The following is a 60,948-nucleotide window of genomic DNA, read 5'->3' on the forward strand; positions in this document are numbered from 1 at the left end:
CTGCACATTACTTGGATATGAGACCATTCTGAAGCAAATCATTTTCACACAACAATAGATACACAATGAACTCTTGAATGAATCCCATAAGGATTGGAACAATCATCTCCCAGCATTTCCACTGATTCCCACTGATCAGTTACTAGCCTTCCCCTTTAACCCTAATCAGGCCGGGCATTTCTGGCTATGCTAAGACATTGCAAATTTGGTCTCAAAAGTTGCGTGAGACTTAAACAAAGAAAGTCAAGAAGCCTCGTGACGAGGTCTTCTTGCATTACAGAATTATAGCGTGAAATGTTCAGGGGGGATTCTGCCCCCCCCCCCCCACCCCCCCCGGTCCCTTTAGGGTTAAAACACCTTTGACAATACAGGTTTTTTTGTCTCATTTTGTCTCCAAATATATTCATTCTCGGTGGTTGAGCACCTTATGTTGAAAAGTCAGTAGGCCCATTATAGTAAAATCTTCCCAGATGTTAGACAATAAGTGATTGTTTCATTGTTATTGTCATTTTAAGCATTTCTTTCCAGAGTGACTGAGTGCAAATTAATGGATGAACAAATACAGTGGATTGTTTGGGTCAGTGGTAGACTCATAGCTGACAAAAGCATTTTAACTGTACTTGAAATCTTTTTCTCGGTGAAACGATCTGTCACCTCCCTAACCGTTCGCTTTATTGACCTGCCGACAGCCCGTCGGTCATGTAGACTACCGACACTACACCAAAGTCCATGACGTAGCCTGGAGCCCTGACAGTCGTCACTATGCCTCCACATCCATGGATGGCTCGGTCTACATCTGGGATGTCAACGAAACTGCTCCACTCATTCAGGAAAAGGGTGAGTCAGCATTAATCATCCCGTTTCTTGTTTGAAGCTGTAAGGCATTCAACATCTGATATGTCTGTCTCATCTGTAACGTCTGTTCTCTTATCCCTCTGTTTGTTTGTTTTTTCTCTACTGTTTGTTTTTTTCATCCCTTTGTAAGGGTTATTAGGTGCACAGTAAGAGACTGATGTCAAATGTCAGCTTCAAATACACAAGTTTTCATCATTATCAGAAAGATTTCCACAAAGCCCTATTCACGTGATGACATTTTTTGGCTAACTTTGCAAAAAAAAAACACAATAAAAAACACAAAAAAACGCAACTTGAAAGCCATAAATTTTATTCCTGTGCAGTGGTCGTAATGAGTGGCAAAAATGAAGTGCACTAGGTAGAAAGTCAGAACAGGAGTCAGTGGTAAAGATCAGATTCAACATTTCATTGACATGGTACTGTATCTGTAGAAACTTTACACAAAATGTTAATGTTATCATCTGTAATGTCATTCAATTTTTTTTTATTTTATGTATCTTTTTTTTTTTTTATGCTAGGCTAATTTATATGAAATTTGCTGCCTATAATTTTGCAGGTAAGAACATTTCAGGGCACATATAACCCTTAAATATTGCTTTGTTTTCAATTTTTTACCAGCTGAGCGGAGTGTAAAATTCGCTACCACTTTTACACTGTGATATATGCCTTGTTTACGGAAGCCAACAAGACATCATATTTCACTGAGGACCAGATCAGAATTGTCACTGATCAGCAGCATTGTAGCTTATTGTGAAGGTTGTGGAGGAATATTGGGGTGACACAGTTATTGTTCATGCATTTGTCCATTCATATGACTGTTTGTTACTTGTGTTTGACAGAATATGAATGTGGAATTCAGAATGGGGAGCAGAATGTGTAGATGACAATCATAAGATTGATTAGGCCTGCACAAGCTAGTCCACATTGAGTGGCTAATTAGCTTGAATTGAGCCATAACTTCTGATCTCTAGATCAGAAAGCCTTCAAACTTTGAATGTAGGTGATGTTATGGTTTTGGGTGTCTCGCCATTGAAGAACATTCAAGTAGACATTGTGTATTTGACATCAGGGTCTGGGTCCAAGACATTCAATTTATGGCATCGCAGTTGTGTGTCATCTTTTGTAACTTACAGTGTCTATACTATATCTTTGTGTGTGTGTGTTGGGGGGGGGGGGGGAGATGTGTGTGTGTATATGTATTCAATTTCAAAACATACTTCCTAACCTTGTGGGAATCAATTCCTTGTTTGAAAATTAGCAGAAATTCCAGTATGCCAGCATTATCTTCACTGCTATTATAGATATCTAAGGAATAGTTATAATTGACCCTCTCCTGTACATTTTTGTGTTCTTCTTGTATTCTTATATATATATGACATATTTCAGTGAAATTATGATATTGAATTGAAATGAAGAAAACTCTATTGTGATGTATAATGCCAAATCAGTATTCATGAAGAAATGTATTTGATTTTATGTAGTGACCTTGTTGCCGTGTAGGGCAATGGAGAAAAAAAAAAAGACAAACAAACAATGAAGAATAATCATCTCACTTTCTAACTTCACAGCGGTCCATGGTCGCTCGGAGACGAACAGTGTCCAGTGGGTGTCAGAGAACACCATAGTAACGGGCGGGGGAAACTGCTGTCTGGTAGTGAGCGATGTTGAATATTGAAGAGGAGGTGCGAGGGAGGAGGATACTCCAAGGCAAGCCTGCTCCAAGTGATTGGGATGGGAAATTTCTATGATCTGTGTGTGGTTCAAGCTGACGGCAACTGAGTCTTCTGTGTCCCATGCTCTGTCATTTGATATGTCACACCGAAGGTTTATATTTTCATGACAGTACAGTGACGGTGTGATAAAAGGCATTGTTTGTGTGATTTTGTGTGATTATTCATTATGATTAGAGGCAGGTACATAGTGGACTTGTGAAGGATATAGCTGAATAGGTAGCCATTCTGAAGCACTTGAATCAGGAGAAAAAGAAAGTGATATGCACCCAAAATGAACCAGTAATGTTAATGATGTCTAAATTCATCATCAGTATATAATAATCAACATAGTTTCATGTTGAGCATTACTCCTGGATAACTCTAGGGTAATCATTACGTAGCCGCAGAAATAGAGTTTTAGCCTGCAAAATATATATATTTGTTTGTGTGTATGTATGGCACAAATTGCCTCATTTTTTTTTTTTAATAGAATACAGGTAGATGGTGTCTTTTGCCCATGAAGGTAGAAAAAAAGAAATAAATCATAGTGGTGTGTTTCCATACATGATGAAGGAATGATACTCTCTACAGTTGGTCAATGACTACTCTGTACTTGTTTTAATGTCATTCAGGAAAGTCTTTGTTTTGAATGCAAACAAACTTCTCTGGTGTTGTATCAGATCTAACATGGTTGTCAAGTTGGAATTTCCATTTGCTTAAGTCGAGATCACTTTCCGTGGGTTAAAGTAGCTTCACTAGGCCTTGGTGCACTCCAGACAGTTATTCTGAAAGAGTGGTGAAGAAATTTCCCTTGGTGTCGCATTGCTCTTCAAGTTGACTTCAACAGTGTGTTTCGTGAAGTTAAACAATTACTTTTTACCAGTATTTGATGATGTAATGATTTGCAATGCTACCTCTATTTTGATAATTTGATATCTGACCATCTAATCAGATTTTTAGGCCTTCTTAATTTCTAGTCGGCCCATAGAATCCTATGTAGGGATTTGCATTGACAGGACATTCCTGTGCTAAGAGCAAATCTGAGACATTTCTTCTTGCAAACTAATCATGTTTAATGAAAACACTGGGATGTGAACGTGTACATTTCATTGAGAATCATTCTGTGTGACACCTTCAAGAATATAATTTTTGTTTCCCAAGTTTCTCAAGCTCTTGGCAATGGTATAAACTCTCTTTTATATGACATGGCTGCCCCTTGCTGTGGGACCAAGTCCTTCTAATCCCCCCCCCCCCCCCAAATGGACAAGGGGGAGACTTGGGAAGACTTAGTTACACTCTTCTGGACTGTAGGGTCTTACAGTGTAGCTCATAAGAAATCATGTACTAGAATGTAATCTAAGACCTGTACAGGTACATAGTTGATGTTTCTCTGAGGGTTTTTTTATGCCCTTTTTTTTAATAAAAAGTCAATTTCATGTCAGTCTTACATGTCTCCATAATTCATGAGGGACTACTGCTTATTTTACGTGTTACAGATTTTTCTTTGGATAGTGAGAGAGCTATTTGAGTAGTTATTGTCACAAATTTTTAGAGCAGCAGTTTAAAATGCTCGTAAGTGGGATCTCCTAACTTGTTTTGTTTTGTTTTGTTTGTGTATGGGAAACAACTAAAGATCATGTCAAACATATAGATGATGTTTATATCAGGAGATGTAAAGTTAATAGTGTGTATGTGGAAACAAAAATTGTTTATGTTAATTTCCCATGCCATTGTAATTATGTCATTTCAATACCATATAAAGTTTGACTTTAGGTTATTTGCATAAAGTGTGGCTGTTCATACAAAAAAAAAAAAACATGAAAAAACTTTGCTAATTTGTCATGGAAATTGAAACTTGTGAACTTTCTGTATAATGCCTCAACAAGGAAAGGAGCAATCCACCCTTGTTTTTCAAATTACTACACAAGTACTACACTAGTACATGTACCATTGTTTCTGATTCCCCCCCCCCCCAAAAAAAAAAAAAAAAAAAAAAAAATCTGATGTCATATTTCCCTACATGCTACCAGTGTGTTAGAGATTGCATGAAATTTAAGCTCTGGCCAAATTGCATTAGAAAGAAAAAATATCGCTGAAAGTTTCAAAAAATAACAAACAAGTAAATGGATTCCTCAATTTTGTCATGTAGATTGTAATGTTCGAATACACAATTTTGGAAACAGTCTATCAACATGAGGACATTTGTTCATAGATATCTTGATAGTGACTGCACAATTTTGTGAACTTTGTTTACTCTATAATTTTTGTTGTTGTTGTTAATCATCCCCTTGAACATCACACAGCTCAGTTAGCACACTTAAGTGATGAGGTCTCTAAATCAAAAAAAAGAAAGAAATTGAATACATGTAATTTACAGTGTAGACATGTTTTCCACCAAAGCTTATCGCACAGTTTACAGAATTGTTCCCACGTATATATGTTGCTATCTTTCCTTGTTCTGTGATTCAATTTGTTTAATGGCAGTAAAATCCCTGCCAGTATCTCAGCCCTGGGGAAAGTCAAGGATTAGTTTCAAGGATTAGTTGGAATGAAGCAATAATGATGTACTGGTATGTAAAATATCTGTCATTTAAAAAAAAATTGGTTTTTTTTTTTTTTTTTTTTAATCTGGTTTTCATCTGCATCAGTGACATATATTAATATTAGGGGTCATTTGATTGTACCTATCATGTTTTAACTGAATTGTAGGATTTGCACGGTGACATCATCTGTATTTAATCCTTTGATTGGCTCAATGTTTTGTATCTCAAGCCACAAACAGTTTTTTTTTTTCTGAATGTGCGCTGAGATGTGAACTGGCCAAATATCTATTAAATGAAGACGGCAACAAAATACATTTTGGTAATTTCTTCTTGGTTACTTTTTGTGAACATTATATTAAAAAGCACAGCCTGTAAAATGTGTTTCATTGTATTTTGTCTTGTTAATTTCAGGAAAATTGCCTGTGTATTCACACAAACTCCTGGCACATGGATCCCACAGCTCTCATATGTGCTATTTGATGGTTACTGTAAAGCAAGAAATATTCGCAGCATGAAATCTTCGAGAATTGGAGTCTACGGCCTTTTCTGCGGCATGAAATTTTCATGAATCGTCACTGGCATTCAAAGCACGTACAGTGCACTCCCGTTAAAATGAACACGATTATAACAAAATTCCGGTTACAAGGAAGTAAAAATTAAAGCCACAACATTATCCACTCTATGAATTTCAATGGTTTATTTGTTCGGTTATAACGAAATTTTGATATAACGAAAGAAAACTGCCGGTCCCGAAGACTTCGTTATAGCGGGAGTCCACTGTAGTGTAAACAAAAAATTTCATGTTCATTTTAGTCTCGTGAATCTTGGCTCTTTCAAAAATCGCAAAATTAAAATGCTTGCAAATTAATATTTGTAATTAATTAATTAAATTTCTGGTGTTACAATAGCACAAGTGTTGTGTATGAAGAGAGTTAGATATCTCATATCTATACAGTGAAGGCTTTGACTGCTTACCCTTTTGGAGAAAGAACATGCCCCGGAAGGGAGGGAAATACTGGTGGCACAACAACATGTCACACTTTCTGACAACAAAAGAAATCACCACCAATGATATTATTCTTCCCTCGCCTCCTCAAACGGTATCGTCCCAGTCTCGATCCATCTTTTTTGAACGTGTTCAGTATATATATATATATATACACACACAATATATATATGGAAGCATTGGAACAAGTTTACGCGGTTGACTGCAGGGTCATGCGTATTTATTGCAACTCTGAGTTTCATGCAACCTCCGTGAGGCGCAATCATGTTATCTGATCGATAATGTTTTGCGAAAGAAGTCACCGCTATATATTGACTTCTTTCGCAAAACATTATCCCAATTCACCGCTATTTGAATCTCAGAAGATCCAGCTGAGGCACGCGGCTGGTTGTTATTCATAACTCTCTGCCCCAAAAAGGAACATGGGCATAAAGAGTTGAAAGGTTGGTCCGTCGGGTATTCAAGCTTGGGTCTGCCTGAACCGCTATGACGTCTCCGTGGCCGAGCGGTTAAGGCGTTGGCGTTCCATGCCAAATCCTCGCGTTCGATTCCCGGCGGAGACCAATTTTTCAACTCTTGCGCTTTTCCGAAAAGGAGGAATAGTAAGAGGAATAAAGCTGTTATATATATATATATATATATATATATATATATATATATATATATATATATATATATATATACATATGTGTGTGTGTGTGTTTGTGTACATATATATATATATATATATATATATATATATACACATATATGTGTGTGTGTTTGTGTATATATACATATATATATATATATATATATATATATATATATATATATTATCGAGAATCGACAAATTGGGCAGCAGTACTGACCGATCTTTCGCGCTAGATATAACGATAATGATAATGATAAGGATAATGGACATTTATATTGCGCAGCTACTATTACTGAGCATTTCAAAGTAATAAACATGACATGCAAGTACATGTAGTATCATTCTAAAGATGAGTTTTTAACCTGGTCTTCTTAAACTCATAACTGTAGCTGCTTGGCTTACAAACAGAGGGAGATTATTCCATATAGTTTTGGTGCCCAGTCACCAGATTGAATCGCGTGGAGCTTGTTGGAGAACACGATTGCCATTGCACGATCGATCGTCACGTAACGTCACATAACGCAACGTACCGTGACGACCACTTTAATGTTCTACCTATCCACAACGCTGAACCGGGAGGGCTCTTCTGGATTAAAAGTCTTGTACGAAACGATTGACATTATTCTATATACTAGTAAGTTTCTCGGTATATAAGTCCCTTCGATGTACTGAGTATTGCGAGAACGTTCTTATTAATGGTGGAAGATAAATTCTGAGCCCTTGGGTGAACTACGTTTTTAATTATTGCCAATAAGTACCGCAAAACCATTATACTATAGAATACTCCCTCCGATCCACAATAAATATTATGAGCCAGCAAAATTTCACGGTTTACTGAGCCGAAACAGATCCTAAATATACAATAAATTGGCTTACAGTCATGTTTCACTGCAGTCGCCTCACACACCTGCAGACACCATCGGAAGATACACGTGGGACCAAAAACCGTACGTATACACACTTTTCCGTTCGGTCTTATACACCTTAATATTATCAATAATTACCCGCAAGTTTGTGCTGATATCATAATAAGCATTTCAATTCTATGAATGAATATGATTTTACTTGATCCTTGATCGGATTTATTCGGCTAAATCTGCTGTTACATTGTATCACTAAACAAAATATCAAAAAAAAAAAAAAAGATTAATACAGTATTACCGTCCAACAACTTTTTTGAATGGTACAAACTATTCGCCGCATCACACGTCGGGGTTCCTCGGGGTTTCGGACATAATAATAATAACATGGCTCTTTTCCTAGTGCTTATCTAAGGGTGGAAATTTGATCTCTTCTTTTCGTCTTTTGTTTATACTGAATACAACACGTAGACTGAGATTCTCTTTATGTATAGTTCAGATGTGAGCTATTTTGTAAGTATTTTTTTAAAACGATGCTTTCGTTTTCTACACGTCAACTGATATTGGAGTAGCCATGAATTTATGACGTCATATGGATATGATTCCTAGATTGAATTCTGACTATTTTTCTTTATTTTCCAGTTCACCCATGAATAAAAAAAAAAACCAACAACCATTTTGTATACATTCACTGTTCAAAAGCGAACAAATTCTATGCAAATATTAATGTATACGCCTATGCAGAGTATGGATGAATACATGAATTCAGATCGGTACAAAGATGAATGGATATATACACATAGATCGATTAGGTAATATAATTATCCTGATATACATTATATCGGGTTTTTTTTAATAATTCTCGTAGGTTCATCATTTAATTTGAAAATCGAATCATTCAAAATCCCTCAAAAGACAACGCCTTTTAGTCATTCACCCCTGTTTTTCCATTATTCAAATTTCGCACTCGGCCAAACGAAGTCATCCCACTAGACCGACGACCACGAGTCATACAGCCCACGAGCTCTACATTGAAAACAGGTCCATGAGTCATACAGCTCACGAGTCACAGCCCATGAGTTCGACACTAGGCAAATAAAGCCCATGAGTTCGACACCTAGTAAAAACAGCCCACTAGTTCGACAGATACAACACGGAGCTTAAAGTGTCGGTCTCATGGGCCTTGTTAGCGTAGTGTCGAACTGATGGGCTCTATGACTCGTTAGCTGTATAATGGGCTGTATGACTTGTGAGCTGTATGACTCGTGGGTGTCGATCTCGTGACGTGCACCCGGTCAAACAATTTAGCATTCAGGCCTACATCAGTCAATTCACTCAATTACTTAGCGGCGAAGGGTTGGCGACCGGGCATTTGCTAAAGAAACCGACAATCCCGTGAAAGAATTGTGGACACAAAATCAAAACATGATTTATAAAATTATGTAGGCCTATAATAGACAGTATTCAAATTAAGTGAAATTAGCTATTTTGTTGCAATCGTGAGTGAAAATGAAAATGCCGGAATGCGATTTCACCAAGTCTGTAACAACAAATACGTGTCTACGCAAAAATTAATGAAAACATAGAAAATACATCACGTACATAGACAATATAACCCTTATGGATTGCTGAGAGTGTTAAATCGATTACTCCAAAACTAATTTGAATGTTGGAGTGATATAGCGGCATTGCGCTATAACATCCTCGTCTCTTCCGAAATTGAATGGCAGCTCCGAGAAATCGAGAACTTTCTGCGATTTTGAATGACAACATTCTTAGATTTGATTGACATGAATAATATATTGACTGATCGAAAATAGATTTGAAAGACAAAACGTCTGCGTATATGACCAAATCCATCAACTTTGAGTGATTGTAACATCGGATTTACTGGCGAGTTTTATAGACCACAAAAACCTATAATAATTACTGATATGTATCGCACATAATATGCGTGTGCTCTGTTGCAGTCTCAGTCGCGCATCCCCATGGTTTTTTTTAAAACTATGATGTATCGATCATCTTTTTTTGCATCACAGATAAATTTGTAGGGATGGCGAAAAGTATTTACTACATAAAAACGGGGTCATCCCACGAAAACGACACCCACGAGTCATTAGGCCCACGAGTTCGACATTGAAAAAAGGCCCATGAGTCATAGGCCTACAGCCCACGAGTCATACAGCCCATGAGTGCGGCACTAGGTAAACAAGGCCCACGAGTTTACACTAAAATAAAGCAAGAGAAAGCCCACGAGTTCGACACTAGGCAACAAAGGCCCACGAGACAGACATTACATCAAGGGGCTAAATGTGTCAGTCTCGTGGGCCTTGTTTGCTTAGTGTCGAACTCTTGGGCCTTGTTTGCTTTGTGTCGAACTCGTTGGCCTTGTTTCGGTGTCGGCTCATAGGCCCTACTTAATTGCGTAGTGTCGAACATAATACTGGGCTGTATGACTCGTGGGCTGTATAACTCGTGAGCTGTATGACTCGTGACGTGCACCCATAAAAACATGTCTTGCTCAGAGAGTGGCTGGTCATTATGCAATGAAACATGAATCAATTTTCTTCTTTTCTGTGAGACAGCTCCAGTTTGGCACGTATTAATGTGTATATTTGAATGGCGGCATCAAACTTGGGTTCAAAGGGAATAAGACTTTAGTGACTGCAATCTCTCGAACCACCTTGATTGGGCGTATTGTTTGAATGTCGTCAGCGTTAAATTCAAATTACATTTCTCAAAGTCTCTCAAAATAATTTTTGCAGTCTGACGATAAATTCTCAAGCTAGTTGACTTTGGCCACAATGTTGTCACTTGGATACTTTACTTTTGCTTCAATTGGAATGCAGCAAACGATCACACAAAATTAGCAAAGTTCCGTTAGCAAGTATGGTGGGCGGAGTCCAAGGACAAGCATTTCGTGTTTCTCAAGCGCACAGTCTATCCTTTAATACTGATACTGCCAGGACAGAAATTGCACTTATTCATTGCAGATAAATATGCAGACACCTCCACCACGATTTTTGCCAGATTCAGCTGATTCAGCTTGACTAGTTCACACATATACTTTGTAACGTTTATTGTTCTGTCTATAATGTAGCCACGTCTCGGAACCATACAACAGGGGAAGCTGGCTTTAGGCCGTCAGCCGAGCCGTGTTTTTTTTTTTTTTTTTTTTTCGTTCAGGTTCGTTGACACGTTCACAGATATTATTGTGATACATTGAAAAATAGGAAAGAATACATCAATTAGGAAATGACTCGTTCCCACGTTCAAGTTTTACATAATAACAAAATACATATACTCAAAAACTATTTCTCCATGCCTTCTATACCATTCGTACGAGCCACATGGTAACACACACACATACACACACACACAGACACACATGATATTATATACATAATATGTTGATAAGGTAGTCCACGTGTTGGCAAGATAAAAAGATAAGTAACAAAACTGCAACAAAGTTCATGCTGTATTCACCAACGGTTTATTTCTTCACACAAATTTTCGAGCGTCTCGCCGCCCTTTCTCAAGTGTTTATATGTTTATATATATATATATATATATATATATATATATATATATATATATATATATAAACATATAAACACGCGATGTAAGTGGTACGTTACCGTACGCTACGGTACATACCAAGTACATACTTACATATACGTACCAAGCGACAGCGAGGCGATCCACAGCACGAATATCTTTATACCTCGTACACCACGAACAGAGTGTTTAGTTCAGACAATAGTCCAGGACAATACTAGTAGTACAGTGTACACACCAATATCGGCTTTTTAAAACGTGAAAACGCCTATGTGTTTAATGGAAATGAAATCGATATCTTTTTATAATCCGTATGGCAGGAACGATTTTCAAAGGTGCGTGCGCTTAAAACAGCTGTACTCGTATTCGCGTCGGTCATAATAAATGCATCTTTCGTACCGGGATGTGAGGTGTAGGGGTAACTTTTAAAGGCATCATTTACCATTTGGAGATGAAACAAAAACCCAGCATTAGTGCTTTAAAATAGTTCTTGAATGTGAGTTAGGGATGGAAACAACCGATGTAAAAATTTGAATAGGTAAATACAACATGTGAACAATAGTTATAATAAAAGGTTTCCAGACCAAACCGTCTACAGTTACGGTTTATCAAGAAAAATACAGATAGCTTCTTATATTTTAGGCTTTATCGCGAAAATTTTATATGGTAGGATGTTTTGTGGTACAACAGACCTTCACATAGGGGCCTATGCATTAAATGTCATATCTTGAACATTTCTTAACTCACTGTTCCCAAAGGTCAACAGAACCTTTAATATCTCCCAATGAAAACGGGTTGCTTTTCAATGTGCATCATTTATATAGATGTGGACGAATGCCTCCACTATGCCAATGCCATAGTTCCTGAATATAAAAGTGTCTTTGCTAAAATTCATAAAGTAACGTACACTTAGTACAACTGAAATCTCGTTGGTTAATGTATATTACGTAAAGGGCCGTGGGGTTGCAGCAACTTTGGGCGCTACCCAAACGGTTGCCTTCGAATGTGCACCCTTTCGACTGTATGTAGATCTTGCATAGAGCAATGTCTCATCTATCATTATTATTTTCCGTTACACTTTATGAAAACAAAATTATCTTAGCTCTAATGCTGAAACAACTCTAATGCTGAAATGTCTGTACCCATTGAACAAAATATTGTAGCTGTGATCCTCCCTCTTTTGTTTTTCTTTTTTTGTGCTGGTTTTACGAAATTTACTATACTCAACAGAAATCTAGTAAACAAAATGCGCAAAACACAAATTATTGGTTTTCAATTGGTTCAATCTTATTGTAAATTTAGAGCAACAAGTTTTCTCCACCTGCCTGATAAAGAACCTCAAATTTTTGCGGCAATATTGAATATCTCAAAACATTTGTATGATAGAATGAAAGAGTTGAATCATTTCGATTTGCCTTTATCGCCCCGGAATTAAGTTAAAATCTATTTTATCCCTTAATATTCACCATATATAATATTCAAAATGTATTAGAATTTCAAGTTTTGGCTGTTATTTGGAATATTTTTTCCTTTCCACTGTTCACCATTCATAAGGAATTGTATGACAATTGCAGCTAATTTGTCCACCATTTTTGTGGCCATCCTGAATATTTCAAACACCCGTAAGGATGTAAAAGTTTTTCATCCAGATTCGGATATAGCACCCTTGAAACAAGGTAAAACCACACACACACGCGCACACACACACACACACACACACACACACACAATACATACATTTTTTGTAAGTTTCCAGGGTTGACATTTTTTTTCACCAGTTATAAAGGAAGGTTATAGGAATTTCAGTTTAGATGGTCTTTTTTGTGACCACTTATGTACCAAACCCCCCAAGAATGAAAATGTTGCATCGAAACAGGAAAAATCATATACATTTATATCTTTTATTCAAATTCTTTTTCACCTTTGATAGGGAAATGATTATAGGAATTTCCGGTTTGGGGGCCATTTTGGCTGCCATCTTAACTATCTCAAACCCTCAAGGATACAAGAGTTGAATCATCAAGAATCTGATTCACTGCCCTAGTTAATTGATAAGAAAATTGGGCAAAACATAGATTTTAACTCTTGCTTTGTGTAATTTCGTACTTTAACAGTAAGTCAAGGTTAAGCTGTTATCATCTACGTGCTAACGAACGTTGATTTTTATTGATTTGATGTTATCAACTCCGTAAAGTTTCTTTCTGGTAAAGCGAAACTGAAATCATGAACTTTAGAACTTGCTATAACTATGCTTATAGAAACATCGTAATAAACGCATTACAAGACAGTGTAACGTATTATCATTATTATTATTATTATCATTATCATTAGTATTATTACTATTGTTATATCATTATTATTATTCTCTTATTATTATTTTCATTATCATTACTAGTCATATCTGGTAATTTGATGCGATTAAACATGAAATTGACTTGCCCTTAACAACATAAGATGATTTACATACACGTGTTATGATATGCAATTGAGAATCAGTCTATTTACATGAAATGTTTGTATTACACTTACTGACTTCGTATAAGCGTTATACGCTTCAACATTTTCGGTGTTCCCATCTTAAACCCAGAAGAACAGTGTTTTGATGGAAACAATGTATTTTAATCATGGTCGAACTAATTTGCATATTATATCCTATCGATGCAAATTCAACCATTTTGCCAACCATTTCCTGGGACTATAGTGATATAGTATATAGGCTAGTAGACTATACGAGTACACTACAGTGGAACTCCTATACTGTTGCAATCGTTAGTGGTGGGTGAAACCCTTATTTTGACTGAACAACGAATACATTCAACAATGCCTATTACGCCCCCATATACCTATTCATCTGTGGTGGAGTATGGGTGCAATTTGGCTCACAACAGGGGTGACAAGGTCACCTCCCTGCTGAGACCACAAACAACCAAATGTTTCCAGTTTGTATGTGCATTGTACCGTAACTCACAAAGTTGCAAAATGTTGATCTCAGACATCGAGCAAAGCGCAAACGGTGAGCAAGCAGATCAACAAGTTTCTGTGCCGTATGAGAATCTTGCCTGTTGTACACGTCATTTACTAAAACCAGGAATTAACTATACTTAATGTATCCACATCCTATGAAGAAGTTTTATGTAAACTATAGGATTATGGATTTAAATTTATGTTTGAATCATAAAGCCTTATATAAAGCCTTGGATTTGTTTTTAGGAGACATTTCTGCAAACATTATCTCATTATTCATTCTATAAAGTTTTTATGATTCTGGATTGATTATTCTTAATACTCTTGGGGGATCCAGTGGATATTATAACGCCTGCCTACTGGGCAATCAGGAGGTCTTGGGTTCGAATTCCACTCAAGTAGGTCTATGTGTGCCAATGATTTTTTTTTTAATCGTGGCTATTACTCAGACACTGTACAATCGGTGTTTGTTTAAGTCGATGAAGGGCAATTTGTCAATCAGTTGCAAACTTTGATACTGACCCACGAGTTGTAAGTGTTAATTCTTTAATTTCTGTAAATTCCACCATAGAATGATGTGATTATGATTATGATATGATATGATATGATATGGTATGATATGATATGATATGATATGATAATGATATGATATGATATGATATGATATGATATGATATGATATGATATGATATGATATGATATGTATACAATATGGCATGTCGGCTTATGCATCATTCAGAATCGTGACTTGTGAAGTAAAAGGGGAACATGACTAGCAATATACTCTATTGTTATTCCATCATAGTAATAAAAAAAAGCTGAAACAAAAACCCATATCGAACTTGAATTAGATTTCATCTGAAATTAGTGAACGTATCCAATGATATTCCAAATTAAGTTTGATTTTGACTGAACTTATAAGAATAAATCTTTGTACAGTAGATACTAGATATCTAACACATTATGATTTGGACTGTGCCAGACGATATTAAAGAATATAGGGCCTACACATTAAAAGACATCACATAAACTCGTACCATATAAATTATGTAAAGAACACACACGCGCTCGCATAACTATTCTCCTCCAGTAGACACATATACCAGGCTGAACACGTAAGCGCAACACACTCATACACACCCTGCAGCAATTACATTTCAAATCTTGAGTTAACGTAGCATAAGGTGATGATAAACTGCTTTACACAATCTACCCACTATATAGATAATGCTGTGTTTACACCATGTTCCCGGCAGCCACGACAGCCACGTTTCAGACCACCGTGGACAAAACGGGATGGACGTGAGACAACGCGGAGAGACGGGATAGGAAAACGTAACAGGCCGTGATTGCCATGGATGCCGTGTCAGATTTTTAAACTGTCAAAAAATTGCCATGGCAGTCCCGATGCTAGTGAGGAATCTTGTATGCCGTGATGAAACGGGATGGACGCAACGAAACATGACGGCACGTAATAGGCCGTAACATAACTTTGAGGCTGTCCGTAACGGGACGCAACAGAAAATATTGATGGTCTAGCCTGACCAGACGCCGGGAGAACAGCGTCCCGTAGCTATATGTTTACCATGGCGAGGCATAATTTTCCATTTGCAGATAAAACAAAAACCCAGCATTAGTGCTTTGAAATAGTACTGAAATGTGAGTTACGGATAGAAACAACCAATGTAAAAATTTGAACGGGTATAATTGTTCTTAAGTACTGTTAAATATACAAAATGTGAACAATAGTTATGATAAAAATGTAGTTCCAGACTAAACCGTCTACAGTTATGGTTTGATAAAAAAAAAGTGATATCTCCTTAATTTTAGGCTTTATTACAAGTTTTATATGATAGGATGTTTTGTGATACAACTGACCTACACATATGCATCAAAAGTGATATCTTGATTATTTTTAAATCACTGCTCCCAAAGGTAAACAGGACCTTTATACGAATAAGACAAGAATGCGAAGAGGGGAAAATGGGAGAATGTCTCAGCTACCCACGGCGCACTATACGTTTCGGGCAAACGGGGCTGCCGTGGCCGCCGGGAACATGGTGTTAACGCAGCCTAAGCTATCACCTAAGAACATCCATACGAGATACGCACCTGGGATTTTTCATGTGTTTGTCCTTTTGATCCTTTGACAAAACTAGTGAAGCATATCTCGCCGTGTCACAATCGTCTGGTTTTTTTTTTTTCCAGCAAGTTCTGAAGACACCAGGGACCTACGAAGCCTATATAAGTGGCATCGAAAAGCTGTCCCATTCAGTACGGTAGCATACTTTTGATTCGAGGTCGGCTCTCATCCTTGAAAAAAACAACTTCAAACGGGACTATTGGTATGATTGCTTTTGCTGTACGTGATTTCAGGCACGTATTCAACAATTTTGTCCACATGGTTGCATTATATTTATTCCATCCGTCTCCATATTTCATTTCATTTGATATTCTATGGAATTTCTGTTATTTCTGTACTGCACACCTGCACTCTCATTTACCCGTTTTTGCCATCTTTCACTAAACGGGAGTGGAAAAAAAGAGAAGGAAATCATAAAGGAAATGTTAGCATCAGTAAATAAATTGGAAGGCGAATACATCCGATGTATCCTCTCTTGTCTTTCGGCACATATTTTGTGTTATCATATCATGTATTCTTACAACATGTGTACAGATGGCTGCTCTGACGTTCTTAACAGAGGACCTAGATTACTACGCCAAGGCGCACCAGACATTCTTGCAGTATGCTACCAAAGTAGGCCCTGTCGGAAACTGGAGCGAAGAGGCCTTTGGAAGAACAGTCGCTGCCGATATATCCGCTAGATGTTCGCAAACCTCTCAGCTTCGAATTTTGGGTATCGGCAGTGGAGCAGGTACGACAACGTATTTCATTTTTTTTTTGTTTTTTTGCAAGAGTTCCATAATGTACCCTTCGCTAAAATTGAAAAAAGAAATCAAGTGATAAAATATAAGTGATATGATTAAGTAATTAGGTGTCTTTAGGATTAGTGTTAGAGTTTAGGGTTAGGGTTAAGGTAACGTTAATCTCCTAAGGAACAATCTTTCGCACTAATATATATATATATATATATATATATATATATATATATATATATATATATATATATATTGTTGTTGTGTATCTGTTGAGTATAGTTTGTAGATGATTGATGGAAAGTGTTTGATGTTGTGAAGCAGAGCATTCCAGGTGTACCTGTGCTAGAGAGTCTTGTCCGCCGGTAGCGGACGAGACTCCCAAGCACAGGTACACCTATATATTTTGGAGTTTTTGTCATAGGTATATATGTATCGTATTATGTATATGTATATGTATATATACCTATAACAAGAACTATGCGCCTGAGACTTTCAGGTTTAGCTTACTTCATTTTGCTAGTTCATTTGTGGACATGCACGTCTAGCATCTATACAAGTGCTGATTTATTACGTAAGACGGATCGCCTTTCATTTCAGTGCACTGGATTTTTTTTTTTCCTTTCGAGAGTTCTCTGCCCTATTGACCGATTCTGTGACGCGCTATGTGTATTTTTGGCATGGGCGCAGCCATAGTGGGTGTATCAGCCGACCTAACTGGTGTACTCCCAACTGGTCTACTCCCAACTGGTCTACTCCCAACTGGTCCACTCCCAACTCGTCTGCTCCCAACTCGTCTACTCCCAACTCTAACGGTTACTAGTTATATAGTTTGGGTTGTTTTTTTTTTGTCTAGATACTACAAACTCCTTACTTGAGTCTACTTCATCCAGTTTCCTTTCCCATTGAGATAGGTTGAACACTCTTGGTGCCCCATTTGGTTTAATGTTTTTGTTCTAATTATGACAATTTTATTATTTTTTATAAAAAAAAAAGAAATTATGTCACAGTGTGAAAAACTTGCTGTGTTACATTCGTGCTGGATGTGTGATTTATATCAGAAGCAATCGTGCAGCATTTATATGTCCAAACTTCAACACTCCATCCATTCACCTTTGATACACAATCATAAGTATGGTAAAAATACGGCCAGGATGTTGACTGGGTAGTCGTGTCTCACCATTAATATGTCTTTATATTCAGCATGTGCGGAATAATTAACAACTTTAAAGAATAGACTACTATTGATTTTTGTACCATGGCAGGGTTATGAATAGTCCGTGACAATGAGACGGACTGGACACTAGACAAAGTGGTATTCATTATTAGCATGACCAGATAGGAATGATCAGTTTGGGTAAATTGTTGAGAGTATACCAGTTGGGAGTAGACCAATATTGGGTATAGACGAGTTGGGAGTAGACGAGTTGGGAGTAGACCAGATGGGAGTAGACCAGTTGGGAGTAGACCAGTTGGGAGTGGACCAGATGGGAGTAGACCAGTTGGGAGTAGACCAATTGGGAGTAGACCAATTGGGTATAGACCAGTTGGGTGTAGACCAGTTGGGAGTAGACCAATTGGGTATAGACCAGTTGGGTGTAGACCAGCTGGGAGTAGACCAGTTGGGTGTAGACCAGTTGGGTGTAGACCAGATGGGTATAGACCATGTTGGGTATAGACGAACTAAGGGTTGGACGATATGATAACTAGACAAAGTGAACTAGACGAGATGACTTGTAGACGAGGTGGGAGCAGACAAAGTGGCAGTAGGCGAAATGGATATTAGACGACATGACAAGTAGACATTGTGAGTATAGACGACTTGGCTATTAGATCAATTGCTCAGTAGACAAAATGCTCCTTAGACGAGTTGGGTATTAGACAGTACGGGTAGTGGGCAAAGTGACTATTAGACAATATGTGTACTAGACAAAACAAGTTGTAGACCAAATGGGTGTTAGACGAATCGGTAATAGACGATTTGCCAGTAGACCAATTGGAAAATAGACAGAGTGGCTGTAGACGAGGTCACTATAAACCATAAGCTTCATTTTAATTATTGTAGATAGGAATCTTTCTAGTTCTTTTTTTCCCCTTTAAGAACTCCAAATGTTAAATTCTTGGTGCTTTTGTTTTGTTTCGATTTGTTTTGTTTTTGTTTTGAATGGTGTCAGTGCAACGGAAAAGCTGAAATTCAATTTGTATTCTTTACCTCTTGACTGACCAAGCAGAGTATTATTCAGACGTCAATCAGTCTGTGTAATGTGGAAAAGCTGTGTTTTGTTCTTGTTTTATTCTATTTTCTGGGATGGGTGTCTAGCCAAGATATTATTTAGTCAAAGGATATTATTTTCTTGCATGGTCTACTAATCAATGTAATTAATAATAATAATAATAACAACAATAATGATAATAATAATACTAACTTTAGTGGATGTACTTTAAAGCAACAGGAAATGTCCAATTGTCTTAGCAAACTTCAAGTGTGTGAGTATGATATCAAGAATTGGCCAACCAGATATGGTATAGGGGGCCTGCAACTGAACAAAGACAGAAATGTAATCCAACAATACCGTTCTTATGTTCCCATTATGTCAGTCCAGCATCCAGTTTGAGAACGTACGTATCAATAATGTTTCTTCGTTCAAGAACCTTGGTGTAATCTTTGACAGGAATCTCACAATGCATCTCATCTATCAATCCGATCAGGGGCGGATCTATAGCTTTTTGCTAAGGGGGGAGGGGGTATGTTTGGGTCTTGAGAAAGCAACAACCAAAAAAAAAAAAAGCCTTCTCAATATTTGACGCCACTTCTCTTCCGAAATCGAATGACAAGCGCAGAAGAAAGTCTGTACATCTCCGCTTTACATAACTGAAAAAACGAATAAAAAAAAATACACTCAAGAGGAGTCTAAACCCCAATACATCCCCCAGCCACTGCTGATCTGTAAGGTCGCTTTCTTTGCCCTACACAAATTTGGATTTTCAAGAATTTCCTTGAGAAAAAAAGAACGGCGACAGCAGCAACAACAACAAAACACACAGAGACTTGCTAATTCTTTAATCATGTCTAGAATCGACTCATTCAACAGCCTCCTTGTTTGGATGACCTGATTGTCAAAGTAATTAATGAATTACAACGCATTTAAAGGCCGTGTCACACTGTTCCGGGCAAGCTACGCAGGCTTGTGGCGAGGAGGTAGTTTCCAGCACGTAGAAGATTTTCAGCGGGCGAACAAGAATGTTTACAATTTTCATTCATGCCTTGTCATACCGTATCTGGGGAAGTTTTGCGGCTTGACTTGCGGGGAAACAAATTTACTCCCCGGAGCTCTCCGCAGTTGGTCCGCACCTGACAGTATCTAGCGCGTATCTAACTTGTAGTTGCCCGGAGGTGCTTGCGCAAGTCCGATTTAACTGCAGCCAAGTTTTGAGCATAACCAAAACTTTTTCCGGGTGAGTCGCGGGAATGCCCGGAGAGGTTCACGCAGAACGCCAGTAGGAGGCCCGTAGCGGCAGCACTTCCCAGGCAACTCCCACGCAGGTACCTCGCAGTCCCGTATGCAGCCAAGATAATGAAATTCTGTGGGATTTCAGCCATTCCATCAGAGGAATTCCTTCACTGAGTTGTCAGCCCCCACGCGACTGGTACAAAGGTCACACAGTATACTCGCAAGTATAATTTAAGTAGAACGCGTCCAGCAAGTAGGACACATGCGCTGACTCGCTCAAATCCTTTTCCGCCCTCAGGAATGTCCGGTATGCTAGAAAATCCCTACACGTAACAAGCCCGAGTAGCTTGCCCGGAGAGGTGTGACAGGGCCTAAACACGGTTGAGGGTAAAAAAATATGCTTGCGCACCTCCGGGCGACTACGGTTGAGATACGTGCTAGGTACTGTCATGTGCGGATCATCTACGGGGACGTCCGGGTAGTCAAAATTGTTCTTTGCAAGTCGCACGCAAGGCTTGCCCGGATAGGTGTGACACGGCCTTAAAATTCAGCTTCACGGATAGTGTATTGTAGTTCATGCTTTCCCACGTGAAAATAAATTCCCTGCGACCTTAAATCTTAACCTATCTAACCTTACAAAGCTAATCAATCGTTACAGATTACATATCAGAAAACTTTTTCACCACAAGAGAGATCCTATACTTGATGAGTTATTGGCAAACTATACTAGGTCGAACTACTTTATAGGTATTGGCGTCTTAAAGAATTAATTGTTATCCCACAATGTGCATTATCTATTCAGGAGATGTTGATCGGGCGATGACAAAAATGCTCCTGCCCCACTTCCCGAAGATAAGCAACACAGTCGTGGAGCCATCAATTAAGCAGCTTTACCGGTTCAAGAAACTGGTCGAGGAGGAGACAAGCTCCTTGCAGGGTGTGTCTTTCGACTGGAAGAATGCGACTATTGACGACTACGTGGGGTGTCTCTCCGCCGACACCCGTGAGAACTTTCACCTGATCCACGTGGTTCATGCCATTTATTACACCTCAGACCTCACGAAGACCCTGCAAGTGCTATACGATTCTTTGGCTGAGGGGGGCATTCTCTTTGTCGTTGCTACACCAGGTTAATATGCCCTCAATTTCGTTTTTTTTTTTTGCGTTATATATACTGCCCTTTGTTTTTATTCTCTCATAGCCTGCCTCTATAATTTACCTATACCATGTATACTGTAGGTCATGACCCCATTCAAATGCAGAAATGCATAAATCAATGAAGTTTGGAGAAGCATGAAAATTCCGCAAACTTCCATACTTTATGAAAAGTACATGCACGTTCCTTCCACTTATTACGTGACAGTCTGGTTGCTGTTATATTAACTTTTGCTCAAATCGGCAAGTGAGCTGCGCATCTTGTAGAATGCACAAAACCTGAACGTTTCTATTCCCTTCTGGAGTGTGCACCAGCCAGCTCTAAGTTGTTGCTGCATTTCAGAGACGCTAGATGTGTTGTTCAGTGACAGCGGCTGAGCACATTATCATCTGGCAGCTCTCCTTTGAACCATCTCGAGCTGGTTAAAAAAATAACCTATTGTGTGGGGATCCCACACTGTGCAACCATACTCCGTAAGAGGGCACACAAGAAGGGTCGTGTATACTGTTGTTTTGAAACTCAAAAGGGGTTTCGTTAAAATATTCCCGCTTGTGTTTTCTGATACTACACGTTAATACAATGTACAATCATTCTTTTCCCTCCAATTTGTGGAACATTATTTTGACATACATGTACGTTTGCCCTCCTCTCTATTTTGACCTTTCTTTTTACTTTCATTGCTTCAGAAAAATCTGTCTTTGTGAAGATGCCCAAGGTAGTGGCGAATGGGGAACAACAGCTTTCTCATTCAGATACATTATCTGACAACGACGTGACCAAAGCTCTGGACATGCTCAACGTGCCGTACACCATTGAAAGAGGCTCATGGCTTGTTCCTTGCACGCCGTGTTTCGACGAATCGTCACCTGATGGACAACTTCTCCTGGATTTCTACACTCACGTCAAACACTTCCGGAAGTCTGCTTCTTCTGAATTACTACATAAAGTGCTGCAACTTCTCAGGTCTTCAGAGGTGTCAGTCGAAAAGGGTGGTGACATCTTAAATTATCGTCACTGGGTCCACATCATTGTGAGGAAGGAACAGCAGGCAGAAAATAAGACATCTACCAAAGAGCAATAGCAAGCACTCCTAGTTAAAACATACATAGTTCGGTCATTTAACATCAACAGCTAGTTCTACCCATACTTTTCTCAGTTGTATACCTCCACATTGTGATGAAAATGTTGTTTGTTTCCTATAGTTCTGTAAGATAGAAGTAGTGCTTCAGGTGTGGGTATACTATCAACTAATAAATAGACCCACATGGGGGACTGATATGGGTTATTAACAACAGGTATAGCTGAGAACTTAGTTTATAATGATAGGTATGTTTATTTTCTTAAAAATAATTGTACTAAATACTATGACTTATTGTTTCCCAACATCCGCATTTTGTTCATGTTACCAATGCTATACTATACCTTGAGGTGGTCTAAAATCAAATGTGGAGTTCGCAGTAAGAATACCATACCTTTCACATTAAACTCAAGATCATTTTGGGTAAATAAGCCAGTTCGGGGTTAGCTCATGTGCACTTGAGTACAAATTACCTTTCATTTTTCTCAGTTGGTTAGGCACTTCCCTTGTTTTCAAAGCGACAAAATGCATAAGCTTGCCAGATGTAGATCTATCAGTCGTGTTCAAACAAAAAATGAAGTTGTGTATAGACCAGGTGACGAGAATGGCCCATCAATTTACACTTGGGAAAGCATCCATTTCATTATTCTGCATTAAATGTATTAAGATTTTTTTTTCCTTTTGATATTGCCAAATGCAATTTTTGTTGTTGGGTGGATGTGCTGGCAAGCATGATGTTCATAAAGATTACACGAATAATCATTACACAACAGCTGCCTAAATTAGTGAATCTAAATACCAACGTGCCCCATTGGTACAAATGACCTTGTTCTGCTCATGTTCAAAGTGGAACCCCTAACTGGCTTATTCTGGTATACATTCGAGGCAAAAATCAGTAATTGTGTGTTTGCTCGTTTGGCTGCCTTTAGGCCGGTAACATGGCACTGCAGAAGCCCCTTTTCAGCTTCTTGTGAGGGCAGTGTGAGATATTTCAAATGTAACTAACATCGATTCTGCATAATCGAAAGTACTCACCATGGATATAGGATAAAGTGACGAGCGAATAAAGATAAACAAAGCTAGGAAAACATGAAGATCACTCTATAATATGCTCTAGACCGTCATTATCGTATGGTAACTGCAAGGCCTATAGTGAAATGAGCACATTTCCATTAGGAATACAGTCCGTCTAAAGCAACCCGAGTAAAACAATGCTTAGCTAGGGTTTTCGACACCGTTTTGTCTCACCAGCCAAGCTTCTTATCTACACAGTTAATCCCTTGTACAAACATTGACCTATAACAGAAGAAAGTACTCCTTTGAATCCATACACGAGTGGCAAAATTGATCTAATTGGCAAAGGGTCTGGAATTCAGACTACCCTTATCTAGAAAACGGTGTCGAAATAATCCCCAGACCCGAGTTAGGAGAGATTTTAGACGTGCAACTCCTCCTCCAACTCGGGTTTGAGGATTATTTCAGCACCAGTTTGTAGATGTGTAGTCTACATCAAAGACACTTATACATTTGCGGCAGTGGAAATGCATTGCTGATGACCAAATTACTTCTTGTTGCATGATTGTGATGTGGGCATCGTAATTTTGTGTTAATTTTCTACCAAACACAAGCTGCACGATTTTTTTTTATTACGTATTAAAGAAAGTGCAATCTTTATTTGTGCAGGAATTTTTTTTTTCTCTGCAAGAGTTCTTTACCACTCTAGTCTAGGGATTGATTCAACACTGTTTTAGGGGATTGCAAGGTCTAAAACCCGAATTGTATGAAGAAATCATATTCTGAGAGGTGGGGAAGTCCCTTCCAACCTCCGCGGCATGTACAAATGGCAGAGAGAATACTCATGACAACATAGCAACAGCAATGTGCGGCAAAGCACTCTGATGTGTGCGTGCACCCATGCATGCAGTCATTTTACACTTGCCAGACTGAGATAAAAACAAAGGAGGGGGGGGGGGGGGTCTCTGTCATGAGAGAGCTAACCGTTGGTAATGCTGGGTATGGCAGTTAAATCCTAATAGGATTAGGATAGCAGCTTCTCTTGTGTAAACATTCAAAACGGTGAGTTCAATTTAGACGAGGTGTTCTCGTCATGTCGGCGAGGTACTAACATACAGTGGACTCCCGTTATAACGAAGTCCGTGGCACCGGCAGTTTTCTTTCGTTATATCGAAATTTCGTTATAACCAAACAAATAAACAATTAAAACACAAAGAACCGATAATGCTGTGGCAGGAATTTTTATTTCGTTGTAACTGGAATTTCGTTATAACCGTGTGCGTTATAACGGGAGTGCACTGGAAGACAGTTGGCATAACATCAGCTGTTCCGCAGCTATTCATGCTATTAGTGCGACCAAGAACAGTGGCGGATCCAGAAGTGGGCGCACCGGACGCGCGCCCCCTCTTTCTTTTTTGTTCAAACAAAAGAAATAAAAAGAAAAAATGGGGCGCCTCCCCTTTACGAAATTTCTGGATCCGCCCCTGAAGAAGGTTCAGGGAATGGAGTTAGACATAAATTCAAGTTGTTGTTTTTTTTTTTCATTCGGTATCGAAACACAGAATACCTCCTTGCTTTCAAATTCGGTGGTTTTTATACATTCCTTTTTTGCTTATTTTCTCCAAGGAATTATAGGGTTACGGTTAGGGTTGTGATGTGTTTTATGTTAAGTTTGATGTGATGATTAGAATAGGGTTTCGGTTATGTTGGAGGGTATAGCATTTATGTTTGGCTTAGTGTGCGTATATTAATTTTCATGGGAGCAATAATAATGTCTCAGGAGCAAATGTCACGGAACCTGCACATGCTTCGTAACAAGATCTATTAAAGGGATGGTACAGTATTGGCGGAGATGAGAATTGGGCTTTTAACTTTTTGTGAGATACCAAGAAAACACTTACATGATATAGTACAGAGCATACCATTTTAAGAGGTATTCAAAGTTTATTTGATGAAAATCGGGTCGGAATGACTGAAACATCCAAAAACAAAGTAAAACAAAACGATCGTAATAAAGTGTGGGTCCCACACTTTATTAGAATCGCTCTTTTTTTGGATATCTCAGCCATTTCAAAGCCAATTTTCATCAAATAAACGTTGAATTCCTCATAGAATTATAATGCTCTTTCATATTTCATAAGAGGTTTCTCGTTATCTCACCAAAAAATGTCAGAAACCTGAAATTAGGTCTTAACCAAAACTATACAGTCCCTTTAATATTGTCCTGCATTGTTCCCCGGGTATGTATGCATGTTTCTGTATCTATTTGTGTGTGTGTGTGTGTGTGTGTGTGTGTGTGTGTGTATGTTTGTCATTTCGTCATATACAATTGTTTTAATTGGGCCTCTTCTTCTCTCTTCTGAATCGGACTGCCCATTCGTTTACTTAGATTAGTATACCATCATAGATTACGAATGCAGTTACTTTTTATTTCATAACTTTTACTACGAAATTTAAAGAGCATTTTTGTCCTATGGAGCTCGCTAATTGTCCAAGCTTTGCTTTTCTGCAAGTTTTCTCCACATTCCTTACAACTTACTTATTAGCATGCATGCTATTTCAATTTGCATGGCTCTCACGAGGATCAAAGTATTTGCATAATAATTATGTTAATGCATGTATTGCATGTACTATAAGATTATGTGCAGGTGTACATACGTATATTTCAAAAGTAAAACATAGCTCAGGTTCACCTGCAGAACTGTCAGATGTCGTTCCAAAATGTACACGTGCGCCTAAGAAGTAAATAACGCTGTAATAACAAGATATGCGTTGGGTATATTTATAATGCGAAAATGTGAAAAAATTAACCAAGGAGAAAGGTCCTGAGAAAAAAAAAACTGTAGGCACGCACATAATAGAGAAATGAGAGAAAAAGAAAGGAGAAATACAGGAAAGAAAAAAAAAACCTTCAACTTAAGACAGCTCCCACCTCTCCTTGTGTACATTTTTCTCCCATCATTGTTGAAAAATTTGCGCTGTTCGCATTTCCGTCGCGTGTTCTTCGTGTACGTATCTACGTAACATGCTGTACTTTAGTCATGATACACACGAAATTCGCTCGTACGTCGTGAGAACTTCGCACAAATTGCGCAAGAATGGTTTTCGGCTTCATTGTCGGAACACATTCGGACAAACACTTTTCCGAATGTTGGATTTTGTCATTCGCGTCCATCGCAAATTGTTCGCATGCTCCGTGAAATCAGACCTTTATGGGCCGAGTTGATCAAGCGCGCATCAAACAACCTCTCTGGCGAGCATACAAAATAAACGTGCGCCTATAAAGTGATTAATTATGGCGATCACGAACTGCGTGTAAATTGTCTGAAATAGGGTCGAGTTGTCTCCGAGACCGAGTTAGCCTGGATCCTCCTGGAATAAAAGTTGGTTATTATTCTACACTTTTGATCTCCAAATACACCAAAACAATTCGTCATCCCGGCAAATCGCGCTCAGTCAGATAAGTGTCTTGGTAGACTCTTTCGATATATTGCAAGTATCAAAAAATGCAAGACGGGTTCTCACGAAACCCTTACCAGAACTATGTTTTCACTTTGAATGGTTGTTGCGTATTCATTTTTGGTGTATACGTGCTTGTAGTTACTTTATTGCACTTCCCAATAAAGATGTCTTTCCACTCGTTTGAAGCGAAAGATTATTTTTACTTTGTAATGATTTTGGAGTATTTCTGATATGGAAATAAATGAAATGAAATGACATGAAATGAGCGCTGTATTATCCCCTTTAAACCAACTTTACGATGCCACCAAAATTTGTTTGAGCATGCACTAAACTGGAGCTGCGTCACAGATAGGATCACAATATTGAGTCCATTGCATAATGACAAGAACCCTCTAAAGAAGGTAAATGTCTCCATGATAGTACATGACAAGTGTAATCATTTTTTTGGTCATCCCTCTTAGAAACAAACAAACAAACAAATAAACAAAAGTTCGAGCAGTATAATAATGTATCATTGTAACGGTAAAGGCACAAAGATTAATGAAATAAAATCAAAATTACTCCACTGGAGATAATTATTATCCGGACAGTTATAATCTGACATTGAGTTGTAAAGAACTATAATACTTTAAGATGATACCATATCAGTTTTTAATGGCGGAAATTAATCGGAAGTGATAAAATCGGCTTTCCAAGCAGGAGGGTTTAGTTTCAAACACTTTCACAACAATAAGTTCTAATTCATAATTTTGCACATAGTTCAGGAAGGATTGACTTTTGTTTTGTAATATTATGTTAATCATTTTAATATGTATAACATCTAATTTCATTCAAGAAATAAACAGGATTTAAAGATAACCGACATTGTTAAGTCTGTTAGAGTTCAAATAGTTCTTCAGATTGCTCAGAAAGATGTTATAAGTGATGGTCTATTGTAAGCCTTTGGTGAGATTTTATACAGAATATAGTGGACTAAACATCAGCAGGGTTCTGTTGTATGAATAGAAGTAAATCAAACGTATCAATTAAGTCAGAAAATCAAGCTTAAGTCATGCAGGTATCAGACCTATGTTTGATATTCCGACTTACGTTTGATCTCAACGTTATATGCAATAGAGCCCTGCTGACACGTATTAGTATATCATTTTCTCCTCTCATATACTGTAACCTCGTTTCTTACTAATGATGTTAAACAGCCCCTGCATCACTGATCTTTTTAATCTTGAACCTTGTGAATGAAAACGTGTAATAAACGACTATCATACGTCAGCAAATCTGGATACACCGTGTGTGCTTGTATGAATTTGTTTACATACAAATGAAATTGTGTGTTCATTACATATTTATGTATAAAATTATTATATGCATAAATGATTATGAAGATTTCCTTTTCTATGGTAAGGAGATAAACCTTGATATCTATTTCACATGCCTCTAAGTGTTTACGTGCAAAGACTCTTTGTCCTGTACGAGTACGCCATGATGGTATAAGGAATCGCGCGTCGGAAAAAAAAATATTTGTGTCAACACTGATTTTAAAAGAATTATCATTATTTTTTAGCATCTTTTGGAATAAAATGTTTAGAATGGTAACGTATATCATAACAAGTTCTTTGAATGACCAGTTTCTGTGTCATTCGTGAATTTTTCTGTTATGGGATGATTTATATATCTTTGCACAGTCTCCTCCTGTTTCCTCCTGGACAGAAACGAATTTAGTAATACATTTCAGGGGCGGATCCAGGAATTCTGAAAAGGGAGGGAGGCGCAAAAAAATAATATGTCTGGTGCCACTTCCGGTTTCATCGACTGACAAGCAAAAAAACAAAAACAAAAACAAAAACAAAAACAACCCCCCCCCCCAAAAAAAAAAAAAAAAAACCGCTTCAGCGCAATTTCAAGCAATAAGGGCCTATGTGGGTCATCTGAAAACTTTAACAGTCAGGAAACTAGCCAGCACATTGTCTTGCTCATTGAAGTGTGGTCAAAGTGCGGTCAATCATGCACTCATGTTTCTGATTGTACCCTGCTGGATTCAACACCTTTTGGAACATTTTTTATTGCCTGATTTGTCTATTTTCTCACAAGAATTTCAAGACTTTGAAACGTGTACTGCATGAAACTAAAAATAAATAGATTTCTCTCAAAAAAGTCCAATTTGATGAAAAAAAAGGACTTAGCACCTTTTGGAAAGGAACTCTTTATCATTCTTCCAGGTGAAACATACCTATGTTCATTTATGGATGAAGACATCTGGTGGACGCAAATAGTTTTTCAAAATTATGTAAGTATACAGTATACCATGTAGGTTTGGTGAGGACAATAATCGTTGTGTTGTTCTTTATAATCTTGTTTGTCTCGCACAAGATTCCGATGTGTTCAACTTTGTCAGTGAGTATCAAAAATCAGTAATATATTGAATTGAATTGAGTTGAATTGAATTGAATTGAATTGAATTGAATTGAATTGAATTTACTGAAACTGCACTGGTCTTACACTCGAGAAAACAAAAAACAACTCGAAACAAAAAGAATACAAACAAGGATATATGATACGATAAAGCTGGTCATGAATAGAAAGTGTGTCAGCATAGTACAATATACTGTACATAAGACAATTCTCTATGAATTGTGAAATAGATGGAACCGCAAAAGCAAAGATTGTAAACGCGGGTTCTAGGAGAAGAAATACCAATGTAGATTTGTTATGCACTGGAGATAGGACACAAAGTACTAATGACGAAACTATATGAAAGCTAGAATAGCAAGGTACAGAGGGAAGGAGAAGTAAAAGAAAAGAAATTTATTTATTTGTTCATTTATTCATATTCGGGTTGTCCCGTTCAGAGCCCCAAAGGCCTGCTTTGCAAGGGAGCCCTGCATCATTGTTGTCTACAGTCTATTTGCCTCACCTCTTTAATACCACAACAAGACAGCTTGGTTAATAGAAGATCGTATGGGATAGTGTCGAAAGCCTTTTTCAAATCTAAAAAGACTGCTCCAGTCAGTCGCCCTTTATCGAGGTTACAAGGTCGCAGAACTCGGTAAGCATCAATAAGTTGAATGCTTTGGTCTAAAGCCCGACTGACGATCCAAGTAGCTATAAATAGCTGTGAATGAATCGCCTTTTCAAACACTTTCGAAACCACGGATAAAAGAAATAGTGGACGGAAATTGTTCACTTCATTAGAGGGTTTACTTTTCGGGATAGGAACAATGTTAGCATGTTTAAAGTCCGTTGGAAAACCAGATTGAATTGAGTGATTGAAGATGTGAGCTAAAGGGATGGTACAGTATTGGTGGAGATGAGAATTGGACTTTTAACTTTTCGTGAGATATCAAGATAACACTTATTGAATAGTATAGAGCACATCATTTTAAGAGGAATACAAAGTTTATTTGATGAAAGTCGGGTTTGGAATTACTGAAACATCCAAAAACAGTAAAACAAAGCGATCGTAATAAAGTGTGGGTCCCACACTTCATTAGATTCGCTCTGTTTTGGATATCTCAGCCATATCAAAACCATTTTTCATCAAATAAACGTTGAATTCCTTATAGAATTGCATGCTCTTTCCTATTTCATAAGAGGTTTCTCATTATCGCACCAAAAATTGTTAGAAACCTGAAATTAGGTCTCAACCAAAATTATATGCGGTCCCTTTAAGGGCGTAGCTATGAAAGGATCACTGATTTTCAACAGTCTGCAGACCTACAGCCTTAGTACAATCTAACTTGCTCATTTCTTTCAAAGAATATACAACAGAAATATCCTCAAAAACAAATTGAGATTATGCCTGCTTTAAAGGTAACTGTGTAATCGAGGATATTAGCTAGTCTGTCTCATCAAAATTACTTTCACAAGCACGTTTTCCTACGTTGCTAAACATTGCATTAAACTCGGTTGCAATTTTGTGGGGATCAGTTACTAATTCACCTTCTACCGTAATATCTAACACAGTACTCAATTTCTTTTCGTCAGGTAATAATTCATTCAAAAATTTCCACCCCCCCCCCCACTCCGATCATTGCTGACCATCATGATCACGATAGTATGCTCGCTTTAACCTCTTATTCATATTGTTAGCTTTGTTTCTGAAATACTTGTATTGATCCTACTACTTCAGATCCTTGGTTCTGTTAAATTTCCGTTTATCAAAATTTCTTTCTCTGGAAATTTCCAGATACTGGCTATTTATCCAGGGTGATCCTTTAAGTTTCTTACAAACTGTTCTATATGGTGCGTGTTTATCACATAGCTTTGAGGACAATTTTTTTTTTTCAGCTTTGAGTCTACATCGTCTTGTGACAGAAACACATCATTCCAATTTATAGTTGCTAAATCACACACAAAAAAGCGTTTTCATCAAAAGTTCTAAATGATCGGGAAAAAAATAGCAGTTCATCTTGGCGACATAGCCTTTACAACACACATACCAACGAATGGTCACTTATGCCTATTGACTGAACACCACATTGTAATTTCCCAAAGGAATTTGAAACGTAAATTAGATCAATTAAGGTGGTGCAATTTGGAGTTACTCGAGTTGGTTCTTGAACTAGTTGTTGCAATCCCATTAATCTGCACAAGTTATTCTGTTTCGTTGACAGGGAATTGACTGTTAACATGTTACAATTACAGTCCCCGAGTAATATAATTCTATCAGAAACAGAGGTGACATTATCAAGATGGTTTTTCAAATACATAAAAAAAAGGACACAGAGCTGTTAGGTGGTCTGTAGATTACACCTACTAGTCTCATTTATAAGCTTCAGTTCAATTTATAAAATTTCCAAGTCATCTTGTTCTAAATCGGATCTTTTTGTATATATTATACATATATATATATATATATATATATATATATATATATGGTATGTCTTCACGAATATAGCATCCAACTCCCCATCCGTATCGCTCTCTGTTTTTTTTTTTTTTTTTAATTTATAACCATCAATCGATACCGTGCTACAACATACATCTTTTTTCTTACCACGTTTCTGAGAGCGACATTAGATCATAGAGAGAGTGTTTCAAAAAATTTCCTAACTCATTCTTCTTATTTCGTAAACTTCGTATGTTCAAATGTACAACCTTCATTCCTTGCCCTCCGGGAAATTTATTATCAAAATTTTGTTCAAAATTAATTTTGCGTTCATTTTCCTTCCCAGTGTTGTGTGCGGTTGCACTCTCATGTTTTTTCTGGGAAAATATCACAACAAAACGGTAGATGAGAAAATAAACATTTAGAGCATTGCCAGTTCACAACATTTTCTGTGGGGTCGTCATAGTACAGTACTTGCTTTGATATACCAGCGCATTTTGTATGTACTCATTCATTACACAGTACACATAACAAAGCTTTTTCTATTACTCTTAACTGATTGTTTGCAGAGGACGCACGGGTATAAAATGACCATACACACCAAAATGAGGACGACACGATAAAAGACATTACAAGGTTGAATGAAAAATTGTCATAAACTACAGAATTTTTGTACGCTATATATTGTTTGGGCAAAGTTTAAAGGAGACCTCCGCATGATTTTCAGATTTTTACATTTGAACAACTTAAATAGTTATACCGAGGACAAAGTTTCAGAATTTGTGATAATTGGGATGAAGAATAAAAACATTTTCAAAATTTAGAACAAATTGCAATGAACAAGGGTGATGACATGGCAGAGCCACCATAAGAATGCATGAATTGGGGCTCAAGGAAGCAGAACAAAAGAAGAAGGCATGCATGGACTATACACAGGTGAACTCGCAAGCAAGCGGTATTGTAATGGAATTACACTGCTACATTTCTGAAATATGTGAACCTCCTATGTCATCATCCTTGTTCAGGGCAATTTGTTTAAAGGTTTTTCAAAGTATTGTTTCTCTGCTCAAGAACCACAATAAATTCCACAAATCTATACATGGAGTTGTCGATTTATGTACTGTGTGATGTGAAATTATAAAAATCGTCTGGAATGTCCCTTTAACTAAAGTTCAAGTCGGATAGTTTGGCAAGATCGTTCTCTCGAGTTACCTTGGTGCGTCCGCCTTTGGAGTCTTAGTCGATGATCACACCGTCTTGTGTCCATTATTTTGGTGGCTTCTGTAAGAATAAGAACTTAGTGGAAAATAGCATATATAGATACACAAGTATACGAGCACATGTCTAGAATCAAGTTCATAACGAGTTCAAAATGTAAATACTAAGTGATTTCATAATGGGAGCATAAACGCTGAAACCAGACGTAAAGCAATCTTACACTGTAGGTTCATCCGCCATACATTGAAAGAGGATAATGCAAATAAGAGGTTAAAAGATTCTAATCAGGCAAGTTAGACTCATTAAGTAACATTTATTTAATTTTTGTTTAATCATAAACATACTAGAACATTAATTTTGATTTAATCTGCGGGAAGATCATTCCAGAATTTGGGTCCGGTATAAACGTATTGTTTTTTTAGTTAAGAGTATGCGAGTACTGGAATGGAGGTGAAATGAATCTCTTTGTCCTGTAAAGGGTAAGCATGAACTGCATAGTTTTTCTGAAAAACATGCATAATGCTTCAAGCATGTCATTGGCTGATAACTGTGGACTTCAAGCCAAAAGAGAAAAGTAGAAGTTTAGTGCCAGAAAGTGGGAGTCATAACAATCTTCAAAATAAATTTAAACCAAAAGTTTATAAGTATTAAACAAGTGCAGGCGACTCATACGAGAGGGGATTTACAAAAATTAGAGTTGTTTTCACTACAAAAAGGATGAAAAGTGTATCATTCATAAATAACTATAAAAAACGAAGAAATCCCTTGTTCTAAACCATGGAGATACTCATTCTTCGGTTCCCCACCGATAGATGGCGCAATTCTCGGGATATCTGCTGACTGGTGTTAGTATAAGGCTAGGCGCAGGCAGCTGCAGGACGACCTTGCTCTTGAAAACCACTTCCCTGGGAGAATCCAGCATTAGCAACACCGGGTGAGAATAATTAAATACGTTGTACTGTACAGTGTAATGTAGCAATAGTATTCAATTAAGTGATGGATGTATTTTTTTCAGTATCATGTTAGCATGTCGCTGTAAGCAAGGAGGTACCTCCTTGGTGTAAGCCAACATAATGTCGCTGTTCACAAGTCTGGTAAGCGCGAAGATGAAGGAACGAATGAATACAGCACAGTGCAGTACGCGGTGTCTCTCCTCCTGGCTCCCTGCAGCATAGCAGCATAGCAGGGCCCTAACCCTAGGGAGGTGGGTAGACAGAAAGATCCGTCTGTCCGGAGGACTCTTTTATATTTTGCTATTAACGCTGTCCTCAGGGGATCCGTGAAGCCAGACGCAGTCTCCGCGGAACATTCCCCGACGGACAGATACAGACCACTGAACTCAAACACTACATAGACAATGTTTGAGTTCAGTGATACAGACCAATCTTTCGACTTTCGGTCAAGGAGGTGGGTAGAGTGTCTCTCGCTCCCACCTCCCTGATAGCAGTGATGCCTTGAATTGACTGAACCACAAAGCAGGGAGATGCACACGGATTGTGAATTGTGTCACCGTGCACCTCTCACAACTCTTGACTCTGGACTGACTCGAGCTCGATCGAGAAAATACAATGTGTATAGGTGCAAGTGAAAATGGAACTTGATTCTAGACCCCTCGATCCTTCCTTTTTTTTTTTTTCTCCTTTGAATTCACATACTGGTACTTACTCTAACTTAGTCCTAATTTGGGTGGTATGTCTATAATGTAGATCTAACGTTAGGCAGAGCAGAATCTATGTCATTACACAGAGCTGCAGTGTAAGACTACTCGAACTGAGTGGAAGTGGAGGAGGGTAGATTCAGGGAGGTGGGAAGATTGTTGACCAAAAGATCGGTCTGTAGCTGTCCGTCGGGTAATGTTCCACGGAGACTGCGTCTGGCTTCACGGATCCCCTTCGTCTATGGAGGATAGCGTTAATGGCAAAATATAAAAGAGTCCTCTGGACAGACGGATCTTTCTGTCTAGGAAGATTGATGCTATATGTAGGCCTACAGCAGGGCAAGGGGGGGGGGAGCCTGCAGTCCTCCCCCCCCCCCCACTTATTTAGTAATACATAGGTCATAGGTTCTAACCACTTGCTCCCCCCCCCCCTAACCACTTGCTCCCCCCCCCCCCACCTTCTCATTCTTCACTCCGGGGGAAAAAAACAAAACAATGTTTGGTTTATGCCAATTGGAAGATGTACCAGAGAGGCTTTTTTTTTTTTTTTTTTCGCCAGCCAGTGCAGTGAAACCTGGAAGTGGTGGTAGATGAAGTGCGGGGAAGGCCTTTTTTTTTTTTTTTTTTTTTTTTTTTTTTTTTGCTTGTTATCTGATTAAACCCAGGGGTGGCACCAGAAATATTAAACTAGGTCCCCCCTTCCCACGGCTGTGATGTAGGCCCTACAATTACCGGTGCCCAATTATCTTCTTGCATTAGATCTAGACGCCTATGTGTTGTAGAAAGAATGACAAGTTTGTAGCATTAAAGACAGCCAATCCCTTTTGCATGCAAATTTTTGAAAAATTGGTGAGAACACCAAGAAAACACTATTTTAAAACCTCCTGTAAATTTTGAACTCAAGAGGGTCTTTATTTGTTTAGTTAAATTGACCATTAAGATTTGAATAATTTTTTCGTACTACGAAAAAATTACAAATCTAAATACTAGTCTAGTTTTACCGACCTGTGTGATGCACTTAGTTGTACATGTAGTTCATGTAAGTGGTGTGTTGTTATTCGCCATTGATAACAAAGTAAGAGAAGCTAGTGAATTCTTCTTTTCTGACAGCTTTAACATGCATATCTGTTGTTCGAAGTATAAGTATCGTATTACAACCACAGGAGGATTAATGTATGCAGCTGTGCCTAGTACACACAATACGTTACGGTGAGCGTTTGGTGCATTATTTGAATTTTAACAGCTAGCAACCTTCAAATATCACAGAAATGTTATAGATTTACAATAGTCTTGTCATTCTGGTGGAATATATCATGTTCTATGCTATTTGGGAATGCGAAAGGGAAGGGCCATCTTTAAAGGGATGGTACAGTATTGGTAGAGATGAAAATTAGGCTTTAACTTTTTTGTGAGATACCAAGAAGCACAAGATAGTACAGAGCATACCATTTAAAGAGGAATTCAAAGTTTATTTGATGAAAATCGGGTTGAGAATAGCTGAAACATCCAAAAACAAAGTAAAACAAAAATATTTTAATAAAGTGTGGGTCCCACACTCTATTAAGATCACTCTGTTTCGAATATCATAGCCATTTCAAAATCAATTTTCATCAAATAAACGTTGCAGTCCTCATGGAATTACATACTCTTTCATATTTCATAAAAGGTTTCTCACTATCTCACCAAAAAATCATAAAAACCTGAAGTTAAGTCTCAACCAAAACTATACGATCCCTTGAAGATGATGATGAATGTGTTTGTCAATGTATACTATAAGTTTGTATGGTATGGTATCAGGGTATATGATGATGTAGTACGCATGGGGCCTACATACCAGATAGACCAGTTTCTAGTTGGTTGCATGGTCAAACTGGTTCTTGCATGTATTTTACGTATATTTTCCTCAAACATGACTTTCATGAGTGAAGTGTGATCAGTGCATTCACATAGATCTGAAGTTGAATCCCCAGATAAACTCCCATAGCAACAAACTAGTCAGGTACTGAATGCAGGGGCGGATCCAGGAAATCGGTAAAAGGGGGGGGGGGGGCGCAAACGATATTTCTGGTGCTACTTCCAGGTTTTATCTCATTTTTTTACTTTTTATTTCTTTTGTTTTAACAACAAATAAAGAGGGGGCGCGATCGGTGTGCCCCCCTCTGGATCCACCACTGGAAGGCACACTGTATATAATGCTTTAGTGGTGGATACGAATTAAATTAAATCACATCAAGTGCCTGTAGTCCTATATAGTCCATGGGCCAGGCCAGATATTGGTACCATCTGAGGTGGCAAAACCTTTTTGGTGTCATTTTGTTTGTCGGGCATAGATATGCTTATCAAGCTATGATAGCATTTCCAAATGAGTAGCTTAGTCATAATAAATGAATTTTTAACCAATTTGGTCTCGCTGTTATATCCCTATACTTCTGAATCGAAACTAACCGCTATACAAAGAAGAGCACTGTCTTCTGTATGTTCCATAGAGCTGTAAAATGCAGCTCTATGGTATGTTCACAGGTGTTCTGTTGTAAACACGGTGCGCTTAGTCTTTATTCAAGGCAGCGAAGGGAATATCCAAAGGTTATGATGCCCACAACGCTTAGTCTTTATTCTAGACGGCGAAGGGAATATCCAAAGCGTATGATACAGTGTATATCCTTTTATCTAAAAACAACAACAACAACAAAAGCAATTCCTCGTGAATTTTACCGTATCTTTCAATTATTTATCATTTTCCGGCGAAAACGCTACGTTGAAAACGCTGATACCACGCCAATGTCGCTTTATTTCCCTCCAACAATATAAGATAATGCAAAAACAATGTACCGGTACACTACGATACATTATAATGAATGATATTGTAAATGAACAGAGTGATTTTTGTTTAAAACTGATGTATTTGTTGATAGGGTAGTATAAAAACAGTATAGATAATCCCTTTTATGAGGAACTTTAGATATGATAACGGTACATTGGTCTAGATAAAGACTAAGCGCACCGCGTGACAGCTGTGGACATCATAACCCTTTGGATATTCCCTTCGCTGCCTTGAATAAAGACTAAGCGCACCGCGTTTACAACAGAACACCTGTGGACATACAGAAGGCAGTGCTCTTCTTTGTATAGCGGTTTAGTTTTGATTCAGAAGTATAGGGATATAAAAACTAGACCAAATTGGTTAAAAATTCATTTATTATGACTAAGCTACTCATTTGGAAATGCTATCATAGCTTGATAAGCATATCTATGCCCGACAAACAAACTGACACCAAAAAGGTTGTGCCACCTCAGATGGTACCAACAACCCATTTTTCGGGTCTTGGCCCATGGACTAATAGACAAGATGTTTTTACTTACCCACCATGTCCCTCGTTTGACCCAGGAGCATCAATGGGTGGTTGGCAATGAATGCTAGGGTTATATTTTGGCAGGGCCCTCTGGTAGAGCAGTTGTATACTTAAGTGTATGAAGAGGCCACCCTGGATAATGAAGACCATTATGAAACTTGGCCACCCCCCCCCCCCCCCCAAAAAAAAAAAAAAAAAAAAACCCAAACAAACAAACAAACAAACAAAACAAAAACAGAAATGGCCAAGAACTGAAGGAGACAGAATTTGCTATTTTTGTCTCTCTAGTGTCATGAAGTTGCCAGTATGATAATCATGGCTGCATATGTATGTGGTCCTACGTTTTTGCATGCTGCTGTTTGTGATGTTACATGCAGAGAATGATAGGTAAAGAAAATGTAAAGAGAATTCCACAAAATTCCATTTTTGTTTTAAGTACACATTCCCTCGACTTGTTACTGATGAATGTTAAGGGTAATATTATTCCCCCTTCATTTTGAAAGATGCAAGTCAAGTGCTCTTTTATAATTGTGAGAAAAAAGAACATTAAAATGTTGAATTTTCCTAATATTTTCTTTATATCCTTCGATGCATGTGACATCACAAACTGTAGCAGCATTCTCATCCAATGGTGGCAGCACTGAAACTGTAAGAATTCACAACTTTTGAATGGATTGTCAGATTTTCCTCAAACTTTCACTGATGTGTTCTTTTAATATTGCTGCCTTACCTCCATCCTCTTATGAATATTGAAAGTACACATAGATAGGTTCTGTTACTGCGCCACGTCCAGGATCCCCTCCATTTTTCCATCTGTGTGGAGTAAAGATTTTAGTGTGGGCATCTTTAGGCTGTCACTTAGGTCCATTTCATGAAGTCATCTTGTAAAAGTCTTTACATAAATCTCAGAATGGCTGAAGTTGCTCATATGTAGCTATGTGAGACTTTCAAAGAAAAGTTAAAATTCATTTCATGATGTCTCTCATAAGTGTGTCTTATGAGTGGAAAGTCTCTCATAAGACCTATGAAATGTACCCCTGGTTAAGTAATTACTCCTTGAAATTGCCACCCATACACTCCACTTTGTCAACGTAGTGTTTATGCATAATATTTTCATACTTTTTGAATGATCCTGTCACCCTGAATTACCTATTCGGGCATGCAATCTCTCGAACAACGACACTTCTCTTTACAAATTTAGTAAAGACCCAGATTCTGTGATAAAACTTTGTACTCTGACATTCAGTTGCTGGAAACAGAATTTCTGTGCAGGTAGTGTATGCTAAGCAGCATGCCACTTTTAACACCAAGAGCGTTCATCTCATTTCCTCTTTCCCAATGATTTCAAGAACCCTTTCTAGCATTTCTACCTCAGCTTCCTGCCCCACCCGAAGAGCGCATTCAGTACACATTTGTGCTCCACAAAAAGTGCAACTTATATAAACTCCTAAAAAAAAGTTCTGCAATTCAAGTTTGAGGGGTAATTTATCTCTAGTTGATTCATCATCTTACGTGAATTGGTATCATTAGAAAGCTTGATTATTCCTCTTTACAAGGCTGTGTCACTTGTGATGCTAATGCAATCATGGAATGCACAGTCTCTCTTAATATGTAGCAAGGTCAAAAATGAAGTGTTGCAAAATTTGCTGTTTTCAATAGTGAATTCATCCAAACTTCAGTGATAAAAGAATGAAGACACAGACAATCCTTTCTGTCACTGTCTCCTCTCCATTTATTGAGGAATGGTTACGGCGCAAATACGGAAGTGCTATTGCCGTTTTTTTTGCAGCTTTGCGAGCATGCAAGTTGGTTGCGTGGAGCCGGATCCTAATTGTCTGATCAGACAATCTTCCGTCAAATCACCTTGCAAACCTGTCTCGGAGATTTCTTGCGGATAGCCTCTGGATCCTTAATGCAGAGAGTGTGGTATACCGATCTTCTTGCGGGTATGTCTTTTTGAGATGCCTACTCCTCGCTTTGTCTTTAACTCCCCCAGTTTCTCTTGAAATTTCACCCGCAATCTTGATATGGTGCTTGCGCTCACCCCAAACCGGGCCGCAACATCCTTCTGGGGTACACCTGCTTGGAGTTGTCCAATTGCTTGGGCCTTTAGGAGATTCAATAAGCGTGGCATCTCACAAACAACCACTCAGTAAACTCCAGCTCTGGCACTCATAAATGCAAGACATGCACTGTCATCTGGGCACTTTTCAAAACACACTGCATCTTCACAAGACACTTCGGTGTTAAAACAATGCATTTTGCAACATTTCAATGCAGACTTTGCCCTATATTCAAGAGTACTGCACATTCCATGATTACACAATCACAGCAGATGGCACATCATTGTAAAGAGGAATAATCAAGCTTTCTAGTGATACCACATTCACGTATGATGATGAAGCAACAAGATATATTACCTCTCAAACTTGAATTGCAGAACTTTTTTTTTGAGGAGTTTATATACATGTATGTATATTATATATATATATATATATATATATATGTATATATAAGATAATTGGATCCAGACAGTGTTCCAGATCACTTCTAAAATTTGATAATGTATTCCTCTTGCCATTATCAACTTTTGCAGTGAATTTCATCCAAATCTATTTTCAACTTTTTTAGTTATTTTACAAATAGACAAAAAACAAGCAAACCAATGTCAGCAAACGCATGACCTCCTTGGCAGAGGTAATACATGTAGAAAGTGTGAGAGAATAACCATCAGTATTACATGATGGGAGATTTGTTATGGGTGGAAATGAAATATTTAATCTGAAAATTTTCTTGAGATTTGAATTGTGCAGGAACTAGGGTATAGTGCATATCATAAAGCTTTAAAATCTGTGGTGATTTTCGTGTGTTTGCATGTCACCCTGTGTACGTGATAGTCCATAGCAGTTTTTGAATGCATGTATGTGCACTTTAGTGCATTCTCATGCCATAAAGTATCATTTCATGTACGTGGAATGCGCACCCACTGTATTAAAGTTTTGAATCTCTACCATAAAGAATACATACATCATTGGGGGGGGGGGGGGGGGGGGTCAACAGCAGTCAGTAGAGTTTGATAAGGTATCTAGATAAATTTGTCAGATTAGGAACAGACTGATGTCTAATTTCTATCCCTTCAGTAGCATGCACTGTTCCAGGTGGAACAGTGCTGTGTAAATATGTAAGGTAAACATTGCCAGGGTAAATATTCAGATAGTTGGTATTGTCAGAGTAGTCATGGGGGGGGGGGGGGAATCTTTCACCTATTTTCCCAGGGTAAACAAAACCTGTCATTGTTCTATCCAGAACTCAAAATGTCTTGTGGTTTTGTCATTATGTAACATTATCACAGACAGGATACGAGTTTTACATTCGTGTCTAGTGGCCTGGCTGGAAACCAGGCTAGGTCACACTATTAAACACAGTGGTAGTGAGCTTAGCTAGTGCCGTGTAGACTGTTAATTATCTTTTGCTTCTATACCAATGTGCAGTTTCTTTTCTTTGGTGTACCAATCTGAGCACCAATAGACCAATATTATTGTGGTTGGACTACTAAGGGAGAGATTTTCCCACAAATAAAATAATCTAGCTTGTGCTCACTCTTGCACGATATCAAAGTATGATGTGATCAGTGTAGACCAATACTAGGACGTGTGAATTGTCGAATACAAGAGTGAGCCATATAGCATTTTTTTTCTTTTGCTTTTTCAGCATTTGCATTATCTAGAATGCACCATACTGTGTACTCTGACCAGATTATATTTGTTAGGAGGTCTGGAGCTCAGACTAGTCATTGTATTTGTGGGTTAATGTCATTATCTCACATACATGAACAGTGCGGAATCCCAGTAGAGCATGACTTGTATGTATGAGCCAAGCCTTGGCGTCCAAGTTGTGATTATTATTATAGTTACATCTAACCTTGTGAAGAGCTACCACTGCCAGGATAGGTGAATTCCTAAGTAAGATATCTCATCCACCTCCAGAAGGAATTTAAAAGGTGGGGAAAGAGCCAGTTTTGAATGTGTCGGCCGGCAAGTGTGAATTTTCCTGCTGTTGGCTAGCCGAGAATAACAAACATGAGAAGAGATTTTGGCTATCCTGGGTTTTAGGGGTCTAAATTATTTTGGGCTTCTAACTTCTGCACAGGCATAGATACGGACTATGGAAAGCCAAATAGGGTTAGGGTTAGGTTTAGGGTTACCCGGTATAGGGTTAGGGTTAGGGTGAAACCATTTTGGCTTTCCATAGTCCGTATCTATGCCTGTGCTGAAGTTAGAAGCCCAAAATAATTTATACCCCTAAAACCCAGGATAGCCGAGATTTTGATTGAGGCCTGTTGTATAGAATCAAAGTCTAGTGTTTATGGGATGAAAGTTTGGGTCACAAAGAGTTTACCTGTTAAATGCTCCTTTGATTTTGACATTGGTGAGTTTATATTTATTCACAGCTCAATTATGTTTGAAGTACTGCTGTAAACACAATGTATCCAGTCTCCCACAGTTGGATATGTTGCTTGTCTATTCCATATTGCAGAATTAAAGGACCAGTCAGACTACGAGTAAAAAACCAACCACCAAGATGTCGGTAGTGCCCTATATCTTAGATGACCTGGACTACTACACAGAGGCCTACCAAACCTTCACTCGCTGCTCTGCTGAGACAGGTGCCATCGCAGACTGGATTGACACGTCTTTTCAGGACACTGTCGTCAAGAAACTTGCTTCCAGGGTGCAGACAAAAGATGGTGCTCTAAAGGTGTTGGGCATTGGTAGTGGTGCAGGTAATTTTTTTTAACATTGTTTTTCACTGGTTGATGAGTTGTAAACCCCTCCCCCCCCCCCATAAAAAAAGAAATAAAAAATAAAAAATAATAGCAATAAATTAATTTTAAAAAGAAAGAATAATATATAAACAAAAAAATGAATCTATTCCACAGCGAAAAGAGACCCAGTAAGAAAAGCAGTCGTGAAGAAGGTCATTGAGAGCTTTAAATTTCAAGAATCTAAATGAAAAGAGAGACCTTTTTAAACAGTTATGTCATATGATGTTGTCAGTAGCAGGTAGTGAAATACATCTTCTGGTTGGAATAAAATGACAATACTTATATTACTACATGCTCCATGATACCAATGTAAGTAGTTGGATTGGGTAGACTTTTTCATGATACATGTAGTATGTCCCTGGTCCACAATGTCATATCTGCCAACTGTTCCCATTTAATTGGAACATGTGTTTTTTAGGAAAGGCAAAGTCCCATTCAAGCTTGTGCTCCTATTTTTGGTCAACACATTGTACTAAAAGTGATAAGTGGGGAGACGGGTGAAAATGCCTGTTTTCTATACAACTTTATCCCGGTTCCTGCTGAGTTTTACAGTCGACAGGTGTGCAGTGTGTGTCTGAAAGATGAGAGTTGCTGAGAAATTGTACATTGTAGGATCGATATCGAGTCAGTTTCCTGCATATGGCAGTAAACAATATACTGACAGTAATCGTATCAACATACACACCATCTAAGAAGCCTGTGTAACATTGCACAGAATGTCTTAGCAGGTGATCTACATGCTGGCAGTCATACTCATACAGTCTTCATTTTGTCATCACTTGTCTTATGGTAGGAAGAATAGAAAAGAAAAAGCAAATTTATCTATGGAAAAGGAAGAAGCTCACTTACTGCAGTGATAGCACAGTAAGATAATCTACAAACAAACTGTGAAACAAAAGTAGAATTTTTTAATGAATCTTATAAGGGGTCATGTTTTATGAAAGTAAAATGCACACAAATTTTTGGTCTACACAATCAAGTACATGTACATTGCATGATGTTATTCTCATAATTTTGTAATGGTCAGCAGTTTGCAAAATTTTCATGCAGCAAATGTATGTAGTTTTGCTGTAGTACAGTGCATAGAGGTAGTTTTGTTTTTTTGTTCTGTTGATAAATATGAGGAAATTGTGATGTGATAGTGATTGAGGAAATATCATGTGATTTCTTTGTTGTTTTATCAGGAAATATCGACTGTGCCTTGATGGAAAAGCTCCTCCCGAGCTTCCCAAAGATTGATAACACCATCATTGAGCCGGCAGCTGCCCAAACTGACCTGTTCAAGAAGCTTATCGCTAGCAAGGGAGACGCTCTATCCGGAGTGACCTTTGAGTGGAAGCAGGAAACATCCGACGCATACCTGGATAACCTCTTTGAGACCCAGGCTCCGCCCACCAAATACCATCTGATCCACGCCGTCCATGTACTCTATTATGCTACCAACCTGGAAGAGACACTCAAAAGATTGTATGACCTCTTGGAAGATGGTGGAATCCTTTTTATAATCACTCTCTCAGGCAAGTACTACCTCTGAAATTTGATTTTACTTGCTCAGTATGAGCAGTTTTCTCACATGCAGGGTGTGACATAAGTATTTGCCCGGGGCAAGTGAAAATCAAATATTTTTGCTTGAATTGGGCTAGCAAAAAGTTTTGAAGCCCTTGTTTTTTCGCTCATTCCCCTCTACAAACCCATGAAGTCAACCATTTAACAACACGCGAAAATATCTGGAGCTAACAGGCATTAGTGCTGTTATGATAAGGAAAGTGTCTAAATCGCGAAAATAATGTCTCACGAAAATGTCCATGACCTCATTTGAAAAAAAAAAGCAAAACAAAACAAAAACAGCATGTACAAAATTCTAGTGTCTTTAAGCCTGTGAATATAGGTTTGCTGTGTATTCAGTGGATTGTGTCTTATTAAAGGACAAGTTCACCTTCATAAACATAAGGATTGAGAAAATGCAACAATATTAGTAGAACACATCAGTGAAAGTTTGAGGAAAATTGGACAATCGATGCAAAAGTTATGAATTTTTTAAATTTTTGTGTTGGAACCGCTGGATGAGGAGACTACTACAGCTTGTGAGTCATATGCGTACAACAGTATAAAGAAAATATAAAAGAAAATTCAACATATTTTCACTTTTTTCGCATAATAAAAGAGCAATTGACTTGCCTCTTTCTAAAGGCAGGGGGAATAATATTACCCATAACATTTATCGGTAACGAGTCAGGGGAATGTGTACTTTTTTCAAAAGATGGAATTTTGTGAAATTCTCTTTATATTTTCCTTATATTGTTGTACGCATGTGACATCTAAGTTATTCATACACTGCAGTAGTCTTCTCATCCAGCGGGTACTGCACAAAAACTTCAAAAATTCATAACTTTTGAACGGATTGTCTGATTTTCCTCAAACTTTCAATGATGTGTTCTACTAATATTGCTACATTCTCTCAATCCTTATGTTTATGAAGGTGAACTTGTCCTTTAAGGCCATGAGACTAACAAGCAGTCATTTTCTTACACATTTGGACTTTTGTTTCTGGGCAAGTAAAATTCATGTTCAGGCAAGTGGTTGCAACAATATGAAAATCTCCTAGCCCGACCAGGCAAGAGGTTAAAAAAGTTATGTAGCACCTGCACATGTCAATGAAAGTTAAGTATCCAAATGAATGTATGTATAAATGGACAAAGCGGTGCCTGTCATTTCAACGCTCAACACATATGTGGTTGTGGCAAACTTTGGGTGCGTTCGAGCGCTCTAAAGCGAACCAAAGCGAACTGAACCAAAGAGTACCATATCAAACTGTGCCAGATTTGAAGCGTTCAAGTGCTTTGTCGAGAAAGCGTACCTCACGAGTATTTTTAGAAAAGGTCATGCATTTTTGTAGCAAGAATGTCATCCACCTGGCGCTTGAACTACTTGCTGCTGTCCCAAACAAAGAGAATGATGTCTTTACATTGTGACGTGTGCGCGTGATACGCACATGCTTTACAGCGAACTTTTGGTACGCTTTTGGTGCGCTTTTGGAGCACATGGGGAAGTGGTCCACTTTTGGCTTGGTACAGTACGGTATGGTACACTTTAGGAGCGTTCGAGCGCTCCTCTGGCGCGTTTACGGTACGGAACAGTTCGCTTTAGGAGAGCGCTCGAATGCCCCCTATCAAACACATCCTTTCAGTTTTATTGCCAATCATGTGAAACTGTCATCTCACATTGTCCAGATGTAGCACAGACCTATTGGGAGTACCATGTGATATGGCGGAGGCCTACTAGTCACTATGGTGAATTCTTTAGTTTGCCTTTTGATCTGTGTCTTTTTTTCCCCCAATTTTAATATTGATCTGCAGAAGTTTTGGACCCTACAACTGGTTTTGATAGGAAAAAAAAATTGAAAACACTAAAAAGATTGTCATATGGAATGTATTGTAGAATTTGTACTTTGATCTTCTATTTCGCTAAACAGTGATATCAAGTCGGTCAATAACCTTGATGGAAAGTCATTGGGATGATTTTGTCCAATGAACCTGCACAGAAATAATCATCAGAGTTCCTCTACCATGAATTCATAGCAAAAACAAAGATTATATATTTTTTTTCTTTCGTAAAGTTCTGTTTGTTTATAAAAGTGTGTGATATGTCTTATTGTGTATGTTATACAGTGAAACCCCGTTATACCGAGTTCGGTTATAACGAGGAACCGCTTATAACGAGATGATCGTGTCGGTCCCGTTTTCCTTTGCGTGTAAACCTATGGCAAAACGAATCGGTTATAACGAGTTCGGTTATAACGAGATTCCGGTTATAACGAGGACATTTTTGGCGCATCATGATAAAGAAAAACATAAGAAATTTGGTCGGATATAACGAGGTACCATTTTTTGACTTGCCGCTTTTCAAACACGCGACAAACGAAACATTGAAAATCGAATTCACGCTATCCATGTCTTTTTCCCGTTTTGCAGAGAACGGTTCCTTCCATGTTTTCTTCTAAACCACGCAATAAGACACACTAATACCATCAGATGTTCCTACTAAATTATTAAACATAATCATTCGATTTTCTTTTTCGCGAGATCACACGCGTGCGTAATGTTATACATGTACAAATGATGCACAGGATAGAGTGCGCTAGTGTAGGCGTAGTGCACTCGAGGGTATTTACAATTGTGAAACTTGCACGAGGCGAAGCCGAGTGCATGTTGCACTACATTGTAAATACCCGAGAGTGAGCTACGCCTACACTAACGCCACGAAATAATCCTGTGCATCATTTGTTTTATAAAATGGGTCGAAAATTTGAAAACTAACATCATTTTTCAGCGTTTTTCACGTACCTTTGTGGGTCAAGACGTCCGAAGATGTTCGTCCCAAACTTTTACGCACGTCGCACTCGCGGAAGTCCCGCACATACAGTACAGTGTGTATAAGTATAATGGGGGGTTGGGTTTGATTTCCGGACACCCGCATGAAAACTTACTTATTTTACATAGAATATGCACCCTTTACCTTAAAGACTTGATATAGACTCCTCATATAGGCCTACTAGACAACATACTCTGAAAACGGCGTGAGAATTAACCTGCTAAATCGTTGGATTTGCTCTTCAAAGTGACTCCATGTACGCGTCCGGTCCCATAACGCTTCGTCTACTGTACTGTACAAAGTGTACGTATAGTACAGTATACGTACGTACGCCACATACGTTATGCACAAGGGAAGACAGGCCGGCCGGCCGGCAGCCCGAACTAGAAGTTGTTTACAGGATTGACAGCGCGTACGCGTGTGCATGCAATTCATCAAAGGAGCCGCCGCGCGCACAGACGATCGGCAATCTACCATAGGATTACAGGCAGTGCAGTTGTACTGAAGTAAAGGAAGGAGGTGTGTCTCATTTCAGCGCTTCCTATTGGCTACATTCTTGAACCCATTTTATAATGTAGGTCAGACCACAGCGCAACAAGGGAAAAAAAGATAACGCACTCAAAAACGTTTCATGTAATGACACTCGTGGCAAATATGGAAATTGGAATGCGTGTGCAACTCAACATTTATTATCCTTTCCATTTTGTAGTCCCGACTTCCAGTTCTTTCGCTGGTGCTGGTTAGCAAATATGAGTGTATGATTATAGTCGAAATAATTAATGACTTCACGATCTCGCCGGGTGACAGTAGCGTAAAAATAAAACGCGAAGGGATTTTCGGAAGAAGATAAAGAACGCATCTTTAATCCCTTCGGGCGCAACGATAATACATTGTATGAGATTACAGCCGAAATGATTCATGAAATCATCGCATTCCCGCTGGGCACCAACAGCGTAAAATAACCTCGCAAGTTCCGGTAAACGACACATGTATGTTACTCTGAAATCATCGCGATCTCGCCGGATATGACAGTAGCGTAAAAATAGTTGAATAACGCATGTTAAGCTACTTTAATCGGTGTTCAGAAGAAGAAACAAACGCATCTAAAAATTTGAATAGATCTGGGTTTGTTCATTATCACAATTTTAACAACGCATTTAACAATGAAGATTTTTTTTCTCTTTAAGAATTGTCTACGAGGAACAGATCTGCGTAAAAAGGATCACAACTTGACCTTCTAACTTCAATCCTGTCGCATATTTTTCAAGAACAGACGTACAAAACGCGAAGAAGAAAATGAACAACGCATCTTCAATCCCTTCGGGGGCAACGAACATACATTGTATAAGATTACAGCCGAAATGATTCATGAAATCATCGCATTCCCGCTGGGCACGAACAGCGTAAAAATACCCCGCAAGTTACGGTAAACGACGCATGTATGTTATTCTGAAATCATCGCGATCACGCCGGTTGACAGTAGCGTAAAAATAGTTAAATAGCACATTAATCGGTGTTCAGAAAAAGAAAAAAACGTATTTAACAATTTGAATAAATCTGGGTTTGTTCATTATCACAATTTTAACAACGCATTTCACGATGTAGATTTTCTTTCTTTCAGAATGGTCTATGAGGAACAGATCTGCGTAAAAAGGATCACAACCTTCTAACTTCAATCCTGTCGCATATTTTTCAAGAACGGATGTACAAAACGCGAAGAGATTTTCGGAAGAAAAACAACAACGCATTTTGATCCTTTCGGGCGCAACGATCATGCATTGTATAAGATTACAGCCGAAATGATTCATGAAATTATCGCATTCCTCCTTGACACCAACAGCGTAAAAATATCTCGCAAATTACGGTTAACAACGCATTTATGTTACTTTATTTGCGCTGGCGTTTAGAAAAATTTAACAAACGCATTTTATACAATCTGATTTTAATATAATATAGAAATAAAAGTGATATAGATATAGAATAATTTCCCTTTATTCTCTCGATAATGATGAGCCATAATTGTGTAATAAAACGCAAAAGATGTTCTTAACTTTCGTTAATGGGTATATCATAACGTCGTCCTTATGCTTTTCTTTGTTTTTGATGCCTACGGTTATAACGAGGTACCGGTTATAACGAGGTAATATCGCCGGTCCGACGGACCTCGTTATAACGGGGTTTCACTGTATATATATAATCGTATCAGATATTGCTCAATGTATTGATTTGTGTAATCACAATATTTCCTCACTCACATGGGCGTCACCAGGGGGGGGGTGCGTTGGGTGCGAACGCACCCCCCTTCAGACCCTAAAAAAAAAAAAAAAAAAAAAAAAAACCTTCAGTCTGCGAGCGACCTCAACGCCGGACACTAAATGATTATTACACTGTATTTTTTATCTATTTATTTATTTCTTTGAAATTTTGCATCGGGGACAAAAAAAAAAAAAAAATCGTGGGCAAAAGCAATTCGCACCCCTGGTTCTGGCAGCACTGATTTTATACATAATTATCTACTAGTGCAAGTGTATTCTATACAGTGTTGACTATATAAATAGATTTTGGACATCCTTCCCATACTTGGTCACTTCGACGCCACCTCGCTGGTCATACCTCCCCCAGTCATGAACATAAACCGACACCCTTGACTACCAGTGGCGGATCCAGGGGGAGGGGCGCACCGGGCGTCCCCCCCCCCCCCCGCCCCCTCTTAATTTCCAAAGCGAAAAAGTATAGCTACAAACGGCAGTTTTTGGACTGTAAAATGTCAAAATTTTCAAGCTCGCTCGCTGGCATTTAGTCGTAATGTCATTCTCCTGAAGTTGCTGCCAGTAATTGCCGGCAGTTCCACCCGGTGCGCCCCCCCCCCCCCCCCCCCCTTACTGCGACAAATATAGCTACAAACGAAGTTGGGGGACTGTAAAATGTCACAATTTTCAAGCTCGCTCGCTCCGCTCGCTCGCATTTAAATTCTCCTAATATTGCTGCCAGTGATTGCCAGCAGTTGCGCCCGGTGCGCCCCCTCAATTTCGAAAGCAAAAAAAAAGATATAGCATCAAACGGCAGTTTGGGGACTGTAAAATGTCAAAATTTTCAAGCTCGGTCGCACTTAATCTTTATGCAATTCCCCTGATGTATACTGCCAGTAATCGTCCAGTTGCGCCCGGTACCCCCCCCCCCCCCTTAATTTCCAAAGCGAAAAAATATAGCTACAAATGGCAGTTTTTCTAGTGTAAAATGTCAAAATTTTCAAGCTCGCTCTCTTCGCTCGCTCGCATTGAATCGTTATGCAATTCACCTGATGTTGCTGCCAGTAATTGACAGCAGTTGCGCCCGGTGGCATGCGCTCCACCCCCCCCCCCCCCTCCTTAATTTCCAAAGCGAAAAGATATGGCTAGGAACGGCAGTTTTGGGACTGTAAAATCTGTAAAGCTCGCTCGCATTTAATCGTTATGCAATTCACCTGATATTGCTTCCAATAATTGCCAGCAGTTCCGCCCGGTGCGCCCCATCCCTTAATTTCCAAAGCGAAAAAACTATGGCTAAGAACGGCAGTTTTTGGACTGTAAAATGTTAAATTTTCAAGCTCGCTCTCTTCGCTCGCTCGCATTTAATCTTTATGCAATTCGCCTGATGTTACTGCCAGTAATTGTCTGCAGTTGCGCCCGGTGCGCCCCCCTTAATTTCGAAAGCGAAAAAATATAGCTACAAACGGCAGTTTTTCTACTGTAAAATGGCAAAATTTTCAAGCTCGCTCTCTTCGCTCGCTCTCTTCGCTCGCTCGCATTGAATCGTTATGCAAATCACCTGATGTTGCTGCCAGTGCCAGTAATTGCCAGCAGTTGCGCCCGGTGGCATGCGCTCCCCCCCCCCTTAATTTCCAAAGCGAAAAAATATGGCTAAGAACGGCAGTTTTTGGACTGTAAAATGTCAAAATTGTCAAGCTCGCTCGCATTTAATCGTTATGCAATTCACCTGATGTTGCTGCCAGTAATTGCCAGCAGTTCCGCCCGGTGCGCCCCTTCCCTTAATTTCCAAAGCGAAAAAATATGGCTAAGAACGGCAGTTTTTGGACTGTAAAATGCAAAATTTTCAAGCTCGCTCTCTTCCCTCGTTCGCATTTGATCTGTATGCAATTGCCCTGATGTTACTGCCAGTAATTGTCTGCAGTTGCGCCCGGCGCACCCCCCCCCCCCCCTTAATTTCCAAAGCGAAAAAATATAGCTACAAACGGCAGTTTTTCTACTGTAAAATGTCAAAATTTTCAAGCTCGCTCTCTTCGCTCGCTCGCATTGAATCGTTATGCAATTCACCTGATGTTGCTGCCAGTAATTGCCAGCATGTGCCAGCATGCAGTTGCGCCCGGTGGCATGCGCTCCACCCCCCCCTTAATTTCCAAAGCGAAAAAATATGGCTAAGAACGGCAGTTTTTGGACTGTAAAATGTAAAATTTTCAAGCTCGCTGGCATTTAATCGTTATGCAATTCACCTGATGTTGCTGCCAGTAATTGCCAGCAGTTCCGCCCGGTGCGCCCCCCCCCTTAATTTCGAATGCGAAAAAATATAGCTACAAACGGCAGTTTTCTACTGTAAAATGTCAAAATTGTCAAGCTCGCTGTCTTCGCTCGCTCTCTTCGCTCGCTCGCATTGAATCGTTATGCAAATCACCTGATGTTGCTGCCAGTGCCAGTAATTGCCTCTTCCCTCGCTCGCATTTAATCTTTATACAATTCCCCTGATGTTACTGCCAGTAATTGTCTGCAGTTGCGCCCGGCGCACCCCCCCCCCCCCCTTAATTTCCAAAGCGAAAAAATATAGCTACTAACGGCAGTTTTTCTACTGTAAAATGTCACAATTTTCAAGCTCGCTCGCTCCGCTCGCTCGCATTTAAATTCTCCTAATATTGCTGCCAGTGATTGCCAGCAGTTGCGCCCTGTGCGCCCCCTCAATTTCGAAAGCAAAAAAAAAGATATAGCATCAAACGGCAGTTTGGGGACTGTAAAATGTCAAAATTTTCAAGCTCGGTCGCACTTAATCTTTATGCAATTCCCCTGATGTATACTGCCTGTAATCGTCCAGTTGCGCCCGGTACCCCCCCCCCCCCTTAATTTCCAAAGCGAAAAAATATAGCTACAAATGGCAGTTTTTCTAGTGTAAAATGTCAAAATTTTCAAGCTCGCTCTCTTCGCTCGCTCGCATTGAATCGTTATGCAATTCACCTGATGTTGCTGCCAGTAATTGACAGCAGTTGCGCCCGGTGGCATGCGCTCCACCCCCCCCCCCCCCCTCCTTAATTTCCAAAGCGAAAAGATATGGCTAGGAACGGCAGTTTTGGGACTGTAAAATCTGTAAAGCTCGCTCGCATTTAATCGTTATGCAATTAGTCGTAATGTCATTCTCCTGAAGTTGCTGCCAGTAATTGCCGGCAGTTCCACCCGGTGCGCCCCCCCCCCCTTACTGCGACAAATATAGCTACAAACGAAGTTGGGGGACTGTAAAATGTCACAATTTTCAAGCTCGCTCGCTCCGCTCGCTCGCATTTAAATTCTCCTAATATTGCTGCCAGTGATTGCCAGCAGTTGCGCCCGGTGCGCCCCCTCAATTTCGAAAGCAAAAAAAAAGATATAGCATCAAACGGCAGTTTGGGGACTGTAAAATGTCAAAATTTTCAAGCTCGGTCGCATTTAATCTTTATGCAATTCCCCTGATGTATACTGCCAGTAATCGTCCAGTTGCGCCCGGTGCGCCCCCCCCCCCTTAATTTCCAAAGCGAAAAATATAGCTACAAACGGCAGTTTTTCTACTGTAAAATGTCAAAATTTTCAAGCTCGCTCTCTTCGCTCGCTCGCATTGAATCGTTATGCAATTCACCTGATGTTCCTGCCAGTAATTGCCAGCATGCAGTTGCGCCCGGTGGCATGCGCTCCACCCCCCCCCCTTAATTTCCAAAGCGAAAAAATATGGCTAAGAACGGCAGTTTTTGGACTGTAAAATGTAAAATTTTCAAGCTCGCTGGCATTTAATCGTTATGCAATTCACCTGATGTTGCTGCCAGTAATTGCCAGCAGTTCCGCCCGGTGCACCCCCCTCCCTTAATTTCCAAAGCGAGAAAATATGGTTAAGAACGGCAGTTTTTGGACTTTAAAATGTAAAATTTTCAAGCTCGCTCGCATTTAATCGTTATGCAATTCACCTGATGTTGCTGCCAGTAATTGCCAGCAGTTCCGCCCGGTGCGACCCCCTCCCTTGATTTCCAAAGCGAAAAAATATGGCTAAGAACGGCAGCTTTTGGACTGTAAAATGTAAAATTTTCAAGCTCGCTGGCATTTAATCGTTATGCAATTCACCAGATGTTGCTGCCAGTAATTGCCAGCAGTTCCGCCCGGTGCGCCCCCTCCCTTTATTTCCAAAGCAAAAAAATATAGCAACAAACGGCAGGGTTTTTTTTTTTTTTTACTGTAAAATGTCAAAATATTCAACCTCGCTCTCTGCGCTCGCTCGCATTTAATTGTTATGCCTTTCTCCTTATGTTGCTGCCAGTAATTGCAGGCAGCTGCGCCCGGTGCGCCCTCCCCCCTTTATTTCCAAAGCGAAAAAAATATAGCTCCAAATGGTAGTTTTTGGACTGTAAAAGATGAAATCCTAGCTACGCCGGTGCCCTTTCCCCGCTTGGTTTCCCTCAACAACTGTAAAAGTCTAGGGATTGAGAGCTTCCCATATTCCAAATGTCTGTCCAAAAAAAAAAAAAAAAAAAAAAAAATCTCGTTACATTAGGGTCAAAACGCACCCCCCTTGAAAAAAAGCTGGTGACGCCCCTGACTCATTTTTATCATACGTGTAAATATTTTATGTTGCAACTGTTTGAAGGTTTGAATTTATCTGTACATAGTATATGTGATGTTATGTGCAATTTAGCCCCTGGGCTACAATGGGTGATTTCAAGTTAGATGCTAGTGCTAGTGCTAGACTAACACTAGCCCCTAGGGATTATCATTTTTGTCATTTCAAGTTCGGTGCTGGTGTGAGCGTTGCTGTACGAAATCCACATTCACGTCCATATTCGTTTTATGTGCAAAGACTATGCTAATGCATTGCTCGCCCACGTAAACATTAACGATCACTCTAGACATGGCTACATAAATCTGAGCCTGGGAGCAAAATTAAGATAGTTGAATTTAGGGAAATGGATGAAGTTTGTGGCATTTTAATCTATCTTCCTCATTATGTGTCTAAAACTAAGCATTCATGGCTGCATCTTTTAATAGTTGACTGTAATCACGTGCATCACTTTTTCGGCGCGCAATTCCCGTGGAGCTCGCGTGCTGTGATTCCAACACCTAGTGCTGGTGATCAATAATTTTGATATTGCCTCATTAATCAGACCATTGATGTTGGAGCTTGATTTATCGCTGTTATTTGGGGGCTAGCACTAGCACTAGCACTAACACCGAACTTGAAATCACCCAGTTTATGATATGAATAGATACACCTTTCTATATATATCTCTTATATATATGTATACACATGTATATCCTTTACATCGATACCTTTGTTTTATTTCTATAATGCAATGACAAAACATTTCTTGTATTTCTCTCACATGCGCGCGCACATACACACACACACACACACACACACACACCTCTCACAGGTAAATCAACAATCAACAAAATCCACATTAAAATGAACGAGATCTGCAAGGACGTCCGTCCACTCCTGAGGACAGACGATCAGATCAAGTCGGCGCTGGACTCTGTGAAGCTCCCTTTCCAATCCGAGATGGTCATGCGCTACATCCAGGGCACCGCCATCTTTGAACCAGGCTCCCTTGAGGGCAAGCATCTCCTGGACTTCTTGACGCACTCCAAGGACTTCTGGGAGACTGCCCCAGACGATCTATGTAAGGGTATATTAGACTACCTCAAGATGCCAGAGTGCTCTGAGGAAAGAGATGGCAAAGTGTGGGTGTATAGACACTGGGTTCACCTCACAGTAGATAAGTTGAATTCATGAATTATGTTTTTTTAAATAGCTAGGGCATTTATTTCTGAATTACTCATATGGGCAATTCCGCAGTTAGGTGGACATGACATGGATAAAAGAAATGTGCCTCTTTTTTTTTTTTTTATATAATTTTGTTTTTATTCAAAAAATCAATGAAAAATCACATTTACAAATGATTTTACAAGATTAGCATACAAATCACAAAAATAAAAGAAGAAATAATAACAATAATAATAATAATAAAGGGCAGAACAAAGATAAAATGCATGTATTATTCAAGAGCTGAGCTCCGAAACACAGGAAGAGAAGCTAAGGTATTCACATTATGTCTTATGTTTAACTTCCAGTTTGGTATTTTGGCCCTGCACTTCATTTGACCCCAATAAATTACAAAACATCCTTTGGTGTGCGCAACCAGCTGGCATTCCTTTGATGTACTGAAGGCGATTGGAGTCTGAAGGTCGACTAGCGGAGCGATCTACATAATAGAGTTTACACCACCAGATCAACTTTTCTTAGCTAACGCAGCCACCTGAAACAAACTCTCTCCCCCTTCCCCTTCTCTCTCCCCTCCTCTCTCTCTCACCCCCATGCACATTTAACATACATGTATATTCAACCTCCATTGCATCCCGAAACAACACTCGAAATCACTGTTATAAAGGGAATCGCTCCGCCACCCGATCTCCCCCATCCAAATATCCCAAAATACGTACATGTACAATCGTATATAGATGTATTATTCCATTGAAAGGTTAAGAATTCAAAGGACATTTTAAAAGCAGATTGTTATTTGCTCGCAAAGGCCTTGTGAGTCAAAATGTCTTAATTAATCGGGGAGCTCGCCCTTGGAAGTATAAATGAATTAAAGGTACTATAATATGTGAATATGCAGTATAACACTGAGCATTGTACTTATACTTTATAATTATGGTATTACAGGTACATAGCATAAACAAGATCTTAACAAGGAAAAAAATAAAGGAAGAGTGGCAGTGTGCACCACTTTTGTCGAGGGTTGCAGAAGTATATCAGCACAGGCAATAAATCATTTAGTACAAGTGTAGGGATGAATATAAATGAGCAAAAGGAGCAGGCATTGAACTACAATATAAAGTGTAATGCATACATGTACATCGCATCACTCAAAATAAACAACAAAGTAAAATATATCAAAACCCATCATCCAAAATAAATATGGCTCGCATATACAAATTTGATGAGATAGAAAGAAAGAAAAAGTGAGGGAAAATTATAAATCAAATCGCCATTTCTTAAAGTGCACGGGCAATTTGTTTCTTTTTTTAGCAGAAAAATATTCAACTTCTTTCTGTTTCCTAACAAAGCATTTAAATGCAGTAAAATTGGGGAGACTGTTATTAAACTTGCAAATATAAATGTAGTATTTTACAAGCAAAAACAAATATGTAACAAATTTATCACTACAAATGCCAAATAATTTTTCAAAATTGGTTACATTGCAAACATTCTCACATTTCTGTGAGATTACATCCAAAACCCCTTGCCAGATTAAAATGACTTTATCACATTCACAAAATAAATGAATCATTGTTTCGTCCCCAGTATCGCACAATGAACATTTTGGAGAATCTCTTCTATTAATTTTATAAAGAAATTGATTCAAAGCAATTGCCTTATGGAAGATTTTAAAATAAAATGATCTCAATTTTGTGTCAATGGTACAAAAATAATTAGAAATATGTATTTTCTCCCAGTCTAAGTTAACAGGCACGGGTATTTTATCACCCCAATACTGATATCTCTTATCTGGAACATGGGAGCCTATTAAAATATCATATGCATTCTTTGGAACTTTCTTTGTGCTTAAAAGCTTTTGAACTATAGTTTCATGAACTCCAAAAATATCTTTGTCAAAATTCCTAATCCATTTTTCAGGTATATTTTTTATCAAGAAATTAAATTTTCTTCTATCACTCAAAGGAATGCCAAAATCTAAAACTAATTCTTCAAATAATTTATGACCTGTTAAAGGAGGGTTGAATAAATCCGACATGGTAAGAATATTATTATCGAACCAGGATTCATAAAATAAACACGATTTAGATTTTGAACGAATAAGCCGGTTAAACCAAAGACACTGACATGCACTTAAATCTGAAAATTTATGGCCATAAAACTCTACAGTAGCTACTTCTCGATATATATACCATGCACGGAGAGATTCTGCAAGTTGTGTACTGCCAAGTGAATTAAGAATATTTTCTGGAGCAAAGGAATTCCACAAAAATGAAATTTCAGCATTAAATTTTTGCAAAAAGGATAATTCAATAGATTTCCAAGGGGCAACAAAATTTACATCAAGGAGGTGTTTTACCCAAACCAACTTTTGGGCATTGGCAAAAGATAAAGGATCGATCATTTTTAAACCACCTTCAGCATAATTATTACACACAATCTGTCTCTGGACTCTGTCCTTGCCTCCATTCCAGATGAATCTAAAAAAGATTGAATTTAACTTTTGGAAAAAGGAACGAGGGATTCTAATACAAAGCACAGAAAATAGAAATATCAATTGTGGTAATACCAAAGTTTTAACAACACACACTTTACCTATTAGAGAAAGATTCCTCATTCGCCAACAGTTTAATGTTTGCTCAATTCTGTTCAGTTTACTATTAAAATTTAAATCAAACATACGGTGAACATTCAAAGAAAATCTAACACCCAAACAATTAAATTCTGACTTTTGCCAGGATACACCATGACTGGTGAATGGGAAATCCAAACATCCTTTTTTTGCGCCAATCCATATAGCCTCCGTTTTACTAAAATTAAGTTTACATCCAGAGTACTGGCCAAAATTGGATAGAGTTTCAAATAACTGAGAAAAAGAAATATTAGACCCATCAATAAAACAGACAGAGTCATCTGCAAAAAGAGAAATTTTGGCTTCTTCATCTACAAATGAGATACCTCTTATTAGGTCATTTTGTCGTACGGACAGTGCCATAATCTCAATTACGAAAAGAAAGAGATAAGGTGAAATTGGGCACCCTTGAAAAATTCCTCTCTTCATAAAAATACGACTGGATAAAAACCCATTATTTATTACATAACTTTGACGAGCTGAATACAAGGTTTTAATAGAATCAATAAATTTATGACCAAAATTGAATTTTTCAAGGATTTTAAATAAGAAATCATGAGAAACACTATCAAATGCCTTCTCAATATCAAGCAAAATAATTGAACCAGGAATGTCATAAGCTTCAGCATATTCAATAATATCTAAAATAAAACGAATGTTGTGCCCAATATTTCTCCCTTGCAAGAAACCAGATTGGTCCACATGAATGAGATAATCCAGACAACGTTTCAATCGGTTGGCTATGCATTTGGCTAGAATTTTATAATCAGTGGTCAAAAGAGTAATAGGTCTGTAATTTTTTACTAACAGGGGGTCTTTATCTTTTTTGGGAAGAAGGGTTATTATACCATTCCTTTGGGAGGCTGACATTAAACCATTTTGCAGAGAAAAATTAAAGGAATTTACAAGCATATCACCAATATCACTCCAAAAAACAATGTAAAACTCAATAGGCAATCCATCTAACCCCGGGGTTTTATTCTTTTTCATAGACTTGACCACATTAAATATTTCATTTTTGGTAAGGGGAGCCTCCAATAACTGTTTGTCATCCTCATGTAAGAGAGGTATGGAAATATTATTCAAATATGTTTCACATGCTTCATTATCAAAATCAGTATTAGGAACTGAATATAACTTACTGTAAAATTCATAAATATTATTCAAAATATCTTTGGAATCTGTAATCACATTATTATCATTATCTTTCAATTTATTTATATTTTTCTTTTGCCAAGATCTATTTTCCAAGTTACAAAAATATTTGTTACTTTTTTCACCTTCTTCTAACCATCTCACCCTTGATCTTATTATTAGTCCTTTTGTTTCAAAATCAAAAATTTTATCCAATTTATCTTCCAATTCTTCAAGTTGTGAGTACAAAGGGTCGTCAGGTAAAACAGAGTTGTTTGACAGTTTTGATTTAATCTTGTCAATGCTTTCTAATAATTCATTTTTCTCTTTATTTCTATCCCTTTTTTTTTCGTGCAGAATATTCAATAGCGACCCCAGTGATGAAACATTTTAAAGAATCCCACAATATATTAGAATCACATTGGGAGTCTTTATGAATAATCTTAAAATCCTTAATTTTTTCCTTTATTAAATTAATAAAATCTGTATCATGATATAAATAATACGTATTCAGTTTCCAATATCCTCTGCCTCTGGGAGGCTGATTATCATTGAAACAAACAGAAACAGTTGAATGATCAGAATTAATTCCAGGCAAAATTTTAGTTTCTTTACAGTTATTTACAAAGTTATCTGAGACTAAAATAAAATCCAACCTAGATAAGACTTGAGGTGTTTTTTGGTGTCTTGTATATTTTTTCAAATTAGGATTAAAAAGTCTCCAGATATCACACAAACCAAATTCGTCCATCAATGCAGAAAGCATTTCACTTGCTTTTATATTAGAATGTTTATTCCTAGAACCTTGGTAATCAAGAGGGCCAAGAACAGTATTAAAATCACCAGCTACTAACAGGGAAAAAACATCAAGTTTATTAAATTCAGCAAACAAATGAAGTAAAAACTCAGAATCGTCATTGTTAGGAGCATATACATTTACAAGAGTTAGGGGGAATTCATTGAGAGTGGAGTTCAAAATTAAAAATCTACCATTGGGATCTCTAAAAATGGATTTCACCTTAAGATTTATTGAATTCCTAATAAGGATTGCTACCCCACGGCTATTGGAGGTAAATGAAGCAAAAAAGGCATGTTCACCCCATTGAGAGTGCCACAATTTTTCATCCTCTCTACTGCAATGCGTTTCTTGGAGAAACAAAATATCACAATTAAGAGAGCGAAAGTAATGAAAAATCTTTCTCCTTTTCACATAATCCTGCAACCCTCGACAATTGAACGAATGTAGTTTTATATACATTAAAAAACATCTATTAATAATACCATTAAAACATATATGGCAAAACAAAAGGGCCGAGCCCATGAAGGAAAGAGTACAATACTCAAAGCCAAACAAAATATATATAATATATAATACATTCCTAGGTTGCCTTGAAAATAGATTATGCAATGTCTGCCAAACAAAAAGAAAAAATTAAGTAAAAAACAATAAAAGAAAAAAGAACTAAAACCGAGCATTGGTGTAATCATGAAAGAACAAACTGAGCAAAATGTGGTGCAAGATGAAAAATGCAGGCCTCAAATCAAACCACGGACCTGCACAATGCACACTTCTCTGGCTTGGTGTTTGTGGGCAACATCTTTTTCATGCCCTTTATCCAGTTACTATAGTCAGACATTAAAACAAGCATATTTAAAAACAAACATACTTATGAAAACAAACAAACTTAAAAGCAAACATGGAATAGTCATAACATTTTATGACACGATCCAAAATATTGTACAAAGCTGTGACAATATGATCCT

At 38.3% G+C, this 60,948-nt stretch overlaps 3 protein-coding genes across 3 annotated transcripts in view; all 3 read left to right on the plus strand.

Moving 5' to 3' along the window:
- Positions 1-2,712, plus strand: part of LOC139709783 (WD repeat-containing protein 1-B-like) — a 16,540-nt gene extending 13,828 nt beyond the window's left edge. Inside the window, exons 5-6 of the mRNA XM_071621745.1 lie at positions 690-837; positions 2,424-2,712. Of these exons, the coding sequence (XP_071477846.1) occupies positions 690-837; positions 2,424-2,530 (255 nt within the window). The 3' untranslated portion in view covers positions 2,531-2,712. The remainder of the gene's footprint in view (positions 1-689; positions 838-2,423) is intronic.
- Positions 2,713-16,809: 14,097 nt separating this feature from the next.
- On the plus strand, positions 16,810-22,698 carry LOC139709756 (histamine N-methyltransferase-like). Its single transcript, XM_071621717.1, has 3 exons — positions 16,810-17,008; positions 21,264-21,590; positions 22,304-22,698. Exons 1-3 carry the CDS (start codon positions 16,810-16,812, stop codon positions 22,696-22,698), a joined length of 921 nt encoding a protein of 306 aa, XP_071477818.1.
- Positions 22,699-42,696: 19,998 nt separating this feature from the next.
- On the plus strand, positions 42,697-55,430 carry LOC139709757 (histamine N-methyltransferase-like). Its single transcript, XM_071621718.1, has 3 exons — positions 42,697-43,004; positions 44,231-44,563; positions 55,069-55,430. Exons 1-3 carry the CDS (start codon positions 42,803-42,805, stop codon positions 55,428-55,430), a joined length of 897 nt encoding a protein of 298 aa, XP_071477819.1. The 5' UTR covers positions 42,697-42,802.
- Positions 55,431-60,948: the final 5,518 nt, after the last annotated feature.

This window comes from Diadema antillarum, unplaced genomic scaffold (assembly GCF_040938485.1).
Source record: "Diadema antillarum isolate AM-2024a unplaced genomic scaffold, OU_Dant_1.0 seq00001469_RagTag, whole genome shotgun sequence".
Taxonomy (NCBI): domain Eukaryota; kingdom Metazoa; phylum Echinodermata; class Echinoidea; order Diadematoida; family Diadematidae; genus Diadema; species Diadema antillarum.

Excerpts from the sequence above, each read along its gene's own strand:
- LOC139709756 (XM_071621717.1), top strand. The coding sequence starts at position 16,810 with ATGGCTGCTCTGACGTTCTTAACAGAGGACCTAGATTACTACGCCAAG. Across the intron at positions 17,009-21,263 it reads GGGTATCGGCAGTGGAGCAG|GAGATGTTGATCGGGCGATG; the intron begins GTACGACAACGT and ends TTATCTATTCAG. Across the intron at positions 21,591-22,303 it reads CTTTGTCGTTGCTACACCAG|AAAAATCTGTCTTTGTGAAG; the intron begins GTTAATATGCCC and ends TCATTGCTTCAG.
- LOC139709757 (XM_071621718.1), top strand. The coding sequence starts at position 42,803 with ATGTCGGTAGTGCCCTATATCTTAGATGACCTGGACTACTACACAGAG. Across the intron at positions 43,005-44,230 it reads GGGCATTGGTAGTGGTGCAG|GAAATATCGACTGTGCCTTG; the intron begins GTAATTTTTTTT and ends TTGTTTTATCAG. Across the intron at positions 44,564-55,068 it reads TTTTATAATCACTCTCTCAG|GTAAATCAACAATCAACAAA; the intron begins GCAAGTACTACC and ends CACCTCTCACAG.